The following is a 68,769-nucleotide window of genomic DNA, read 5'->3' on the forward strand; positions in this document are numbered from 1 at the left end:
ATGATGAATATAAGTTACTTCTATAAACATGACTTCATTGAACAAAGAGGTATGGGGAGGAGAGGTCCACAATGGGATCTTGTTAGCTGATCTGAGCTGGCACAAGCTGACTCTAGCATACTACTGTCCGTGAGCATCCACATGGAGACACTGCATTCAGTCTGCAGTTGGACATACACCGAGTCTGCACATGAAGACAGACATCTGGGCTGCAGAGAGAAGTTTGAGAATTATGAGCAATTATGAGATAAAGTCACAGTAATGGATAAAGTTACCAGTGGACAGTACAGAAAGTAAAAAGAGGAGGCTGAAGTCAGGATCCTGGAAAAAACAATGTTTACAGAATGTCCTGAGGAAGGGAAGAAGGTCAAAGAGAAAGCTGAGAAAGAACAGTCACAGGAAGGATGAAGTGTCCTATGACCTGTTAGAGCTAGGTTCTTCAATTCGGTCCAGGACTTCTGCCTTCTCAAAAAAAATTGGTCATTCATTGGTCATCCCCTACCTCTCTGTATCTTTTAGCCACCGACCCACCCCATCCACCCATCTTTCACATTATCATCTAAATAAGCTCCAGTAGCTCCCATCAAAACACAAATATGGTGACTCCACATTCTCCTTCCCCTGATACCTGACTTTTCTACCCCCTCCAAGCCAAGACTCTCAAAGCCTTGGCCACTTCAGTTGTCTCCACTCCACTGCCTTTTTTTTTTTTTTTTTTACAGAGAAAGTGGTTTATTGCTTTTAGAACAAAATAAGATGCTCTAAAACATTGTTTAATAAAGAAAATACTTTTAGGATTTTTTTTTTTTTTTTTGTATTTTTCTGAAGCTGGAAATGGGGAGAGACAGTCAGACAGACTCCCGCATGTGCCCGACTGGGATCCACCTGGCACACCCACCAGGGGCTACGCTCTGCCCACCAGGGGGCGATGCTCTGCCCCTCCGGGGCAGAGCCGCGACCAGAGCCACTCTAGCGCCTGGGGCAGAGGCCAAGGAGCCATCCCCAGTGCCCGGGCCATCTTTGCTCCAATGGAGCCTCTGCTGCGGGAGGGGAAGAGAGAGACAGAGAGGAAGGAGGGGAGGTGGAGAAGCAAATGGGCGCTTCTCCTATGTGTCCTGTCCGGGAATTGAACCCGGGTCCCCCGCACGCCAGGCTGACGCTCTACCGCTGAGCCAACCAGCCAGGGCCTTGTTTTGTTTTTTGTATTTTTCTGAAGTTGGAAATGGGGAGGCAGTCAGACAGACTCCCACATGCGCCCGACTGGGATCCACCCGGCATGCCCACTAGGGGGCGATGCTCTGCCCATCTGGGGTGTCACTCTGTTGCAACCAGAGCCATTCTAGTACCTGAGGCAGAGGCCACAGAGCCATCCTCAGCACCTGGGCCAACTTTGCTCCAATGGAGCCTTGGCTGCGGGAGGGGAAGAAAGAGACAGAGAGGAAGGAGATGGGGAAGGGTGAAGAAGCAGATGGGTGCTTCTCCTGTGTGCCCTGGCAGGGAATCGAACCCAGGACTCCTGCACGCCAGGCCAACGCTCTACCACTGAGCCAACCGGCCAGGGCAGGTCCACTGCCTCTTTATCACTCACCCTCAGCCCACTGCAAGCAGAGCATCCATTACAAATGCTCCAGCAAAGTCACCAGTGGCCTCTTTTTTACTCAATTCTATATGTATGTACTTCCCAGTCCAGTCTTGCTTCACTTCTCGGCAGCATTCAACACAGTTTACCATTCTCTTTTTTAAAACACTCTTTTCCTTTGGTTTCCAGAAATCACATTCTACTGACTTTCTTCTTAGCTATCTGGCTCCTCCAAATTGTTGGCAATTTGTCCTCCTCTGCCTGACCTCTAAATGTTGGCGCTCCTCAGGGCTTGGTCTTAGGCCATCTTCTTTTCCATGAACCTCTTTATGACTTCATCTGCTCTAAAATGTCACTCATTCTCAAGGCTCTAATCCAACCCAGATTCTTCTGCTGAGTCCCAGACCTGTTTGGACAATAGCCTACTGAACATTCTTCTTTGCACCTTTCTTAGGCACCTCAAATCTAACACATCCCAATTTAAAACTCTTGATCTTCCTTCCCAAATGTGTCCCTTACCAAATGTTCTGCTCTCAGCAAGTGGCACTTCCAGGATACCAGCTCCTGATTGTTATTTCAATAATCATCTACCATCTGTCTCCTTTGTAAACTGCAAACTCCTTGAAGGCAGAGGAGGGTGCATGTGTTGGCAGTTGTAGTCTCAGTGCCCAGAACAGTGCCAGATAGATAGGTCATTGGGATTCTATAAATATTTGCTAAATGAATTAAAATAGGGAAACATATTAGTACAGAAACCAAAGTGAGAGGAAGCAGTGTCAGATGCCCTATAGAGATGAATAAAATTGGTTTCTAGTCCTAGGCTGCTAGTTTTCTAAGTGACTTTAGGGAAGTCATCTGTAGATGAGAGAAAATTGAAGTAAGTTATCTATAGGGTCCTTTCCAAGTTCTAATATCTAATTGATATTATCTACCTTAATATATCACTGAATTGGTAAGTGCACATAAAGGGAATTTGTACATAACTAAGAATGTGACTTTTTCTTACTTTCTTTAAAAACTTGCACTTTGACACCCCCCCCCCCTTTTTTTAGAAAGAGAGACAGAGAGAGGGACAGATATGGACAGACAGGAAGGAGAGACATGAGAAGCACTAATTCTTCATTGTGGAACTTTAGTTATTCATTGATTGCTTTCTCATATGTGCCTTGACCCTGGGGCTACAGCCGAGCCAGTGACCCCTTGCTCAACCCAGCGACCTTGGGCTCAAGCCAGCAACTTTGGGCTTCAAGCCAGTGATCTTTGGGCTTAAGCTAGTGACCATGGGGTCAGGTCTATGATCCCGTGCTCAAACTGATGAGCCTGCGCTCAAGCTGATGAGCCCGTGCTCAAGCCGGCGACCTCTGGGTTTTGACCTGGGTCCTTTCTGTGTCCAGTCCAGTGCTCTATTCACTACGCTACTACCTGGTCAGGCTCTTCTTTTCCAAGTGAGAGGATAGAGAGACAGACTCCTGCATGCACCCCACCAGGACCTACCACACAACCCTTGTCTGGGGCTGATTCTCTGCCCATCTTAGGCCATGATCCCAACTGAGCTATTTTTAGTGCCTGAGGTGGAGGCTCCACAGAGCCATCCTCAGCACACAGGGTTGATGCACTCAAACCAATTGAGCCATGTCTGCAGGAAGTGAAGAGAGAGAGAGAGAGAGAGAGAGAGAGAGAGAAAGGGGGAGGGGTGGAGAAGCAGATGGTCTCTTCTGTGTGCCCTGACTGGGAATTGGACCCGAGTCTTCCACACGTCAGGCTGACACTCTAACGCTGAGCCAACCAGCCAGGGCCTGAAAACTATTTTTAATACCTATAACAGTCTATTAAAAAGTGTCTGTTTTGCCTGACCAGGTGGTGGCGCAGTGGATAGAGCATCTGACTGGGATGCCGAGGACCCAGGTTCGAGACCCCGAGGTCGCCAGCGTGAGCGCGGGCTCATCTGGTTTGAGCAAAGCTCACCAGCTTGGACCCAAGGTCGCTGGCTCGAGCAAGGGGTTACTCAGTCTGCTGGGGGCCCGCGGTCAGGGCACATGTGAGAGAGCAATCAATGAACAACTAAGGTGTCGCAATGAGCAACGAAAAACTAATGATTGATGCTTCTCATCTCTCCGTTCCTGTCTGTCTGTCCCTCTCTCTGACTCTCTCTCTGTCTCTGTAAAAGAAAATAGAAGTGTCTGTTTTGATACTTTACTTTTAAATTGCATGAGGACTCAATGAAGGCTATTCATTGTCTTGAACTTTCCAAAGCGTTTTTACAATCTGTGGGGATCTTGGCCCAGGCAAATGTAGGAATCATTTCCACTACTATAAAATAGAAACAATGCTAGTATTTAACTTCATAGTATTGTTGCGAGGATTAAACTAGTATGTAAGTCAATAAATACTAGTTATTAGTGCCATGCAGACCTGCAGAGTTCTACAAAAACCCGCTTTCGATGAGAAACTGCCTCAGCAAGTCCCTTTTCAAGGCATTCCCAAACTCCCAGAGGCCCGCAGCTGCCGCACTCATTCTTGCTCAGGGACTTCCAGAACTGCTGCCCCTTCCCTAAGCCTCCCCAAGGCCTAACCCTGTGCAGGGCAGAATCTCTCAAATTCCGTTCCCCGTGGAGGGACGGGGGTCTCACAGGGCGGGGGGCGTGGTCAAGCCTAGAACTGGGGCGTCGAACTTCCCTTCCCTGTCTGGAGCCACCCAATCCGGGAGGGTAGGTCACGTGACCAGAGCGGCTTCACCCTCCCCTATGCCGATACCACCTCTTTTAGTCCCAGGGGGAATGTCTTATTATTTCTCGGGAAACAAAGCGTTAATTTTGGTCCTTTTTGCGTCGAAATGGTTCAGAGAAATATCTTCGTTGTTATGGAGTCAATCTTTGCTCCTTGTGGTACTTTCCGCCCCTGCCTCCCCCCACTAAGTAGTTGGTCTCGCCCAGCCGGGCCCTGGGCGCGGCGGTGACGGCCGCGTCACTGGCGGGCGGGATCCCTCCGCTCTGGGGAGAGCAACGCTGGACGGTTGGGTTGGGGTGACTGAGGAAATCCATCCGCGTCGCCGCCGCTGCCGCCTCCGCCGCGGAGGAAGACAGGACCTCCCGCGCTCCTCTACGGACCCTTGGCAGAGTCCCACCGCCACAGGTACCTCCGCTGACAAAAGGAGTCCTCATCCCCCTAGCCCCAAATTCCCATGGAAGGGGGGATCTTGCTTCCTTCCGTCTCCGGGATCTGGCCTCTTAGGAGCGGACGTAACTCCCCAGACCTCTTCTCCCTTCCTCTGGCCGAGTCGCTCCTAAACCCGGAAGGGGAACTGGGGTACCCTCGTCCCCAATAATGCACGCCCTCCCCGCACCATTAGGCACATTTTGCCTGACCCCAGATCCCACCCGGGCCCCGCCTGCCTATTGCTCCCTGAGAAGTTGGAAGCAAATTCACAGCTTCCTTTAGGCCCTGTTCCGCCCCCTCCCCCCACCCCCGTTTGCCACTGGATAGCACCCCTCGTGGCCTCCCATTTCGCACCTCCGGCAGGATTCGTCTTGCAGAACTCCAGAATCCTGAGAAGCAGGCAAGGCCGCGAGGCCACCCTTCCCTTCACCAGAACCCTACCCTCGATTTGGGTTCTGCCTGTGTTTTCTGGCCCTATTACCCTGGAAGGGAGTCCTCGGCACCCCTTCCCTTTACTAGCCCTGACCCCAAGCCTAACTCTCGGGAGCTCCCACCCCCTGGCCCAGCTTTCTTTTGGGCAAAATGGAGGTCGTGGGGGCCAGGCCCCCTGCGCTTCGCAGCGCGGCACCGGCCCGCGTCTTCCAGCTGCCAGATCCGGGACCCTCCCTTCTCCCCTCTTCTTCGCCTCGCCAGACTTGCGGAGGCGGTGGCACCCCCATTTTTCCTTGAGACCCCGGCTGCTGTGTGCTTAGAATTTGGGGGCCACTGAGGGGGCCCTGGAGGGTGATGGGGACTGAGCGCTAGGAGCGTCGCCCCCGCCCCCAGCGGCTTCCTCTGGTCGGCTTCCTTCTTCCCCTGGCCTCTGGCGTTGCCACCCGTCAGAGGCTGCTGGCAGCTGGAAGGAAGGGGCTTTGTCCGGAGCTGAAGAGCTGCAGTAAGGGACTTTGTCCCCTCCCCGCTTTTTCTGAGGGGCATCTCCTGGCGCTGGCGTAGAAAGCTGAACTGACAGAGGAGAAATGTCAGTAGGGAAGAGAAACGCCCAGGCCTAGGGGAAGTGGGAGCAGGGTGGGGGACGCCGGATCGGCAGAGTGCAGTATGCATGGCTAGATCACACAGGTGTCCAAAAGTGGGGAGGGGGGGGGGGCGGACTTCAGGTCCTGGAACGGAGCCAGCCAGGCCCCTGGGGCCGCAGCGACGAGCCCGCGGGCTGCAATCCTGGGGTGCCGAGGGCCCAGGGCCAGGCCGTCTGGGGCCACCGCTCGCCCTCCTGCCGGCGCGGGCGAAAGAGCAGCTCCGCGCCTCAGGGCGGGGGACCTCTCTTCGGAGCTCTAATTACTTGTGAGCGGCTCCCACGGGCTTTCCGCGGCGCGCCAGGGCGGGCGGCCTCGGCTCTGGAGGGAGCAGTGGCTTGAGGCTGCCCTCCCCGCCACCCTCGCCTCCACCTGCCGCCGGCGGCTAATGGGGCGCAGCCGGGCGGGGGATTATCCGGGGTGAGCCACCCGAACCTATTAGTGCCCAATCGGCTTTTCCCAAATCCTGTAAACAGCCACCCTGGCCGGTTCTGGGGAGGAGCGAGAGGCTGGGTCGGGCGGGGGCGATGGGGCCGGGGGTGGGGTCACCCACCCTACAGGTCTCTGCCTTGGATGCGGTTGCCCTGGCAACCGGGCTAGGGTGGGGACACTTCACCAATGAGGTGCTCTCAGTCCGGGTGACGGTTGCCTAGGCAACCCCACGAACAACCCAGCTTCCCCCGCTGGTCTTACCCCCCCATCACCACCGCCCCAATCTGAGCTTGAGGGGTGTGTGCGGAGTGTGTGAGGCATGTGAGGGTGAATTTAAAGAGGCGACGCCCCTTTTAAAATGAGGTGCTAGCTGGGCGGTGCCTGTGCAGGTCGGGGCGGACCCTGGTCTGTTTTGAAGACACTCTTACCCTCCTTTACCTCGCCCCCCCCCCCCCCCCAGTTCCTGTCGCGGGTGTCCTGCCTGGGCTTCTGTCCGAGGGAGGGGTTTCCCCTGCACTTCCTCTTGCACTTCCCGCTCCATTTCCGGGGGGCGGGAGGAAGATTGGGGAAGTTAGCTATTCCTAGGCCACATCCCCTGTACCAGAGGCCCAGGTTCTGCCCCTGAGACAGAGGCCACCACTGCCGCCCCGTTTCCCTTCTGCCTGGTGTCCACCTCTTCCTTTCTGCTTCCACCCCGCCTTTTTACCCTTCTTCCTTGGGCCTGACATTAGCCCTGCTTCCTCCAGGCCTCGGGCCAGGGCCAGCGGTGAGGAGCTGCCTCCCCCAACCCCCCCTCCTGCGGCCCCCAGCCGCCCCCAACCCCGCCCCACGGGCCCGGCGCCATGAGTGAATTGGAGCAACTGAGACAGGAGGCTGAGCAGCTCCGGAACCAAATCCGGGTGAGAGCCTGGCCAGCTGAGCTGCGGGTGGAGGGCTGTGTGTGGTAGGGGTCGTGTTCTTTGTATGTGGGGGCGTACCCTAACCCCTTATTGTCTTATTCTTTCCATTCCCTTGTGTTCTTTCCTCCCCCTCCCTCGTTTTCTCTCTTGCCTCTCTCTGATTGGCTTGGCCATCTCTTATAGGATGCCCGAAAAGCATGTGGGGATTCAACACTGACCCAGGTGAGACGAATCCAGGGCTGGACTTGGGGTTAAGTCAAGGAGTGAGGGTTTGAGACATACTGCTTAGTGGGCTCCATTGCCTGACCTCCCTGACCTATTCTGCCTCCACCTCCAGATTACAGCTGGGCTGGACCCAGTGGGGAGAATTCAGATGAGGACACGGAGGACTCTCCGTGGGCACCTGGCAAAAATCTATGCCATGCACTGGGGGACAGATTCAAGGTATGTGTGTGTGGTTGGGACTGAATGCTGAGCTTTTGTGTTTGCCCTGGGACCAAGTTTATAGTAGACAGAGTGGGGAGGGGCAGCCTTGCAGATCTGGGGAGATGAACAGGATGCCCGTGTTGCCAAGTATGTTTGGGAAGACTGTGACTTCCCGATATCCCCAGAAACTTCTGGGCTGCTGCTGGGAGTTGTCTTAGAAGGGTTTCCCACCAAATGGAAGGCTGGTGAAGGTGTTCTTCCAGGGCTTTACATCCTGACCACCCCCTGCCTCTCTTGCCACTTTCCAACAGGCTGCTGGTCAGCGCCTCCCAGGATGGGAAGCTCATTATCTGGGACAGCTATACCACCAATAAGGTAAAGGTGATGCCTAAGGCTGGATGGGGCTTGGCTGCAGGCTCTGCCTGATTGACTCTGACCCTGGAAACTGTCCGTCCTCCCTAGGTCCATGCCATCCCGCTGCGCTCCTCCTGGGTCATGACCTGTGCTTACGCGCCCTCAGGGAACTTTGTGGCCTGTGGGGGGTTGGACAACATCTGTTCCATCTACAGCCTCAAGACCCGTGAGGGCAATGTCAGGGTCAGCCGGGAGCTGCCTGGCCATACTGGTGAGAGGGACCTGGTAGGGCACTGGTGGGGGATGGGCTGTGCTGCCCTCCCTTAAGAGACCCAGCTGACTGATACCTTTCCACAGGGTACCTGTCATGCTGCCGCTTCCTGGATGACAACCAAATCATCACCAGCTCTGGGGATACCACCTGGTGAGACAGTTGGGGCTCGCCCACACTTCCTGCCTGGGGGACCACTAGCATGTAGTACACACACCCTGAGTACTAGTGAGGGCAGAGCTCTTATTCTGAAAACCTAGCCTCTTTCTTTGGCTGGAAGGATGTAAGAGGAGGTTTCTGTGACATAGTGGCTCTTAGTGCCCCTTCCATGGAGGCTGTCAGGACTGGGCTCACATGGTGGAGGGATAGGGAGGCCGGGAGTCTGCCCTACACCCCTGATTCCTCCCTTTTCCTGTCACCTTTCTAGTGCCCTGTGGGACATTGAGACAGGCCAGCAGACAGTGGGTTTTGCTGGACACAGTGGGGATGTGATGTCCTTGTCACTGGCCCCCGATGGCCGCACCTTTGTGTCAGGTGCCTGTGATGCCTCTATCAAGCTGTGGGATGTGCGGGATTCTATGTGCCGACAGACCTTCATTGGCCATGAATCCGACATCAATGCCGTAGCTGTAAGTTCTGGGCAGGCTGGGCTGTCCCATCTCTGCCAAGCTCCTGGCCTTGCCATGTGCCCTCATTCCACTCTGGTTGTGTTCTGTAGTTCTTCCCTAATGGCTATGCCTTCACCACGGGCTCTGACGATGCCACTTGCCGTCTCTTCGACCTGCGGGCAGACCAGGAGCTCCTCATGTATTCCCATGACAACATCATCTGCGGCATCACCTCTGTTGCCTTCTCTCGCAGTGGCCGGCTGCTGCTTGCTGGCTACGACGACTTCAACTGCAACATCTGGGATGCCATGAAGGGCGATCGTGCAGGTGAGAGCTCAGTGCCGGGCAGGGACAGGTAAGGACAGAGAACCCAGGCTAGATGAGTACTGATGTACCCCTCCCTCATAGGTGTCCTTGCCGGCCACGACAACCGTGTGAGCTGCCTTGGCGTCACTGATGATGGCATGGCTGTGGCCACAGGCTCCTGGGACTCCTTCCTCAAGATCTGGAACTAATAGCCCCAACCCCAACTGGGCCCGGTCAGGAGGGGCCTTGCCCATGCCCACACTACAGGCTGGGAGCTTTGGGGCAGGGAGCATATGAGCCTCCCTCCCCTGCGACGGGGCCTTGGGTCCCTGCTCCCCTACCCAGGTTTGGTTCCTCCCAGGGCCCCCACTGTGGAAATAAAGATGGGGATAGAATGGGGAAGAGGGGCAGAAAGCCCTTCTTTAGTTGCCCTGGGGTCAGGGCCTCATCCCCCTGGAGGGTCAGAGGCAGGTGGTGAAAACTCCAGGGGCTGGCTTTTTTAAAACTGGTTTTATTTTAATTTTTATTATATTTTCAGTTTTTCCATAAAGGAACCAATTCCAACTCTGTACCTGGTCTCTCTTGCTTGTGTCTTCCTCACTTCAAGGAGGGCATATCAGCTCCAGGGTATGGGGCCCTACCAAGTAGGGAGGCCAGAAAGGAAATCCCAGTCTTTCTCAAACCAAAGCTGGAGTCCTAAACAGGACCTTTTGCTCAACTGGGCTGTAGGTATTCCTACTAACACAGCCCTCCATTCTGACTGACCAACCACTCCCTGCCTGTATGTAGCTCTTTTGAATTCCCGGCTAGCTCTGCCTTCTTCCCTTTTACCCCCTTTCCCCAAGAAATGATACAGGGGCAGAAGGGAACACACCAAGTTTTATTGGGGGGAGTATTTACAGGGGCAGGTAGAGGAGGAATAACAAGGTAGGGGAGATTGCCAGTACAAGGCAGACAAGGGGATACAGACGGCCCCTGTACCCACCCAAACCCCAGGAAGGGCAGGAGAGCCAGCTGGGGCCCAGGAAGAATGGGGCTGGGAAAGGACAGCAATGGGGGCTGAGTCCCTGGGCTTTGGGGGCTCAGGGGCTTGTAAACATTGACCACTCTCAGAAGGGGATGGGGTGGGAGAGGGCTCCCCCTACACTTCCTCACAGGGTTAAGGCCTCTCTAGGCTCAAGGGCCCCCTAAGTTCAAAGTCTCTTTAGCTTGAGGGGAAGGGGAAGGAAGAGAGGGGAAGAGTGTCATCCCCCCTCCCCCTGCATTGGCTGCGGCAGGGGTGGGGGCAGTTACATTCAGTCACAACAGTACTCCCCACACACCTCTAATGCCGCCAAATACTGGCGCGAGGAAAAGGGGGAGCTGGGGGGCCAGCAGCAGCAAGACATTTCCCCCTGGCCCATCACCCCCTTATTGCTTTAGAGAGAATATTGTCTTTTCACTGACGCTAACACTGTTGAAACCAGGGAGAAGCAGGTGGAGTAAGTCCTTCCACCCCCCGAGGCCAGCTTTATTCCCCCAACACTGACCCAGTTGCCACTTTGGTGCAAAAAAAAAAAAACAAAAACAAAAACCCAAAAAACAAAAAACGTGGTCTCTCTGGGGATGGATGGGGAAAGAAAACGGACCACTCCCCATTTCCCCAGGGCAAGAAGGAGAATACATTCATGGAGGGGAGGCAGTGGCAGAATTCTGCCCTAATACTGCACTCTGAGCAGTGAGGTCAACAGGAGAAGTTAGATGAGAAACCCAAAAGATACAACAAACTGTTAAAACACACACAAATACACACACAAATGGAGACAAACCCAGGCAGGTGACTGGGAATGAGTCAGTGAGCAGAAGGACCACCTCCCTCTGACTTAGGAGAGACAGACACTTCTATTCGTGACCCCCCCCTTCCCACCTTACCCAACATTAAAAACATCAGGGGAGCAGGGAGGGGAGAGGCCACTCACTCCTCTCCAGTTTGGTCAATGGAGGGATCAGGGCAGAGCTGGATGGTCCATATTCTACACAGCCAGCTGGCTACCGGTGGAGGGCTTCCTTCTAACAGCCCACACACTGCAACCTAAAGCCCCAAGCTGCCCACTCCCTTGGCCTCCTGGGTCCCTCCTCTCACCCCCTTCACAGGAGAAATAGTCATTAAGTGGTGCCTCTCTCCAGCTCCTGGAGGAACTGCTCTGCCCCCACCTCACTCAAGGGGGTGCAGCAGGGGCTTGTGGCCCAAAGAATACATTCATGTGGCAAGGCAGGGAGCTGGGGCTTTCTGCTTCACACCCAGTCCCCCCAATGGCAGTGGTGGGGGAAGCCCCTCACCAGGGCCAGAGTGGAAGTTCTGCCGCCCTGACAGCCAGATGAGGTTGGCACCAGCTGGCCCTCTGCCATCTACCCCGTCCAGCCACCGAGGGGAGGTGGCCTGGCCCATTTGTGCAACTTTCCCCCAAAGCAGCAAAGCCAAGGGGCTCCTTGAGCCCCGACCCCAGACACCTCTGCCACAATCATAGCAACAAGGGGGCCTTTCACAGCAGTCCGGCCGGTGGGGCTGAGGGGGCCTCGCTGTGCAAACTGCTAGCACCCCAACTTCCAGTTACCCCAATGGCCCACCTGGCAGGGCAGGGAGGGTAAGTGCAGCCTTGGGGGCCAGGCAGGACAGATCTGTGGGGCCAAGTCCCCACTGCCCCAAAATAACAGTGTTTTTTCTTTCAGCCTCCTAACCTTTTTTTTTTTCATTGTTTTTCTTTTTTCTTAAAAACAAAAACAAAATCTCATTACCCCCACAATCCCCAGAGGGGGAAGGGGTGCTTAGAGTCTACTTGTTAACAAAATCTTTTTGTCTCTCCTAACTTTTTCTTCAATGTTGTTTCAAATTATTTTAAAAGAAAAGAAAAAAACCCCTCCCCCCAATCTTTTAAAGTGCCTCGTGGTGGGTGAGTTAAGGTGCATCGTGTGGTTTTGTAACAAGTGCTGGGGACCCTGCCCCTGCTTCCTCCTAAGCTCCTTCATGGGAGCCTGCAGGCTGAGGACCCAAGGTCCAAGCTGCTGCTGTTGCCCCTGGCCTACAGCCCAGGGGGGCTGGTGGAACGGGCTGGTCAGTAGTCATCCACGCTCTCGATCTCACCAGAAGGTCCGTGCAGGGAATACCCTGAAGCCGGAAGAAGCTGGGTTTGAGCTCTTTCACCACAGGTGCCTACTCCATGCTGAAGAAGGAGCCTCCTCACTGGTCCCACCCCCAAAACGTACCCAAGATGCTAGGGTCCGAGTGCAGCATCAGTGCCCGCCTCTTGGCCTTGCTGCCCTCCCCCGGGCCAAGTTTGGTGCTGTGGTTGGTCTGAAAGGCAGTCTGCAGAGAACCACTGCTCAACCAAGCCTCCTGCCAGGCAGCAGAGAAAGGAGCAGTCAGAAGAGTGCTGAGCAACCTCATCCTCACCTTAAGGGGATGTGCAACCTCACCTGCTGCTGCTGCCGTTGTTGGCTGGCTTTCTGCTTAGCCCTCCGCTCCAGGAATTGTTTGGCAAATTCTTTGGCTTCCAGCGTATCCCCCAGGCAGGAACGAATATAATCGTGGACATCATAGGGGGATTCCACCTCCTTGAGGATCGCTACAGCCATGGGCACTACAGAGCAAGATGGTGGCTATCAGGGCCCACTTGATGTAGGTCTGGCACCCCTGCCCTGCTAGCCCAGCCCAGCCTCCCCAGGGTCTGCCACCTATACCGTCCAGGCTCCCAGTGGTGCTCAGTGTGTGCAGCATCTGCTCGCACCACTGGGTAAAGCCATCCTGGGGCCTGGGGATGCCTTGTAACAGCTTCAGCAGCTTCTCTTCCTCTTCTGTCTTTTTGCGTACAGGCCGACCTGACAGGTGGCTGTAGGAGTCACTAAGTGGGATGATGGATTAGAGGCAAGAGATAGCAAAAGTGTTCCTTCCATCCCAGCCCTAGCCCAAACCCTGCAGGCCCTGGCACCCACCTGAGAGAGGGGCTGCTCCGGCTGTTTTTCAGGCCCAGGCTGCGGGCCAGGCTCCCGTTGCTCTTGAGGGTGTCCTCCCAAAGGCCCAGGCCGACACTGCTGCCCCCACTCTTGTCGGGCCCGCCCCATAGCGGCCCAGACTCAGATACCCACTGGTTCAGGGGGGCAGCGCCCAGGCCCCCAAGCTGGTACAGATGACAGGAAGTCAGGGTGGCTCAAACAGGGACACACACAGATACAAGAAAGCTAAGTGGGGAGACTTATGTATGTTTCAAAGGGGGGCTAAGTAAGAACCACAAAGAGAGATCCTTCAGAGTCAGACATGAACCAGCATTCCCCAACTCACCCCTGGGGTCACCCCGAGAGCTAACCAGGACTCCTGAGGGACCAGAAACTACAAGTCGACCAGGGTAGGGCCCAGCTTGCTCACCACTCGGTGGTTGGGGGCCTGGGCCCGTGATGGCTCCCGAGGCGGAGGCTGTTTATGCAGCTGTCGCTCGCCCTCCAACTGCAGCTCAAGCATTGTCTTCATGGACAGTCCTTGCTTGGCCAGGCCAGCCCACAGTGGGGGTGGGGAACTGGGTGCAGGGGGCACTGGGACGGTGGCCACTGCCTGCTGCTGCTGAAGGAGCTTCAGCAATAGCTCCTGCTGCCGCACCTGAACCAGAGAGACAGTGAAAACCAGCAACCTGGCCCCAACCTCAGGCCGCGGGCTTGGCTGGGCACGCACCTGCTTGCGCCGATACAACTCCTCTTCCTCCTGCCGCCGCTTCTGCTCCTCCTGCTGCTGCTGGCGTCGTTTCTCCTCCCGGCGCTTGCGCTCCTCCTCCTCCCGCTTCACCCTGAGCTCCACTTCTCTGCGTTCTTGGAACTGACAGTCAGCAAGTTCATACATCACACATGGAGGCACCCTGACTTCCCCTGTCTCAGTACAGCCCTTAACACTAAAAACTTTAGCCCCCAGGATGCCTACTCACTTTATGTTGCAGTTGGAGTTGTTCTAGAATTGGACCCTGAGTCGAAGAGTTAATTGGTATGTCCCAAAGACTGGCCTCACCGCCTACAGGAGGCAAAAGCAGCTGCAGGAGGGAGCTCAGGTCCCCTGGACTGAAGCAACCTGAAGGGGAGGCACACCCCTGAGCTCCCTACTTCTGAGACTGCTGGGCTGGCCACACACCTGATTGTGATGAGGCTGAGGTATGTATGTCCCAGAGGGAGCCTGAATCTGGCACCGACAAGGACCGGTTCATCGTCGGGAGCAGGTTCTGGTCCCCACCTCTGAGGAGCAAAACAGATTCTCAGCATCCTACACCCATCTCTGGGTTGCCCCATCTCTCCCCTTTATATATGCTGAGGGCTCCTACATGCAGCCAAGTAAAGACTATGAGACAGACAGAGCACCCAGACCTGGGGGGTTTGAGAGCTTGGAGCTGCTGCAGGAAGGCGGTGAGCTGCTGCTGCTGCGGTGGCGTCAGGTCCCCCAGAGCTGCCTTTTCCCGGAGCCCACACTGCTGGAGGGGGCGGCTATGGAGAGGAAGACAGGCTTGAGGGTTGCTGCCTATATAGCCAATGCCCATCCCTATTTACAGGCCTTTCTAGGCCCCCATACCTGTTGACCAGCTGAAGAAACTGCTGGTGCTGCAGCTGCTGGTACAAGGCCGCTGCTGCCAGCTCCTGTTGCTTCTTCAGCCGCTCCTGGTCCATGTTTCCCTGAGTAACAGAGTAATCCCGCAGCTTTGACCTTGTCATGTTCCATACGACCTATTGACATCCAACAGGCTCCTGACTCCCCTCCTTGCCCTGCCCAAAGGTGGGTATGCTCACCAGCAGTGGTGGTGGCGAGGGCCCCGGGGCAAAGGGCACGCGACCCCACATCTTGATCACCTCACCCAGTGGCTGGAAGCCCTCATCACAGCCACGCTTCACAAGCAAGGCCATAGAGAAATAGCCTGCCTGAAACCACTCTGCCATCTCCTGTGTCGTGAAGGGGCCTAGACCAAGAGAAGGGGGGTTTTGGTTAGAAAAGTGTGCCAAAGAAGCCCTGAAAGAAAATGATGGTGTGTCCCCACCCCTTGCAGCCCCTCCCGCATGCATGTCGCCCATTCCCCAAGGGCACCTTGAATCTCTCCCTGTGGGTCCTTGTAGAACCACTTCCGGGCTGCACCATGGCTGAGGGGGAGGGCAGTGGCAGCTGCAGAGTGGCGCAGGCCCTGGGTCTGCATGGCAGCCGTGAATTGCTCCTCTTCCAGAGAGCTGTCCTGCAGGGATGCCACAAGCTTCTCTGCCTCCTGAGAGCCCAGGGAGAGAGGGAAGACTGAGCTGCCTCATCACAGCAACAACAGGACAGGGCTAGGGCTAAGGTCGGGCTGGGGTGAGCTGGTCTCAGTGGGACAGAAGTGGAAGAATTTGGTACCCAGGTGAGACAATGGCTTTCTGTCCTCCTGTAGGGGAGGATCCCAAGAGCTTTCTTAGGCCCCCTGCCCCAGCCAACCTGCTGTAGGTGTTTCAAGCCTTCATCATCTTCCAGATCTCCAGGTGGGCCAGGGGGTGAGCCCACCCCAGGACTCAGCTGCATTCCCCTCAAATCATCTCCTGGGAGCAAAGAAAGGAAAGTGAAATGGGGGTGCCCAGACAAGGTGCAAGACAGTCCCCTATCCACCCTCAGTGCAGAAAAGCAGGCTCTACTCTGGTCCCCACAAAAATACCCTATGCACCTCCTTCCCACAAGGAAGAGGAGCATTTCCCCCACTAGCCTTGGCTACAGAGAGAGGGCAGCCCCACCCTCTGGCTACCTTCAGCAACTGGCAGGTCTTTCTCCATAGCATTATTTGCTTCTCCATTAGGTCCCCAGAGTGGGCCCAAAGTAGCCAGTGGGGATGGAGAGCTGGACTTCTCCTCTGGAGGTGGCAGTGGGGTCAATTCCTTCCCACCTAAAAGAATAATTACCAGAATTCAAAACCAAAGAGCTAAAAGGCCTTAAAAACTCTCCTCTGGTGGCCACATTTTGGGCCTCTGGGTACTGAGACCACCAACTTAACTTTAGTCAACCTAATGTTCAATGACTCAACATGATAAACCCCACTTTGCACACCTCCTCTTTTGCCCCTACAACACTGTGGACACTAGCACATGTGTTCATGGTACTGTCCAAGACTGTATGTACAATACCATAAACTTATGATCATGTTCTATAAATCCTTTAAGGGATTTGCAAAGGTCATTTTAATTACACTTGATTTTTATCTGACACACTGCCTTTAAGACATAGCCCTGCTATTTCTGTACCTCCCCACACCTATCAGTACCTTTTTTTCTTGATTTCTAAGCAGCCTTCTCTTAAAGATGAGTGGACAGCCAGTACCCAGTCTGGTGAAAGAACACTCTGCCCTTCTGGCCCAATTCCAGGTGCTGAACACTTTTCCTTACTCCACCCTATAGGCTTACCTGCCTCAGGTCCCTCCTCATCCAACCCTTCGGAAGGCTCTTCCTCTTCTTCCTCTAGACCCTGGAAGTCGAGCTCCTGCTCCTCAGGAATGGGCTCCTTGGGACCCTTCTGCATGGGATTAAGGGATGTAATGGGAGGTGAGGGGACAGAAAATAAATAAGTGGGCCTAAGAGGACCCCATTAGGTCCAGTTCCCACCAACCTCTAATAAAAACCTTCCCCTAGCCTCCTCACAGATACCTTGAGAGGCAGGAAGGCCCCGGAAGCATCAAAGGTGCCCATTTCTTCATCCTCATCATCCAGGCACCACTCTGGGAGCCCGTCCTTGTCGTCATCAAAGCCATCAGGCCCTCGGCACCTCCGGAGGTGAGAGCTACCTCCCCCACCCCGACCCTCCTCTTCACCACACCCTCCTCGATCCCCTCGCAAATCAAACTCAAACTTGCGACGCCGGTCCCCATGTTCCCGCCAGCCAGCAGAGCGGGGGCCACCATCTGAGAAGAAAAAGTCAGAGAAGAATCAGTATCCCAGTATAGCCAGAGGCTCTTCTGCTACCCACAGGACCCCTGGGACCCCCAGCATTTCAAGGACTGCTCCCCCTCCCACCCCACTCCAACACATTTTTAGCTCCCTCCACCTGGTCATGAAAGCCCCCTGCACAGAAGTTCCTGCTGCCCTCTGCACCCTGAACACCCATCTGGCCCCAATCTCACCAGGACTGGCTGAACGCCAGCGGTCACCATCTCGTCGGGGTCCTGCCCCAAGTCTCCAGCTTCCCTCCTCCTCTTCTTCTTGCTCCTCCCGGAGAGACCGCCAGTTCTCACTATCTGAGCGGGCATGTTCCTTCCTTGGGCCGGCCCCTCCTTCCTCAAACCCGGATCGTGCTTGAGGGTGAGGGAAGACAGAGTCAGTGGAGTGGCAGCCACAGTCCCTGTAAGACTCTTTCCATAATCTTCACTTGATAAAGAGGAGCTCGGTTTTGGGTCCTCCTGCCCCTCCCCCCAACTTCCCGAGGAAACATCCCCCTCACTGGGGCCACCCATTTCAGTCTCCCCCCCACCTCTCAATGACCTTCAGGGCCTGGCACCTCCCTCATCACTATCCATACCTCCGTCCCTCCTGGCCGACTTCTCAAACCGCCTATCGCCTCTGCAGGACAAAAAGTGTTGGTCAAATAAAAGCTACCCCTCTCCGACTTTTGAGATCTCAGCACACTCATCCATTCTGCTCGGAGAAAGGTGAAGAAAGGGTTGATGGGAGACTAGGAAGAAGTCAGGCCTGGGAGGGAGCCCAATGGGCACACAGAACAGAGGTCACAGGAAAAATGTGGACTAAGAGAATCAGAAGGAAACGGCAGGGCCACAGGGATCAGAGGGCAAAGAAAGTGATCTCTGACCAGGGCTTATGTGGTTGGTCTTCTATTGCCCTCTAATGACAAAGACCCAAGGCTTTCTTCATGGGGACCTGGATCTTAACCCTGGGGGCTTCTGTCTGCTACACCCATATGCCACCTCCTTAAGGCCTGCACCTGTCATCCCAACTCTGGCTACGCTGGATCTCTCGGGGGTTTCGACCAAAGGCCCCTTCGCCTTCTTCAATGCTTCTTTGGTAAAAGCAACTGTCACCACGGCCACGGCCTGGGAAAGGAATGAGATGCACAGGGAAACTTGTCAAATCATCTCTGCATATCTTTAAGACCATTGGCCCCACCCTCTGCTGCCCCTAGAACACATTAGCATCCCCCTACCTCTGCTCCGTGTGCTGCCCCTGCCACGGGAGGCGCCGCCTGGGGGGGGTCCAGCCCCTTTCCCCATCAGCCTCAGCACAGCCACACTGTTCACTGACAGGGAGAAGTTTCTCTGAGGAGGGAGCCAGGGATGGGAGTGAGGACCCAAGTACCTGACCACCCTCACCCTGTCCAGAACTATATATACCCTCTACCACCTGTCTTCCCAATCCAACCCCCCTCCAAGATGGAGCCCCAGTATCCCAGCCCACAGCAAACCCGGCCCAGTCCCACCTGCTCCTCCTCAGTCAGAGGCTCCAGTGCCAGGGGCTGCAGTGGCTCCTCCTGTAGCACCGCAGCAAATTCCTTGTCCTGCAGCTCATCGGGGACCTGTCAATCAGGGCAGGGGAGCAGAGATACCAACATACTCCTGGCACCTCTCCACTAAAGCCAGACAGTCAACTGGGCCATCTACCCCACCTACACCGACCCCCCACCTTGTTCTCCTTGATGTAGAGGGCCAACATCTCCTCTCGCCCATATCGATAGTCAGCGAGCTTGTATTTGGGCATGGCAGGGGATGGGGGCGGAGAGGCCACACTACCACCGCTAGAAAGTGCCCTCAGCCTAGAAAAGGGTTACAGGGAAGGAGAAATTAGTCTGAGTGGATCTACTGTACCTGGCTTCCCTGCACCACCCAAAGCACACCTGACTCACCACTCGGGCCCAAAGTTGAGGGTCTCTGCTGCCATTATGAAGCTGGGCGTGTCCTAGAAATCAGAGGAGATGAGCAGGGGTGGGGAGGACGGACCTGGAGTTCACTCTCCAAACACCTGTGGAGGCACAGGGGACAATGGCCTGAGACAGCATACCTGGACAACCCTGAGAGGATGAGAAATAGGTCCCCACTTTGGTGGGCACAGTAATGGGTTCTAAGAGGACTCACCTAAACGAGCCACGTGCCACTCACACCATGAGTTAATCAGAGAGTCACAATAGGGGAAGACCTGGGGGGAAGGAGGGAACAAGGCAATTAGAGCCCCTTCTGCTTCTGCAGGGGTGCCCTCCCTTGCCCTAGACCCACCTGGCAGCCTTCCTCTGGGCAGCAGGTAGAACGGAGACCAGCCTCTCTGTAGGCAGGAACCTATGCTGAAGTAAACCAGGGTTCCCAAGCTAATGGATGCTGGTTTGACCACAGTGGTGCCCAGGAAGGAACCTTCACATCTGGGAAAAATCCTTAATGAGAGGTGAGGCGGAAAAGCTGGGTTAAATTAATGGATCAGATGGTCCTCCTGCCTCTGGCTCTCCTCGGTCCTGCATAACAATAACCATAGCCTCTGCTCCTCCTCATTTCTGTCTCCCACACATTCACAGCTTCATGAGCAGTTAATTCACTCAGCAAAGCCTGACTGAGGTGCTGGAGGTAAGAAGAGAACATGCCAGGCACACTCTAGGTCTCAACACTCTTGCTGCATGGCATAGCATTCGGGAAGGGTGTGGTTAAGGTTTTCATGGACATTCAGAACAGAGATGATTAAAAAACAAAACAAAACACTGAAACTACAAATATTCAAGAGAAAAAAGGGTCAAACATGGAGATTAGATATTAACCTTGGAGAAAAATTACTTTCCTCCTAAAAAATTTCAGAGCTGGCCCTGGCCGGTTGGCTCAGTGGTAGAGCGTCGGTCTGGTGTGCAGAAGTCCCGGGTTCGATCACACAGGAGAAGCGCCCATCTGCTTCTCCACCCCTCCCCCTCCCCTTCCTCTCTGTCACTCTCTTCCCCTCCTGCAGCGAGGCTCCATTGGAGCAAAGATGGCCCGGGCGCTGGGGATGGCTCCTTGGCCTCTGTCCCAGGCGCTAGAGTGGCTCTGGTCTCCACAGAGCGACGCCCCGGAGGGGCAGAGCGTCGCCCCCTGGTGGGTGTGCCGGGTGAATCCCGGTCAGGCGCATGCAGGAGTCTGTCTGACTGTCTCTCACCGTTTCCAGCTTCAGAAAAATACAAAAAAAAAAAAAAAAAAATCAGAGCTGGTTGCTTGGTGGCTACCAGAGATTCCGTTTCAAGAGAAACCCAGTACAAAGGGAGTGGAGGTGAGGATGCTATTCTAGGGATAAAGATGGGGTACACATTGGAGGATGTATGCAGGCAAGTACAGCTAGTGCACCCACAGGCTGGTTTACCAAACAGGAACCAACACCCAAACCCCTTTCCCAGGACCAGGAAGAGCCCAAGCACCAGTAAAAAGAGCCAAGAAGGAAACAACATTATGAATATACAAGCTGGGAAGAAGGCCACTCACCATAAAGTACAAATAAGATCAGAGTTACTGAGGCTGACAGAAGTGGCAGCGTTGGCAGTGACCTGTCCCTCTAAGGACCAGTAGAGGAGGATCTTAGGAAGCAGCTCATCCCTGGCGGTTCCGGGCAAGCAGGGTCTCAGGAAGCTGCACAAAGGTTCCCTCACTGGCTGGGGAGGAGGCTGGACTGGAGCACCTCCACAGTGCCCATCAACTCCAAGAGTCCACACTCTGGTAAGGAAGGAGGAAGAGGGTTTCTATCAGACAGGCCAAAGGGCAAAGGCTTTCTCACCTACAGCTGCATACCGGAAGAGGACATAGAATTCCAGGACAGACACAGGGTCCATTCCCAGAATCCCAGCATCCTAGGCTGAAATGGAGTTTTAAAAAAAGTGTATTTTATTGATTTTAGAGAGAAAATGGGAGAGAGCAAGAGAGACAGGAACATCTGTTCCTGTAGGTGCCCTGACCAGGGACTGAACCAGCAATCTCTGCATTTCAGGATGATGCTAACCAACCAAGCTATCTGGTCAGGGCTGAAAGGGAGCTTTTGAGATCAGCTAGAATGGGGCTGACCTCCTCCAATATGGGCATTCCTTCTACAATTGCTCTGACTGGATACTCCCGGTGATGGGACACAATACGGCACACAACGCTGTGAGAAGACAAGTCTAATGAAAAGCTCTTCCCCTCATTGAATTCAAGTAGGCCTTCCCAGTCAGCAGAGTAATATTATTACTTTCAATACTACAACCCTTATGTAATTTGGGCAATGACTGAACCTTGAAGACTTTACGCTAAGTGAAATAAGCCAGTCACAGAAGAACAGGTATTGTATGATTCCTCATATATATGTGAGATTCCTAGAGGAATCAAATTCAAAGTGGTAAGAGTGGAATAATGGGTGCACGGGCTACAGGGCAAGGGGAGGTATTTAATCGGTACAGTTTCAGATAAAATGGGGTAAACCAAAGAGTTCTGAAGATGGATACTGGTGATAGTTGCACAACAATGTGAACTAGCACTTAATGTTTCACAACTGTACAATTAAAAATGGTTAAAGTGGTATATATTGTAGCTTACCACCACTTAAAAAAAGGTTTAGGCCCTGGCCGGTTGGCTCAGCGGTAGAGCGTCGGCCTAGCGCGCAGAGGACCCGGGTTCGATTCCCGGCCAGGGCACATAGGAAAAGCGCCCATTTGCTTCTCCACCCCTCCGCCGCGCCTTCCTCTCTGTCTCTCTCTTCCCCTCCCGCAGCCAAGGCTCCATTGGAGCAAAAGATGGCCTGGGCGCTGGGGATGGCTCTGTGGCCTCTGCCCCAGGCGCTAGAGTGGCTCTGGTTGCAATATGGCGACACCCAGGAGGGTCGCAACATGGCGACGCCCAGGATGGGCAGAGCATCGCCCCCTGGTGGGCAGAGCGTCGCCCTCTGGTGGGCGTGCCGGGTGGATCCCGGTCGGGCGCATGCGGGAGTCTGTCTGACTGTCTCTCCCTGTTTCCAGCTTCAGAAAAATGGAAAAAAAAAAAAAAAAGGTTTAAGTGCCCTGGCTGGTTGGCTCAGTGGTAGAGCGTTGGCCTGGCATGTGGGAGTCCCAGGTTCAATTCCTGGCCAGGGCACACAGGAGAAGCACCCATCTGCTTCTCCACCCCTACCCCTCTCCTTCCTCTCTGTCTCTCTCTTCCCCTCCTGTAGCCAAGGCTCCATTGGAGCAAAGTTGGCCTGGGCACTGAGGATGGCTCTGTGGCCTCTGCCTCAGGTGCTGGAATGGCTCTGGATGCAACAGAGCGACACCCCAGAGGGGCAGAGCATCGCCCCCTGGTGGGCATGCCGGGTGGATCCCGGTCGGGTCCATGCGGGAATCTGTCTGACTGCCTTCCCGTTTCCAGCTTCGGAAAAATGAAAAAAAAAAAAAAAAAAAAAAAAGGTTTAAGTAAAAAAATAAAAGGCATTTGGGGATAGCTATCCATATTTAAGTTTCTCCATTCCAAGAAAAACAACTCAAATTCCTTCAAACAAATCTCAGGAGAGGCTGTTCTGAGCCTCCTCCAGTTGACTCCAGAAAAGCCCATCTTCTAGAGGAACAAAGGAGTCTGTGGCATGGAAGGCTGCCATGGTGAGAGGGGAACAGAAAAGGGACAACTCACCCTCCCACCCTGAGGGAGTGGCAAAGGCAGCAGGCACTGCTTGGTGCTTTCCACAGCTGGCCTTTGCCTTTCCGTCCTGGTTGCAAAGAGCAAAGTGAGGAAAAGCAGCCTCCAGTGTGAGAAGCAGGGAAACTGCAGAAGTAAAATGAGAAGCCATCAGGGGTGGAGGTGAGGAGCACACTAGATGCTGGAGAAAAAAGCCAAGTCTCTAGGTGGGCCAGCAGGAGGACCTGGTCCCAGAGCTGGTGGCTGACTGGCCCTTCCTCACCAAGCAGCATGCATGCCTCTAATTTTCACCCCTCTAAGTAGGTGTGTGTCTTTTCCCACATGCTTCCTCCAAGCCAGTTGTTCTTAACATTTGGTAAAATCTGGAGATGTAGTTGTTTGACACGACTAAGAGGTGCTAATAACATCTAGTAAGTAGAGGCCAGGCATGCTGCTAAACACCCTACAATGCACAGGACAGCACTACCCTACAAAGAATTATCTGCGCCAAAATGTCAATATTGCCACACGTGAGGCCCTAGCCAGTTGGCTTAGTGGATAGAGTGTGGGCCCAGCATGGGAACATCCCGGGCTCAGTCCCCAGTCAGGGCACACATGAGAACTATCTGCTTCTCTTCCCTCCCTCTCTCCCTTGTTTTCCCCTCTCATAGCCAGTGGCTCAAACGGTTCAAGCATCAGCCCTGGGCGCTGAGGATAGCTCGGATGGTCCAAGTGTTGGCCTCACACGCTGAAGTTGATTTGAGCATCAGCCCCAGACGGAGGTTGCCAGGTGGATCTTGGTTGGGGCGCATGCAGAAGTCTATATACAGTTCTCTCACTTAAAGAAATATATATGTGTGTATACACTCCTCAATGCCACAAGCACAGGTAATGCCTACTCTGTTTATGGAAAAGAATGAAAGAAAAAACAAATTTACTGTGGTTCATTTTCTCCTCTAAAGAGCAAAGCAATAATTCCCTATTATACTGTCCCATGAGAGAAATCTGAAACTCTGCAAGAAGGGAAATTCTTGGGAAAACACTAAATCTAAAAAAAAAAATGTCCTAAGTTTCTCTATCACAAACTCTCAAAGCCAAGCGTTTTAGACTCCTTTCCAGTGAAGGAAAGGGTGAGAGAGTCGGCAGGCAGAGGAGTGGGGATGTGGCTTTTCCTGGCTACTTGATCTAAGGATCTCCTCAAAGGCTCCTTCCAGCTTAGCCCCAACCTTCCCCCTGCTCTCAGCATCTCTCTGCCTCATCTACCAGCTCCTCTTTCTCAGGCCTCAGTATACCCTCACTCCCCTGGCATCTGGATTATTGCTATTAAAAGGCTGCCCCCTGCTGGAGTTAAGGGGAGAGGCCGCACACTGGTTCTGTGTGCCTACTACAGGCTTGAAGGAATAGGAGAGCCTGTTCTCCGCAGTTCAGAACTCATGGGAGAAGGTAAAAATCCAGAGAATAGGTGGTTCCAGTTAATACACTCAGTTAAGAACACTATTTACTCATTCTATCACCCCTAAAATTAGCCTCAATCCAGAGCAATGTGCCTTGGCACAGAAAGATACCACTATTAACAGAAGCAGAACCCTAGATTCCCCAACATTTGAGCAACTGCCCAGTCCCAAGCCTCCACCCTTTCTCAGGATGGAAAGATTGTCCTTGCATGGTAGAGGAGAACTCTGAGGCTTCAAAAGCCATGTAAGCCAGATCCTTGGCTAGTCAGCTATCCAAGCTCTCTCCTCTCTGAGCCATTCTGACAAATGCTGCCCCTCAGCATGTCTACTAGTTAACAGTTTTCAAAGCACTTCCACACTTTAACTCATTTGATCCCTTCTGCCCACTTGCCCAGTCTTGGGCTCTAGCCAACGAAAACAAGGAAGAGAGGCTGCAGCTCCCCAGCAGGTGACCCAGGGTCCCTAGACAATTTATCCGTAATGGAGAAGAGGCATGCAAGCAGTAGGAACTACCCCAAACTCTCCAGCATACTTTGTGAGTCTTAAGCCATTTAAAATTTCTCATTAGAATTTAAAAAATCCTTCACATAGCTGCCTTGTCTCACTTTCTCTGCTCTAAAGTGGGGCTATTTTTTCTATTCCAAATGCCAACACAAATGTAAAAGCAAAGGCAAACGAGGATCCTTTAATCATCCAATTACACACAACAGCAACACATCCACTGGCTGAAAAAGCCAGGTCAGAGGTCTGAGAACACAACTCACTTGACTGTCATCACCATATGGTACCTGGTCCCCAGGCCACGGCAGCAACACAAAGTCCAGATCTGCCCCAACCTTTCCCAAAGACATGCTAGACCTACAATGTAGAAAATAAAACTGGGGCCAGAGTGAGGGTAGGTGGCCTGGAACTGCACAGGGAACAGCACAGATGTAGAAACCAGAGAGCAAACTCCCGCAGACACTGCGAGGTGCAAAGAGTACCTGCCTGTTGGTACGCATGGTATTTCAATTGCAGAAGTTGGGGGCTCTTGGTGGGGAGCTAAGTTGCAACTGGTAATGGGAGCTCAAAGGAGCAGCAGAAAGGGTGTGTAAAGGCTGATGATCTTTGCAAAAGCAGCAGAGAGGCAGGGGAGTAAGACTGGGGTGGCTAGAGGAAAGAACCAGCCAACAAGTAATTGACTGAGCATCTCCTAGGGCAGGCGTTATGTTGGACCAGACGTGGAAGGATTACTGGGAATTACAGTAATAACTGGGTAAGAGGTGTGAGCTGAGGGTCTCCCTAAAGTTAACGTGGGAGGAAAAGTGTGAAAAGGGCCGAAGCAGGGGAGCTGCTGCATCAGAGGAGATGGGCCAGGAAGGGCCCAGACAAGCAACAGAAAAAACTAACGTGTTTAACACCGCCGGGCAACCCGCAGGAAGGAGACCCTGATGACCAAGCACTAATGTCTCGCGCTGAAAGTAAATTCAGGTGAAGACCCAGCAGAGGTACTCTGGTTATGGAGAAAGGCTTCCACGTTAGCCAAAGTCGTGCAATGCTTGGACTTAAAGACCTGCAGGGCCCAGCTCATTCTAACAAGAACCCGAAGCCCGTAGAGGAATCTCGGGGGAACGCTGGGCATTTGGGTCGGGGGCCCGCGGAGGATGCTGGAGGGGGGAGACCGGGGACCCCTGGCGGGGCTTCGGAGGGGTCGGAGGAAGACCGTTGGAGAGCGGGGGTGGGAAACAGCGAGCCGGCCAGGAGGACGGTGTGCCCTTCAGGGAGGGGCGCCAGGTGCGTGAGGTGTGGGGCGAGCGCTGTCGCCCCTCGGGAGGGACGGCGACGCTGGAGACCGCGCCGGGGGAGGGGCCGACGGGAGGGCCGGGAGGCGGACGCACCGGGCGGCAGCGGGCTCGGGAGGAGCTAGGGGAGGTCCGTGACGGCGGCCCGCGCTCTGGCTCTAGCTCTTGCAGGCTCGACACGGCCGCCTCGACGTCGGGGGCGGGCCTGCCCCGGGCCGGCTGCGGGCCGGGGGCCGCGAGGCCGCCGAGCGCTTACCACGGCTGGCGTGCGGCGCGAGGCTCCGGACACGGGGCGTGGGTGGCGGCGGGCGGGCGGCACGCGGCAGGCCGGGGGCGGCGGGGGCGGCAAGGAAAGGGGCGCTGGCGCTCCCGCGGCGGCCGCTCCTCTCTGTTTGTGTTTGTAGCAAGATGGCTGCCCGCCTCGTACCACGTGACGCGGACGCGGGGCCGCAGGGCCGCCCCCTCCGCCGCCGCCGCCGCCGCCTCCCTTCGCGGCTCGGGCCGGCTTCGACTCACAGCGCGTCGCCAGCAGCCAGGTACCCCGCCGGGACTGCCTGGACGCTCTCCGCTTCTCCCCTCACGCACGTGACCCGAGATCCCGCTCGTCACGTGACGCGGGGCCAGCTGCGGTCAGGGATTTGGGGGTGCCCCGGGGGTACCCTGACTGACCCCTTCCCCCACCCCTGGCGTCCGCCGCGCGACCGTCGCAACAGAGGCCGTTGGTAGTGGCATCTCCAGCTTCTTCTGATAGTCGGCTTCCTCCAGGAAGCCCTCTTGTGTTGAAAGAGACCACAGTGTATAGGTGCGTTTCTCAGATGTCCTGTGGTATATGCAATAAGTGAGGAACCTAATGATTTAGTTAGAACCTGAGGCAGTACTGCCTGGTGAGACCTTAAGTTTTATCTGGCCCTGCCACTAAAAGTTGACTTTCTCTTTTGTGTAGTAACTGGGAGCAGAGGTGAAGCCCCGGGCACAGAAGAAAATATTGGGCCCTTTAAAAAAAAGAGACAGGGAAAATAAAAATACATGTTAACCATATTTTAAAATAAATAAAAAATATGTACTATTAATGTTAAAATTGCACATTTGAAACCAAACGGTGTCATCAGAAAAAAGTGTGAAGTTGGGGTTTTGCGGGGCGCTTCAGAAGTTTGGAGCCCAGGGTTTGCTGTACGCCCTGCCCTTAATACACCTCTGACTGGGAGTTAATGGTGTTCTCTTCCCCATTTACGCCCCCCTCCCCAGTTAAATACACCTCTGACTGGGAGTTAATGGTGTTCTCTTCCCCATTTCCAGCCCCTGCTCCACTCCCTTCCTGAAATAATTAAAACAGGTAAATGTGAAGGGCTTTGGAAAGAGAAAACTGCTATACAAATGTAAAATGTAGATTGACACCTCCTTTGTTTTTAAAAAAAGGTTTTCAGGAATGACTTTTCTGAATATCTGAACCTTTTAGGATGGAAAGGTTTTGTGTGTGTTTTCACCATTTAACTTGGGAGTCATTCCAAAACGTATACTCTACTAACCTGCTTTTTCTTTTCTTTCTTTTTTTTTTTCCAGAGACAGAGAGTCAGAGAGAAGGATAGACATAGACAGGAACAGAGAGAGATGAGAAACACCAGTCATTAGTTTTTCGTTGTGACACCTTAGTTGTTCATTGATTGCTTTCTCATATGTGCCTTGACTGTGGGGCTACAGCAGACCAAGTAACCCCTTGCTCGAGCCAGCGACCTTGGGTCCAAGTTGGTGAGCTTTGCTCAAGCCAGATGAGCCTGCGCTCAAGCTGGCAACCTTGGGGTCTCGAACCTGGGTCCTCCACATCCCAGTCCGACGCTCTATCCACTTCGCCATCGCCAGGTCATGCTAACCTGCTTTCTAAAACAACTTTTATTAAAGACAAAATGATCCTTCTCCGTCCAGACGCATAAGTAAGTTCAGGCTTGGTGTGCTGTAATGCAGGGTGGACCTTAGGAGCAACCAGTAAGGTCTTTTGTTCCCGTATGGAGTATCTGCCATGCTTCTGTGTACTTGTAGTTTCAGTATCTGCTTTTGCAGTTTTGTTGACTTTCTTGCAGACGAGATTCCTGCCTCTGCTAACACTCGAGCTGCTTGCTCACAGGCTGGAAAAAGCAGTTGTTTAAAGCAAAGGTTCCTGTGCTGGTTCCACCCATTACCAACTGTGGCCTTGGGCAAATTAATTGACCTCTCTTCTGTGGATTGTATAGTGAGGCACTCAGCATAGTGGTTGACACAGGGCAAGCACTCCGTAAATGTTAGCTAATAAGGGCTTTTGGTTACACAGAGTCAACCATATTCAGTTTTTTAACACTATAAAAATGTATCAACAGAATCCAGGGTAGAAAATTGGAATGATCACCCATAGTTCCTGTGTACCAACTAGCTTGTGACCCTGGGCAAGTCCTGTCCCCCAACTGTAAAATGGGAACCTTGCTGCTGAAGACACTGTGGAAGTGAATTCTATAAGCTCCCTGTTTGAGAAAGGAAACTATGTCAATCTCCCATGCAGTATTAAAGGGAAAAAAACTATAAACAAATCAGTTGGACCTAAAATAGTTTTGTTTATTTGGGTGCTATGCAGAAAAATGTCTTCATCTGTGTTGTTTTAAATTTGCACATTTTTGAGCTAAAAGAAATTTGGTTAGATGATTAATCTAGATGAAAGAGATCTTAAGACTAAACAGCCAAGGTGTACCCTTTTTAAAAAAATGTTTTTATTTTATTGACTTTAGAGAGGAAAGGAGAGAGAGACAGCAACATTTATCTGTTCCTGTATGCATCCTGACCAGGGATCAAACCAGCAATCGTTGCATTTTGGAATGATTCTCTAACGAACGGAGCTATCTGACCAAGCTATCTGGCCAGGGCTGTACCTTTTTCCTTTTTTATTTTCCCTAATTTTTTTTTTAAGTGAGAGGAGGGGAAATAGACTTCTGCAGGCGCCCAGACCAGGATCCACCTGGCAACCCTCTTCTGGGGCCGATGCTCGAATCAACCAAGCTTTCCTTAGTGCATGGGTCGTCACTCAAACCAATTGAGCCACTGTCTGTGAGAGAGAAAGAGAAGCAGATGGTTGCTTCTTATGTGTGCCTGGACTGGAGATCAAACCTGGGACATCCACATGCTGGGCTGACTCTCTGTCCACTGAAGAAACCAGCCGCTGTGGCCTTGTACCCTTTTTCTTTTTTCTTTTTTTTTCTTTCTGAAGCTGGAAACGGGGAGAGACAGTCAGACAGACTCCCGCATGCGCCGCGACCAGAGCCACTCCAGCGCCTGGGTCAGAGGCCAAGGAGCCATCCCCAGCGCCCGGGCCATCCTAGCTCCAATGGAGCCTTGGCTGCGGGAGGGGAAGAGAGAGACAGAGAGGAAGGAGGGGGTGGGGTTGGAGAAGCAAATGGGCGCTTCTCCTATGTGCCCTGTCCGCGAATCGAACCCGGGTCCCCCGCACGCCAGGCCGACACTCTACCGCTGAGCCAACCGGCCAGGGCTTGTACCCTTTTTCTTAATGGCAGATTCCTCTGTGGTATTTGCCTTCAACGAAATGTAAAAAGATAAGGACTATCTTAGTGTCAAATCAGGTTATTACAGAGCTTGGCTTCTCCTATCTAAATTGTGAACCTTTATATTTATCTGGATGTCAAAGTTTGGGAAACATATCTTAGCTATCACAAAAAAACACAACTTGAATAATAGTTTACAAACTATTCTTATTTTTAATGATCAGACAGAAGGCCTTAAAATTAATTCATTGCATTCAGAATTAGTTTCTACCATGTGTTAAGTTCTTTGGTTGACCAAATGTAACTGCTTGTCAAGTTACCAGTGACCCACATTGCTAAATCCACTGGTCCATTATCATATGTGGCTTTTCAGCAGTCGATGACATAGGCAAGTCATTCTCTCTCCAGGAAATGCTTTCTTCACCTGGCTTCCATACTCCCTTGGATTTCTTCCTACCTTGCTGCTGCTCTTAAGTCATTTGCTGGTTCCTCCTCTTCTACCCTATCTTCCAGGACTTAGTCCTTCCTAGACCTCTCCATTGTAACAAGAGGGAATACACAAGATATGAGCCCCATTGCTAGACCTTCTATTCTAAGCTTAGCCATTGCTTCCCACAGGTCATATTGGCTCTTCCCCCTTAGGGGTTCACCAAATCCTGTACATTCTCCCCACTGGTCACACATTTTGTTTGCGTTCTACATTAAACTGTGAGCTGCTTAGCACAGTATGCTATGATTTAGACAGTATTCCAACCTTCTAATAGTGCTCCTTGATCCCACCTCATTGCTGAGTAGTATTCCATGGTGTGGATGTACCAGAGTTTAACTATTTGCCTGCTGGAAGACATCTGAGCTACTTCCAGTTTGGACTATTACAAATAAAACTGCTATGGATGTGTGTACAGATTTTAAATGTTCATGTTTAGTTTTACAAGAAACTGCCAAACTTTTCCAAAGTGGCTGTACCATTTAACATTTCCACAAGTGGCGTATGAGAGATCAGCACTTGGTATTGTCAAGATTTTATTTTGGGTATTCTAATATATGTGTAGTAGTCTTAATGTTTTTTGTTTGTTTGTTTTTAATTTTTCTGAAGTTGGAAACGGGGAGGCAGTCAGACTCCCACATGTACCCGACCGGGATCCACCTGGCCTGCCCACCAGGGGGCGATGCTCTGCCCATCTGGGGTGCTGCTCTGTTGCAACCAGAGCCATTCTAGTGCCTGAGCCAGAGGCCATGGAGCCATCCTCAGCGCCCGGGGCAACTTTGCTCCAATAGAGCCTTGGCTGCGGGAGGGGAAGAGAGACAGAGAGGAAGGAGAGGGGTAGGGGTGGAGAAGCAGATGGGCGCTTCTCCTGTGTGCCCTGGGCAGGAATCGAACCCAGGACTCCTGCACAGCAGGGCGATGCTCTACCACTGAGCCAACCAGCCAGGGCCAGTAGTCTTAATGTTTAATTTACATTTTAAGTGGCTATTGATATTGAACATCTTACGTGCTTGCCTGGCATCCTAATACCCTCTTTGCTAAGTATCTGTTCAAGACTTTTTGCCTATTTTGTAATTGAGTTGTGTTTTTCTTTTTCTTTCTTTTTTTTTTTTTAGGGACAAAGAGAGACAGATAGGGACAGGCAGGAAGGGAGAGAGATGAGAAGCAGTTCTTCGTTGCGGTTCCTTCTTTGTTCATTTCATTGCTTTCTCATATGTACCTTGACCAGGCAGGGGGAGGGGTGTCTACAGCAGAGCTAGTGACCCCTTGCTCAACAACCTCAGGGTTTCAAACCTGAGTTCTCTGCATCCCAGTCCGATGCTCTACCCACTGTGCTACTGCCTGGTCAGGCTAATTGAGTTTTTTTCTCACTCTTGAGTTTAGAGAGTTCTTCATGTATTCTAGATATAAGTCCTTTGTCAGACATATTATTTGCAAATATTTTCTCCCAATTGTGGCTTCTGTGGTCTTTCACAGAATAAATTTTTTTTTTATTTTGATAAAGTACAATTTATCAAATTTTTTTAATGGATTGTGCTTCTGGAATTGTGTCTAAGAACTCTTTACCTGACCCTATGTCATAAAGATGTTTCCTTTGTGTTCTTCTGAAAGGTTTATAGTTATGTTTTATATTTAGATGTACCATCAATTTTGTGGGGTTTTTTTCATAGAACTGAGGTTCCGTTCTTTGCCTATATGTCCAATTGTTTTAACACCACTTGCTGAAAAGACTTACGCTTTCCCCATTCGACTGCTTTTGCGCTGTAAAGCCAGAAGCCAAGGCCAGCTCCAGGGTCACCATCAGAGCAGCCCAGCCCATGCAGGTTCCCATTGGATTCGGACAGTTGGTAAAGAAACAGCGGAGCCAAAAACTGATGGGCCATAGTCTTTAATTCTAGCTTGCACCTGGCGGGCAAGTAAAAACACACACTGGGCTCCAAAACCCACTCACATTCAGTGCTCACAAAGCCACTGACTTATCTGAGTTTCCTAGAATCAAAGGTTTCTAGCTCACCAGCCTTATTCTCCTCAGTTCCCCATCTCCTTCCTTATCCCAGATACAAACTCTACACAAACTGGCATCTCACTCAGCACTCCGCCATCTTGGCTGCTTCTCCTGGCCACATGGCCTCTTTCCGCTGCTCTCTGCTTTGCTCCCTCTGCTCTCTCATGCTAATCATCCCAGGAACCAAGAGCACAAACTCTCGTTCTGCCCCCATTTTATAGTGTAGCTTCACAACCTTTTATCCAATGTACAAAATAGGGAAGTCTCTAATACAAAGTCACTTCTCTGAGGCATGATTGGATTGTACTGCCCCACATCAAAAAGGGTGGGAAAGGCTTAATCCCAAAACCAAGCCCCAGGCTACAAGGATTCTGCCTGCCTTTAGCCCACCCCAACACACATTAATATCACCTGGGCAACGGCCTCCTCACGGGCAGCGCCGTCTTTAACAAAGTGAGCATAATATATTTTATCTGCCCAACATACGCTATTGTTAAAAATTGGCTGGCTGCACTGACTGGGTAGCTCAGTTGGTTGGAGCATCCTTCTGATGCTCCAGGGTTGCAGGTTCAATCCCCAGTAGGGTACATGCAGGAATCAACCGAGTGCATAGATGAGTGGAGCAACAAATTGGTACTAGTATTTCTCTCTCTTTTTCTCTCTCCTCCCCCTTCCTCTCACTCTGGAAATCAATCAGTAAAAGTATTTTTTTTTAAATCAGCTGGCTGTAATTGTGTGATTCTATTTCAGGGTTCTCTGTTCCATTTTATTGATTTTTGTGTCTATCCCTTAGCAGATACCACACTATCTTGAAACTGTGTTTATGTAGTAAGTTATAAGTGTGATTCTAACATTTTCTTTTTCAAAATTGCTTTATCTATGCCTGGCCTGTGGTGGTGCAGTGGATAGATCATCAACCTGGAATGCTGAGGTCGTCAGTTTAAAACCCTGGGTTGAGGCCCTGGCCGGTTGGCTCAGTGGTAGAGCGTTGGCCTGGCGTGCAGTAGTCCTGGGTTCGATTCCCGGCCAGGGCACACAGGAGAAGTGCCCATCTGCTTCTCCACCCCTACCCCTCTCCTTCCTCTCTGTCTCTCTCTTCCCCTCCCACAGCCAAGGCTCCATTGGAGCAAAGTTGGCCCCGGGCGCTGAGGATGGCTCTATGGTCTCTGCCTCAGGCACTAGAATGGCTCTGGATGCAACAGAGCAGCGCCCCCTGGTGGGCATGCCGGGATCCACCCGATCAGGCGCATACAGGAGCCTGTCTGCCTCCCCGTTTTCAACTTCAGAAAAATACAAAAAAAAAATAAAAAATTAAAACCCTGAGTTGGCCAGACCAGGCGGTGGCTCAGTGGATAGAGCATCAGACTGGGATGTGGAGAACCCAGGTTCGAGACCCCGAGGTTGCCAGCTTGAGCGCGGGCTCATCTGGTTTGAGCAAAAGCCCACCAGCTGCAACCCAAGGTCGCTGGCTCCAGCAAGGGGTTATTCGGTCTGCTGTAGCCCCACAGTCAAGGCACATATGAGAAAGCAATCAATGAACAACTAAGGTGTTGCAACGCGCAACAAAAAACTAATGATTGATGCTTCTCATCTCTCTGTTCCTGTCTGTCTGTCCCTGTCTATCCCTCTCTCTGACTCTCTCTCTGTCTCTGTAAAAAGTAAATAAATAAAATAAATAAAACCCTGCGTTGGCCTGGTCAAGGGCACATACAACAAGCAACCAATGAACAGCTCAAGTGAAGCAGCTACGAGTTGATACATTTCATTCCCTCACGCACTCTTCTCTCTGTAAAATCAGTAAATCTTTTTTAAAAATTGCGACCTGTGGTGTTTCAGTGGATAAAGCATTGACTTGTAATGCTATTAAGGTTGCCAGTTCAAAACCTTGGGTTTGCCTGGTCAAGACATATAAGAAGCAACTAGGAGTTGATGCTTCCTGCTCCTCCCTACCTTCTCTCTCGCTCTCTCCTCTCTATAAAAATCAATCAATAAAAATTGCTTTAACTATTATTCTTGTCTTTCCAAATAAATTTTACAGTAAACATTTATGTGCAAAAATTCTTGCTTGGGATTTTCATAGGAATTGTATTAAAGCTAGAAATCAAATTGGAGAGTTGATATCTTGACTACGTTGAATCTTTCAACACACGGACATGGTATAGCTCTTCATTTACTTAGATCTTTGATTTTTTCCATTAGCATTTAGTAATTTTCAGCATATGGATTTTGTAGATGTCTTGTTAGACTTGAATGTAAATATATCTCCCACCTCCCCCATTTCTGTGGTGATTGTAAGTTTTTTGTAGATTCCTTGGGATTTTTTCATGTATCTAGTTATGTCATTTGAAAGTAGAGACAGTTTTATTTCTTCCTTTCCAATCTGTATTCCTTTCTTGCCTTCCTGCATTGACTGGGACTTCCAACAATAAGCGGTAAGAGAAGACATTGTTGCCTTGTTTCTGATTTCAAAGGGGGGGGGCAGTCTTTTACCATTAAGAATAATGGTAGCTGTAGGTCTTTTGTAGGTGCTTTTTATCAGGTTGAAGTTCCTTCTATTCTTTGCTTACAGTTTTTATAAATGGATACTAAATTATGTTAGTTTTTCTGCATCAACTGATATGATTATGTGGATTTTTTTTTTAGACTGTTAATGTGGTAGGTAATATTGATTGGCTTTCTTGTATTGAACTATCTTTGAAATCAGCTCTACATGATCATGGTTGATAATTCTTTTTATATATAGTAGTCCCTGCTTATCTGTGGGAGATACATTCCAAAGACCTCAGTGGTTACCTGAAACCACAGATAGTATCAAACCCTATATATACTATGGTTTTTTTTATGCATACAAATCTTTTCTCTTAAAAGAAGCACTTTACGGCTTCTCTTTGGCATATCTGAATTGCCAGCCTCACTACTCTTGCTCTTTGGGGTCATTAAGTAAAATAAGGGTTACTTGAACATAAGCACTGCAATACCTTGATAGTTGATCTGATAACCAAGATGGCTTCTAAGTGGTTAATGTGTGGGTAGCGTATACAGTGTGGATGTCCTGGACAAAGGGATGAGTCACATTCCTGGAGAGCAGCAAGGCACTATTTCATCACACTATTGAGAACACACAATTTAAAACTTATGAATTATTTCTGGAATATTTCATATAATATTTTCAGATTTCAGTTGACCATATTTAACTGAAACCACGGAAAGTGAAACTGTAGATAAAGGGGGACCACTGTTGGATTCAGTTTGCTAACATTTTATTGAGGATTTTTGCATTTTTGTTCATGAGAGATATTTGTCTGTAGTTTTCTTCATTTATATTTGTCTTGTTTTTTTGGGGGGGAGGGTTGGTTTTTGTGTTTATTTATTTATTTATTTATTTTTTATTATTATTTTTTTTGGTTTTTGTGTTTTTTTTAAAAAATATCAATTCTTTGTTGCAGTCATTGATTGGTTTCTCATATGTGCCTTGACTGGGGGGCTACAGCAGACCGAGTGACCCCTTCCTCAAGCCAGAGACCTTGGGCTCAAGCTGGTGAGCCTTGCTCAAACCCAATGAGCCTGCACTCAAGCTGGTGACCTCAGGGTCTCGAACCCGGGTCCTCTGGGTCCCAGTCTAACCCTCTATCCACTGCACCACCGCTTGGTCAGGCTATATTTGTCTGGTTTTGACCTTATAAAATTAGTTGGGAAGTGTTCCTACACTGTTTACTGGAAGAGATTGTGTAGAATTTGTGTTATTTCTTCTTTTGATAGAATTCACCAGTGAAACCATCTGGGACTAGGTATTTCTTTTTCTAAGGTTTTTTTTAAGCTATTACCGTATTTTTTGCTTTATAAGATACACCTGACCATAAGACACACCTAGGGTTTTAAGGAGGAAAATAAAAAAATATATATTCTGAACCAAATGGTGTGTTAAAATATTTAATTAAAATATGGTAATTTAATAGTTATAGGACTGTTCAGAGTATCTGTTTCATCTTGGGTGAGTTTGGTTGTGGTTTTCTAGGAAATGGTCTATTTCATCTGTTTTTAATTTTAAATTTTTATTTAGAAAATTAACAGGGTGACTGATCAATCAGAGTACATAGGTTTCAGGTAAACATTTCTATAGCATTTGAACTGTTATGTTTAGAGTCATTGGTCTATTTCATCTAAGTTGTCAAATTTATGTACATATATAGAATTGTTTGTATTACTCTTAGTATCTTTTAGTGTGTGAGGAATTTTTAGTGTTATCCCCTTTCATTTCTAATAATCATAATTTGAGTCTTCTTTCTCTTGTCCTCTCTTTTTTTCTAGTCTCGCTAGATCAATTTTATTTAGCTTTTCAAAAAGCTAGCTTTTGCCCTGGCAGGATAGCTCTGTTGATTAGAGTGTAGCCCCAATATGCAAAGGTTGCAGGTTTGATTCTAGGTCAGGGCATATACAGGAACAGATTGATGTTTATGTCTTTCTTAAAAAAAATAATTAAAAGCCTGACCAGGTGGTGGCGCAGTGAATAGAGTGTCGGACTGGGATGCAGAAGACCCAGGTTCGAGACCCCGAGGTCACCAGCTTGAGTGCGGGCTCATCTGGTTTGAGCAAAAAAAACAGCCCACTAGCTTGAACCCAAGGTCGCTGGCTCCAGCAGGGGGTTACTTGGTCTGCTGAAGGCCCGCGGTCAAGGCACATATGAGAAAGCAATCAATGAAAACTAAGGTGTTGCAATGCGCAATGAAAAACTAATGATTGATGCTTCTCATCTCTCTGTCCCTGTCTATCCCTCTCTCTGACTCACTCTGTCTTTGTAAAAAAAAAAAAAAAAATTAAAAAAGAACACTAGCTTTTTGTTTGAGTTTCTTTACTATGTTAAATTTCACTGTTTTATGCTTTTTTTTTTTTTTTTTTTTTGAGAGAGAGACAGAGAGAAACAAAGACAAACAGGAAAGGAGAGAGATGAGAAGCATCAACTGTAATTGTAGCACTTTAGTTGTTCATTGATTGCTTCTCATACACGCCTTGACCAGGGGCAGGGGGTGGAAGAGGCTCTAGTCAAACCAGTGACTCTTTGCTCAAGCCAGTAACCTTGGGCTTCAAGCCAGCAACCACAGGATCATGTCCATGATCCCACACTCAAGCCCGCAACGCCATGCTCAAACTGATGACCTGGGTTTCAAACCTGGGTCCTCAGTGTCCCAGGTTGATGCTCTGTTCATTGCACCACCACTTGGTCAGGCATTTTAAATACTCGTTTTTGCTCTTTATTATTTCCTCCCATCTTCTTGCGTTGGCTTTATTTGGCTTTTCTTTTTCTAGTTCCTTGAGATATAAACTTAGATTATGCTTCCCTTCTTTTTTTTTTTTTTTTTTTTTTTTTTTTGTATTTTTCTGAAGCTGGAAACGGGGAGGCAGTCAGACAGACTCCCACATACGCCCCACCGGGATCCACCCGGCATGCCCACCAGGGGGCGATGCTCTGCCCATCTGGGGCATTGCTCTGCTGCAACCAGAGCCATTCTAGCACCTGAGGCAGAGGCCATAGAGCCATCCTCAGCGCCCAGGCCAACTTTGCTCCAATGGAGCCTTGGCTGTGGGAGGGGAAGAGAGAGACAGAGAGGAAGGGGAGGTAGAGGGGTGGAGAAGCAGATGGGTGCTTCTCCTGTGTGCCCTGGCCGGGAATCGAACCTGGGACTCCTGCACGCCAGGCCAACGCTCTACCACTGAGCCAACCGGCCAGGGCTGCTTCCCTTCTTTTAAACATACTGTTCCGTTGTTCCAGAAAACTCCTTGGTTCCCAGGAGAACTGTTTAACCATTAAAACTCAGCTCAGATGTCACTTCTGAGGCAGGATAGGGTTGTAGCCAGCCTTTCCTCCTCACCTACTAGCTTTCTCCCTCACCTCACCCCTAACCCCCCCCCCCCAAAATACTTATGGTTAATGAAGGAATCTGAAGCTAAAGGAGAACCTGACCTCTACCTAACCCCCAGTAAAATGAGATTGGACTCCACATTTGGCAACTAGCGGGTTCCAGGGACCATAAGAATGACAACTCATGTGTAGGCTCTACTAGGTAATAGTGGGCTTCACAGCTCCATGGCAAGACTTTCCCCATTTGAGTGATGGGAAAACTCAAGCAGACAGTAGTTCGTGGTCCCCAGTGCAGATCTAACCCTTTTCGGAAGGGATCTCTCCAAAAGCTGTGCCTATAGATGGGCAGACAACCCCCTTTTCAGGCAGTCAACCTTTCCCCACTGGCCTTAGGAAGCCAGGAACCGCGTCCCCCACCCCTAGCCCACGCTTCGTCTTGCCTTGCCCGCTAGGGGGCGCAAATCTCTTCTCCAAGGTCGCCGAGAGCAGCCGAAGAACTGGTGGGTGATAGTTGAGGGGTGTGGGTGGATCAACAAACGCCCAGGGAGACATGAAACCTGGGCCTCATAGCTTGGGTCCCCAAGGGCTGGCCTGGGGTCAGCCCGACAAGAGGTAGGGACGGGTCCTCGTGAACTGAAGGGGAGTCGAAAAGCACTGCACCGTCGAGGGCCTTAAATCGCTAGTCAATACCCCGCCTCCGTCTTCTGGACAACTGGGACTTTTGGAGGGAGGTCAGCTCTGTAAACTCTGCCACGCCTCCTTTGACCAGAGGAACTACGATGGATGCAGGAGTCCAGACTTGTTTTAAGGCCCCTTCAGGATCACGTTATCCTGAACTCACTGCTCTTTCTACTGTCTTTGCAAGACCCTCTCCTACATTCTCTATGCCCCTAGGAAAGCCGCCTTTACCCCCCTTCTTCACCCCGCCCGATTCCGGTCCCAGGACCCCTCCGCAGGCCAGGAACTTGGACTGGCCTAGGGAAGCCGATCCTTCTACTGATCCTCCCTGATTCAACTTGGTACCCGCCCCCTGCCACTGTGCCCCGCCTCCGAAGGAGGAAGCGTGAAGCCTCGCGGTACTGCTCCAGCGCTCAAGGAAAGGGGCGGGGATAACGGAGGCCGAGAAGGTGATTCGTGGGTCTCTCAGGAGGCCGCGTTGGGGTGGGGGTGGAGGTTGCGCGTGCGCACTTTGCATCGCTTGTATAAGCCGTGTTTCCTGAAATCCTGGCATTTCTGTTGAGCGCCACTTTCCGTCTTTTCCCTTCTTGGGATCTGAGTGTCCTGGGCTGCGCCCTCCATTCGGGTCGGTGGGCACAACGCGTGAGTGTGGCCTGGCAGGGGAGAGAGCCGCGTGCGCGTGGAAGCCACGGTGGACCGAAGAAGGGTAGGTAAGGGGGTGGTGGGGGCCCTGAGGTTGGGACGATGTGATGAATGAATAGGGACCAAGAACTGGTGGTGTGAGAGTTAAGGGAGCTTGAAGTGATGGGCGGGGACTGAGATTGGAGAAGGGAAGAGGTGCGTTGCATGCGTTCCCACCCCACCCCCCTTTTTGTATGTGACAGAGAGAGGGACAGACAGGAAGGGAGAGAGAGGAGAAGCATCAGTCCTTCCTTGCGGCACCTTAGTTGTTCATTGATTGCTTTCTCATACAGTAGACGGAGTGACCCCTTGCTCAAACCTTGGGCTCAAGCTGGTGAGCGCCAGATGAGCCCGCGCTGGAGCTGGCGACCTCCGGGTCAGAACCTGGGTCCTCCACTTCCTAGTCTGACGCTCTATCCACTGCTCTACCGCCTGGTCAGGCATGCGTCTCCTTCTGACTACATCCTTTGGGCAGGAAATGAGGTAGGAAAGGAAGCGAAGTTGCTTGTCACCCCTCGCTGATCTTGTCTTTTTCCCCTGCCAGGGCACGCAGCATGGCAGAAAACAGAGAGCACCGTGGGATGGTTGAGGCTGAGCTGGATCCTGTGGAATATACCCTTAGAAAACGGCTGCCCCATCGCCTGCCCCGGAGGCCCAATGACATTTATGTCAACATGAAGACTGACTTTAAGGCCCAGCTGGCCCGCTGCCAGAAGCTGCTGGATGGTGGTGCGCGGGGTCAGAATGCATGCACTGAGATCTACATTCATGGCTTGGGCCTAGCCATCAACCGCGCAATCAATATTGCCCTACAGCTGCAGGCAGGCAGTTTTGGGTCCTTGCAGGTGGCTGCCAATACCTCCACAGTGGAGCTAGTTGATGAGCTGGAACCAGAGACTGATACACGAGAGCCGCTGACTCGCATCAGAAACAACTCTGCCATCCACATTCGAGTCTTCAGGGTCACACCCAAGTAATTAGAATGAGCCTGGCTTACCTTATCCACCCACCCTCAGCTAGGCTCAGATATGACTCTTTTTATACTGAGTACTGTTGTGGACCTCCTACCAGAGCCATCTAAGGAAAAGCCTGTTGTCTCACAGCCCAGAGGACTCTGAATTGAGAGGAGGAGAGTGTCTCTTGGGCCCAAGCAATAGGCCTTTCTAAATCTTTGTGGTCTATAACCAACCATTATCATAGACAATAAAAAGTATGGAGTTGTGTTAGTGGCCACCACCTACCCCATTGCCACTGCATCTTCCCTGTGTGAAGCCTGTGTGTACCTGAGAAGGAGAGTAGGTAACATGAGCATTTAGGTGCAGGAGGGGACCCTGGCTGCCTTCTCAGAGAGTATAGATTGTACCAGGGGTCCCCAAACTACGGCCCGCGGGCCACATGTGGCCCCCTGAGGCCATTTATCTGGCCCCCGCCGCACTTCCGGAAGGGGCACCTCTTTCATTGGTGGTCAGTGAGAGGAGCATAGTTCCCATTGAAATACTGGTCAGTTTATTGATTTAAATTTACTTGTTCTTTATTTTAAATATTGTATTTGTTCCTGTTTTGGTTTTTTTACTTTAAAATAAGATATATGCAGTGTGCATAGGGATTTGTTCATAGTTTTTTTTTAATGTCCGGCCCTCCCAACAGTCTGAGGGACAGTGAACTGGCCCCCTGTGTAAAAAGTTTGGGGACCCCTGGATTGTACTATGGATGATGTAATATAAATTAGTACAGTGCAGAAGCCTGACAGCCCAATGTTTGCTTTAAAATTTTTTGTTCTCTCAGAGGTGGGCCAAATAGATAAGGTGTACCCTCTTGCCTGCTGAATACAGTTGGGATAGTTGTATGCTCAGAAGCATCAGTCTCTGGTACAGGTTCCCAGGCACAGGAAAGGTAGGGATTAAAAATGAAGCACTTGGGGTGGTGAACACAATACAATATTTAGATGACGTCTTACAGAGTTGTACACCTGAAACCTGTATAATTTTATTAACCAGTGTCACCTCAGTAAATTCAGTTAAAAATAAATAAAAATGAAGGAACAAAGACTGGGATCTCCTTTGTATTAGGCTCTGTGGTAGGGACTGACACATAGCTTCATTCACTTTCTGGTCCTGTGGGACCCAAGTTGTTCCAAGCAGCTATGGTCCAGAGTTCTTTAGATCCTTCTGGTTGGGCTACTCTACTGGAAAGGAAAACCTCCCCAAATTACTGGGCACACAGATAATAAATACTTTTTGTTTGGGTATTTCTATAAAGATCTGATTTCTCATGTTTACAAATGAGTCATCTAAAGCAATGTTTATCAGCCCTGGCCGGGTAGTTCAGTTGTTTAGAGCGTTGTCCCAATATGCCAAGGTTGCAGGGTTTTTTTTTTTGTTTTTTTTTCATTTTTTCTGAAGCTGGAAACAGGGAGAGACAGTCAGACAGACTCCCGCATGCGCCCGACCAGGATCCACCCGGCTCGCCCACCAGGGGCCACACTCTGCCCACCAGGGGGGATGCTCTGCCCATCTTGGGTGTCGCCATGTTGTGACCAGAGCCACTCCAGCGCCTGAGGCAGAGGCCACAGAGCCATCCCCAGCGCCCGGGCCATCTTTGCTCCAATGGAGCCTTGGCTGCAGGAGGGGAAGAGAGAGACAGAGAGGAAAGTGTGGCGGAGGGGTGGAGAAGCAAATGGGCGCTTCTCCTGTGTGCCCTGGCCGGGAATCGAACCCGGGTCCTCCGCACGCTAGGCTGACGCTCTACCGGGTTGCAGGTTTGATCCCCAGTCAGGGCACATACAAGAATCAACAAATGAGTGCATAAATAAGGACTGCAAACATGTTTCTATCTCCCTCTCTAAAATCAATAAATTTTTAAAATTCTTAAAAAAAATAAAGCAATGTTTATCAAAGTGGGTGATGATTCATTTGTGTGTGATAAAATCAATTTACTGAATCATAGACTTAAAAAAGCAAGTAGAAGTAAGTGCAATTTAAATGGCAGTTTTGTTGCCACTTTCTCAGTTACCTATGTGTTTATATCTACACATATATACTAGGTACCTAAGCTGTGTTTTACTGTGCTCAAGATCACAAGTTTGGCCCTGGCCAGTGGCTCAGTGGATAGAGTGTCGGACTGGCATATGGAGGTCCCAGGTTTGATTCTTGGTTAGAGCACACAGGAGAAGTGACCATCTGCTTCTCTCTCTCTCTTCCTCTCCCACAGCCAGTGGCTTGATTTGTTCAAGTGTGGCCCCCAGAGATAAGGATAGCTCGGTTGGTCTGAGCACATCAAACTTAGGCACTAAAAATAGTTCAGTACTCGAGCATCAGTCCCAGACAGGGTTACCGTTGCTGGATGGATCACAGTCGGGGTGCAAGTGGGAGTCTGCCTCACTACCCTCCTCTCACCTAAAAAAAAAAAGTCACAAGTTTGAGAACTTCTAATTTAAAGGTTAGGAACAGAAGTTTGCTCTAGTTTCCCTGAAGGTAGTTTGCTTTGGGTTTTGAAAATCAGGCTTGAGTACTACTGTTGATGAGGGACCTTGATGCTGGGTGAGTGACTGCCAGTAACTCAGAAAAGCAGACTTCTTGCAGAAGAACTAGCGTTTCATTCAAACAACTAAACATGCTGAGTAACTACTGTGAGCCAAGGCCTGGATTAAGCCCTGGGGATACAAAGGTGAGTGTAAAATGGCCTCCACTTTCAAGGAGCTCATTATTTAATTGGGAAGGTGGGTAAAAACAATTTTTGTGAATGAGGAAAAATGTGTTATAAAAAAAGTAAGAGTAGCCATGATATGGAAATGGGGAGAAGGAAACACTAACTTTCTGGTGAAGTTCAAGATGGTTTCACCTTTGACCTAGGATTTAGAGGATGAATAGGGCTTTGCCAAAAAGATGGGAGAGGCCATCTCTGGTAGAGAGGTTGATATGCACAAAGAGGATTCACAAATAAATAGGATGTATTCTGGGGCTGGAGGGTTATTCAGTAGCTAGAAAGCATGAGGTGGGAGACTTGAAAGAGATAAGATGGGATACATTCCTATCACATCCCTGTAACCCCCATTCCCCTCTTCTTGACTACAAGTTTTGTTTGCCCTGGAGCCCTCCCCGTAGCAGAGGAGCCATCAGGAAGCTGGATGGAACTATGTGTCTCCCTGCACGTATGTGTTCTTGTGTCTGTGCTCCTGGCCTGGGCCCAGCTGAGGTGGTGGCAGGCAGCCCTTCTGTGTTTGGTTTGTTTTGGCAACTATGTCTCCCAGCCTATTTGTTTGTTGTTTCTACTCCATGTTCCCTCACTGCTTGCCAGTGTGGCTTCCCTCAGTGGCAGGTTTATAGAAACAGCCCTTAGACATTGGGGGGCATGGGGGATCACTCTTGAGAGTGTGGGAGCAGGCAGCAGATGAGGGAAAGCTTATTGCATCTACTAGAGTCTGTGCATGGTGGGCGGGGCAGGGAACTCCATCCCATTTGTAGGGAGGCCAGGAAACATTGTCTGACTCTGGCCTCTGTCCACCCCTCTCCCCACTTATATTGGCTCTCTGGTATTCCATCAAAACTTGGGAGCCTGACCAGGTGGTGGCGCAGTAGATAGAGCTAGAGCGTCGGACTGGGATGCGGAAGGACCCAGGTTCGAGACCCCGAGGTTGCCAGCTTGAGCGCGGACTCATCTGGCTTGAGCCAAAAAACAAACAAACAAACAAAAAAAACTCACCAGCTTGGACCCAAGGTCGCTGGCTCGAGCAAGGGGTTACTCGGTCTGCTGAAGGCCCACGGTCAAGGCACATATGAGAAAGCCATCAGTGAACAACTAAGGTGTCACAACGAAAAACTGATGATTGATGCTTCTCATCTCTCTCCGTTTCTGTCTGTCTATCCCTCTCTCTGATTCTCTCTCTGTCCCTGTAAAAAAAATAATTAAAAAATTTAAAAAAATAAACAAAAAAACCTTGGGAAATGAAGGAAGGGAGTAAGGGCAGAAGGTGTATCCAAATACAGTTCCCCTTCCTTTTTTTTACCCAACAGCTGCAGAGCCCTCAATGAGTGCAAAATGATCTCCTACTTCAAAAACATCCTCAGAGGCCAAAATTCAAATGCTTATTTTAGAGGTGGGCATAGATATTTGCTCATCATCCGTAGTGTTACTGAGTATCCATTAGTTATAGGGATTTGAGTTAGGTGTGAGGCCTGCCAGGAGGAACCATTGGGTTCTGTAAAATCTAATAAGAAGCAGGACAGAAAGATTTAAAAAGGCAAATAGCCCTGGACAGATAGCTCAGTAGGTGAGAGCACAGTCCCAAAGCGCAGATTTTGCTGGTTCAGTCCCCAGTCCCAGCACATACAGGAATAGCTCAATGTTCCTGTCTCTCTCTCTCCCCTTTCCTCTTGCACTGAAATTAATAAAAGAAACATTAAAAAAAAAGACAAGAGCATTCCGGGCTTTTGCCTCAGTATCCCCTCAGGCTCTCCCAAACACTATATAAACTCACCCCTAGTCTGTAACCTGCGCTCCTCTCCCCCAGGAGAAGTGCCCGGCAGGGTTCCTTTTTTCCTTTCAATAAAGCCTGTGACTCTGGTCAAAAAAAAAAAAAAAAAAAAGACAAATAATTTGCATGTGTTTGAAACTGTCCTGGTATTTGTAAGGGCTACTATTGTTAGTATGAACCACTTTTCTAAGGAACGGTTTGGGGGTCTCTTAATGTAGATATGGAGAGGGGAAGAAAGGTGATTTATGTGTGTGTGATTTACAAGGTTGGGTTATTAATTCTGTCAGGCTTTTTAAATTGTGGCTTACCTGGCAGGGAAAAAGGTCTTCAGGACACATGAACTGTTTTAGATGGGCTGATGATTCTCCTGTGTAGGTCCCCCCATTATGTCCCAGGTGAGTTCCTGGTGTTTGGTCAGGAGTTGGGGAAGAATGGTATGTTCTATAAACCTTTGAACCTATGGAGAAGTTGGATTAGTTGTTGCTTAGGGAACAGATGTCCAGCTTCACAGAGATTTGGAGTGAGGCCAAGGTTATCCCCCTAAGAAAGAAGTCTGTGAAAATGATCACTTCAGACTCCACCTTCCTAAGGGCACAATGGATGCTTTTTAATTTATGTTTTCTAGATTTTCAATCATCACATATAGTTTTTGTAGTAAGAAAACATTAATTTTTACAAAGCCTATTCATCTGTTCTCTACGTGGGGTGATCAGGGGAGTTAGTCATCAAACTGATGAGATAACTCAAGGAGAAGAAGTAATTTCATTGCCCAGTCCAGTAATGAGTAAATAAATGCCTGACAAATGGATGAATGGATGGGTGGATGTACAGGAAGGCAGCTTACTATCTGCTCTATAACAAGCCTCTGCTGTCTTGAGAGACATCAAATGTCTTGTCACTGGAAATATGCAAGCAGAGGGTGGGCCTTCACCTTCATAAGACCTCCTAGGACCCTTTCAAATACATGAATCTTGTTTGCTATAAGAAAAATAAACTTTCCTGAAAGTACTAAATTATTTTCTGGTTGATGAAATAAGACATGAGCAGAAGGGCTCACTTGTATACACATTAGGGATGCCTGTGGGATCAAACAATAGGTTCTTGTAATTTGCCAGTTCTCAGTCAATGAACAATTTGGGGAAATATTTGCTAAATTTGGATGTTTGAGTGTACGTCTAAGGCTGCTATAAACTTCCCTTGAGTAGATCTTGGCCTATATTTCTCCAAGTAGGAAGAGACTATAGGACCACCCAGTAGAGTTCATGCAAAATTCTTAAAAAGTCTCTGAGCCCTATGTTAGCAAAATGGAACTTTGTATCCACAATTGTACGCCTGCAAAGGGCTTACAGGGGAGAAAAACATTACTCCCAATACTATTGCCAGTAGTATTTTTCTTTTTCAGTTAGGACTTCCTAATTTTATTTCTGCTTGGACAGGAAAGTTACTCTGGCCAATTTAGCATCTCTGTCCTCTGATAGAGCAGGGGTTGGGAATCTTTTGGGCTGAGAGAGCCATGAATGCCACAAGTAATTCTGTGAGAGCCATACAACATGTTTAACACTAAATACAAGTAAATGTGTGCATTTTATGTAAGACCAACACTTTTAAAGTACAATAAGTCTCTGAATTCTTTTTAATAACGTTGTTATGCTGTTGCTAACCAATGATGAATAAAGTACTTCTTATCATTAATGCGACTTCTGATGCTGCATGGTTTTGCTGATGGCTTTGTAGTCTGGTTGATACGTGGTGAGGTTAAGCTTCATGCAGGTGTTGAGACTTCCATCCATTAAACGTGATCGTAGGTTGGTCTTAACGTTCTTTAGATGTGAGAAGGACTGCTCACATGCATACATAGAGCCAAACATTGTCAGTACAGCAATACTCACACGCTGCAGTGTGTGGTATGTGATGGGAAGCACGTTCCAAGTTTTGACAATCAGCTGGTCCACGGGTTGAAGTTTTTTATTTCTCCCCACTTGTGTTTGCTGGCCAATTCTGCTTGCTGTCGTGCAAGTCTTTCCAAATCTTTATTCAGTGGCTTGAACTTATTCACCCACATGTCTGAGGCCTTCAGGTCAGCAGCTTGTAGCTCAAAATGTCTGACAGGGACACTGGGGATTTAACTCAGGTCGGCGCTGTCCACTGCACACTCATGTGGATGGGTGATGAACTTAAAAAGACGAGTGTGCTCACAAAATTCTCCAAAGCGCACTTTGAATGACTGCAAGAGATTAGATGTGAAGCATGCTAACTGCTGGAGATCAATATGTTGAGCAGGTTCACTTACTGTGCATGCATCTTTAAACTCTCCCAGTTTTTCAAAGTGGGAGACCTGTTTCAATGTCCGCGATGAAGAGTTCCAGCTTGTTTTCAAATGCAAACACTGCTTGTTGAAGGGATAAGACTGTATTTCCAATGCCTTGCATTTTCACATTAAGCTGGTTCAGATCTTCAGTCATGTCCACGAGATAGTAGAACTTCAGGAGCCACTCACTATTAGCTAACTCAGGATGCTCAATGTTTTTCATTTCAAGAAAAGTCTGGATTTCGCTCAGACAAGCCGCGAAACGGCTGAGCACCTTCCCTCTTGACAACCAATGCACATTGTTGTGCAGAAGCAGACCAGGATAATTATTCCCAACTTCATCCAGCAGTGTTTTAAACTGGTGATCATTTAAAGCTCGAGCAACAATAAAGTTGACCACCCGAATGACCAGCGACATCACCTCACCAAGCTGCTTGCCACACATCTGAGCACAGAGCACTTCCTGATGTAGGAGCAGTGAAAACTTAGAATGGGTCTCTTTTCATGTTCACGAAGAAGCGCTACGAATCCTCTGTTTTTCCCCACCATGCACGGAGCACCATCAGTACACACCAAAATAAGTTTATCCATTGGTAGATTTTTTTCTTTAGTGAACTCAGTGAAAGACTTGAATAAATCCTCCCCTCTTGTCATCTCTTTCATAGGCAAAACAGCAAGACTTCCCTCATGTAGTGAGTCTCCGACAGCATACCTTGCAATCACGCTGAACTGGGATAAATGGCTTACGTCTGTTGACTCATCCAAAGCGAGAGAAAAGAATGGTGCTGCATTTATGTCCTTCACTTGTGTTGCCTCAATTTGATTTGCCATCATGATGGTATGATCGTGAATAGTTCTTGCCAACAGAGGCATGTCTTTTATTCATTTGATTATCTTGTCTTTATCTGAAAAGTCATCAAAAAGTTCATTGACAACATCAAGCATGAATGTTTTGGCATAGTTCCCATCTGTGAATGGCTTTCCATTTCTCACAATTGCTAAAGCACCAGCAAAGCTAGCCGAATTCCAGTCACCTTGTTGGGTCCAAACATGGACCCAACTAGCTTGCTGCTGACTAGCTTGCACTCTGCATAGTAGCTCTTGACATGCTTTCTTCCTGCTGTCCCTCGCTGGATATTTCGATACAAATGTAGTATGGCGTGTGTCGAAGTGCACTTTATATTTGACCGTTTCATCGATGCAATTTTATCATTGCATATTAGACACACTGCAGAACCTGCTCTCTCACAAGGCGAATTCCTCTGTCCATTTTTGCTGAAAAGTACAATACTCCTCATCTTTTCTTCTTTTAGCCATCTTCTTCGTCAAAAGGGTTTCTGCAATTAGCTAGCTGACTACTTGATTAAAAGGAAGGAAATTTATTTCCTGACCTCACAATGACCTGTGTGCGTTAGGCATTATCAATAAAAATTTGGTGTTGTCCTGGAGGACAGCTGTGATTGGCTCCAGCCACCCGCAACCATGAGCATGAGTGATAGGAAATGAATGGATTGTAATACATGAGAATATTATATATTTTTAAAGTTATTATTTTCTTTTTATTAAAGATTTGTCTGCAAGCCAGATGCAGCCATCAAAAGAGCCACACCTGGCTCGCGAGCCATAGGTTCCCGACACCTGTGATAGAGGATAAGTGATGTGAGAAGAGGCTTAGAAATACTCAGCTGTATCTGTAAGCCAGAGATCCAAGGATCTGGGCTGACACTTGTCACAGAAACCTAACTGGGGAAAGTGGTTCTGAAGCTCAAGGAGGGGTATTAGTGCTCTGGAAGCCCTTGGGGAATTTAAGAGACAAGAAACTGATAAAGATGGCCCCATAACACTAGTCTAAGGTAGGTTAAAAGTCTCATACAGCCTGACCAGGCGGTGGCGCAGTGGATAGAGGGTCGGACTGAGATGCGGAAGACCCAGGTTTGAGACCCCGAGGTCGCCAGCTTGAGCACAGGCTCATCTGGTTTGAGCAAAGCTCACCAGCTTGGACCCGAGGTTGCTGGCTCGAGCAAGGGGTTACTCGGTCTGCTGTAGCCCCACAGTCAAGGCACATATGAGAAAGCAATCAATGAACAACTAAGGTGTCACAACAAAAAAACTAATGATTGACGCTTCTCATCTCTCTCCGTTCCTGTCTGTGTGTCCCTATCTATCCCTCTCTCTGACTTTCTCTCTGTCTCTGTTAAAAAAAAAAAAAAAGTCTCATACAGTCCAAGGGCTTTGGGCTTTTCTAGGGATCCACATTGATGGGGCAAGAACTCCCTAGCTGGCTCCAGGCTTTGAACGAACATGAATAAGTTTGAAACTTGTCTTGATATCTGTGTCTTTATTCATCTCTAACTCCCATAGGGACACCATTTTACTCAGTTGTGTTCAGGAGCAAGCTTCTCCCAAGGGTAGTCAATGTATACACACAGAGATACCTCTGTCCACATCACACTATTCTCAGGAGTTTTTCCAGTGAGCTGCTTGATGAGGCAGCTTTAACACCAGAGATAAGATACCATGAACCTGTGCCCAGCTCCTCAGAGGGAACAGTGGAAGGTGCTGGAGGAAAGCCAAAGAATATGCTGGGGGTTTGGCCTCCAGGCCTCCAAAGTGAGAACAAATAGTGGGAAAATGAAACAGAGAATGTAGGAATAACAGCTAGCATTTATTGATCACCCTATACCAGGCATTATATAACCATACCATAGCCCTGGGAAGCAATTACTATAATTTTCACCATCCCCATTCTATAGAGACAAGGTTTACACATAAAACCACAAGTTGGGTGCTTGTAAGTGGCAGAGCTCAGGTCATAGATCTGGGTCCCCTTGTTTATTGAATCATCCCTTTAGGCTACTAGGTCACAGAGCTGCCGGCTACGAACAGAAACCTGGATCTGGTTCTCCTGGCAACTTGTAGCCAAGAAAGCAGCATTTGCCTCGATTTCTCCAAATTTATCTTTGCCCAGGACTTTCTCCAGTAGGAACCCCTTCTCCAGCATTCTTGCTCCCTTCCCAGTGCCCCAAAGGGCCAGGAAGCCCTCCCCAACTTCACCGTCCAAGATCCTCGGCCACCTCTCTTCCCAGCACAGAAGGTCTTCTGGGCCACTGGCTGAACTCTCGAGTCAAGCCAAGAAGCAACTGCTCGGAGAGCAGGGTAGGAGAGGCCCAGAGGCCCCCCTCATCTCCAACCCAACTCCAGGCAGCTGGAGCTTCGTGCTGCCTGGGGTCTGGGACAGCTCAGGGGGGCTGTAAATTTGCTTCTCCTTGGATTCTCAATCTGAATTGGCTGCCAGGAAGACTTCATGGAACAGAGCCTGCTCCACCCCCGCCATCCTCCGGTCACAACCGTCCTTTTTCAGACCCTGCTTCAGAGACTGCCTGCACAGGAAGTGGAGGGAGGCCTCACAAGCCCCCAAGATCCCAGAGCTAGGTTGTCCAGGCATGGCTCCAGCAAGCACTCTGAGAATGAATGGCTTCTCTTCTCTGGGTCATCTCTGGCTGAGGTGTCTGGAGTGGAGGGACCATATAATTCAAGCCACACATAAATGATGGCCATAAACAGGAAACATGCTGGGTGCCTGGTGAGTACTAAAGTGAACAAAACCTGCCATACACTGTCCTTCACTCTCTTCTCTGATTAACAGGGCACCTGTGCTGCATGACTCCAGCGAGTATTATTCCTATCAGAGCAGAGGCAGATTAAGGTTGGTTGAGGCCCCGGGTCCAGAAGAAAATATTGGGTCTGTTAAAAAAAAAAAGAGAGACAAGGAAAATAAAAATACATGTTAACCATATTTTTAAATAAATAAAAAATATTATGTACTATTAATGTTAAAATTGCACATATGAAACCAAACTTGATGTCATTAGAAAAAAGTGTGAAGTTGAGGTTTTGTGAGGCCCTTCAGAAGTTGGGGCCCAGGACGCATGCCCAGTGCATGCGCCATTAAATCTGCCTCTGTATCAGAGTCTATATGAATGGCACCCCCGGGAGATTGTGCAGTGCTCAACCTTGACAGTTATGCATGGTGGCCCTGCCAGTGAGACACCTAAGACATATAAGGACAGCACAGAGTAAGCAGCACAGAGGATGGAGATAACTTCTTGCTGGGGGTTCAGGGAAGGCTTCTTACAAGAGGTAATGCTTGAGTTTGATCTTTGAAGAACAGGGGAGAGAGTGTGGAAGGGTGATCCAGGTGGAAGGCATGGGTGAACAAAGGGCACAAAATTGAAAACCATCTAACTGAGTTTGTGTGGTGAAGGGAGTGGGAATAAGCAAAGTGGGAAAATAGGCTGGAGAGGTAGATAATTGGCAGAACACAGAGGGTCTTAGTTCTGAGACAATAAGGAGTCATTGCAGGCTTCTGCTCAGGGGAGGGACTCGAATGAGGCTCTTCAATGGGAAAATTAATCTAGTGGCAGGGTTGAGGCTTAACTAGCAGGGTCAGTGAGGAGACTCTCTGCAGTGGTCCCGGAACTGGGTCAGTAGCATGCCAGAGGAATAAAAGCAGGAAGATGGAGGGAGCACTGGGAAGGGGGGAGGTGGGCATTGGCAAGGGAGCACCAGGTAACTTCTTGTTTTCTTCCTGCTCCTCAGGATTCTCCTAATGAGGACAGATAGGTGGACCCTGCGGGGCAGTATCCAAGAGCACCTGGGTTGAGGTTGTCCTCCAAACCAGCCTCTGCTCTCCAAGCAGGGTTACAGTTTAGGGATCAGGTATGGGGTGAACCAGATCCTCTCTTCTCCCCTCTCGCCCTAGCTGCAATCATAGCTTTGTCTCCAAAAGCTGCAGAAGATAAGCCAGTACCACCCTTGTCCAGCAGGCCCCAGCACCCACAGTCTGTCTTCATGGCCCATCTCCCTTCTTTTCTTGAAGGTAGGTTGCTGTCAGAGGGGAGGGAGAAGCAGGTCCCACAGCCCAAGAAGCTCCCCCTTTCCTTCTTCTCCTCAGGCTGTGTCTACACTTCCCCCCATCTGTCCTTGGTCCCATCTCCATGGTCAGGTCAGGGCAATGACGCAGGAGTCAAGGGACTGGGAGAGCAGAGCCTGGGGGTTGGGGGGTTTGGGACAGAACACATGTGCGGACGTGTGTGGACGTGAGTGTGCATGTGCTCGTCTCACAGCTGGGATCTGGAAAGGGAGCAGAACTGGGCTCTGAGGGCCAAGAGGAGCTGGGAGCCTGCCTGATGCTGAGAGGGAAACTGGGACCAGAAGGCAGAGTGGGGCGTGCAGATCGACGTCTAATACACCAGGTCTGAGGTGGGCTCCCAAAGCAGGCTCAAGGTGAGCTGAGGGCAGGGGAGCAGGTGGGAGAGAGTCAGGCCCTCATTACTTCGCCAGAAACACACTAGTCTCTCCATTCATCTTTCTGAGCCCCTCTGAGCAGGGGATCATGCTCTCCTCTCACCTTTACGGCTCCCTCACTTCATTCAGGTTTTCATTCAGTTCACCTTCTCAGCATGCATCCTTGCCTACCTGATCTAAAATTGCAAACTCTTCTAACATTCCTGGCCCCCCTTCTGTGCTTGTTCTTAGTCCTTACTGCCATTGGAGATCCTCTCTTTTATTCATATTCGTGTTTGTTGTCTGTCTCTTTACTAGAATGTCAGCTCTACCAGGGCAGGCACTCTTGCCTGTTTCATTCACTGCTCTATCTCCAGGTCCTGGCCAAGAGTAGGTATTTATACATACTGTATGTTTCTTTTATTTTTTCCTTCCTTCCTTCCTTCCTTTTTTTTTCTTTTTCTTTTTTTAATTCAGTGAGAGGAGGGAAGGTAGAGACAGACTCCTGCATGCCCCCTGAACCAGGATTCACCAAGCAAGCCCACTAGGGGGTGATGCTATGCCCATCTGGGGGGGGGGTAGCTCCATTGCTCAGCAACCGAGCTCTTCTTAGCACCTAAGGTGGAGGCCATGGAGCCATCCTCAGTGCCTGGTGCCAACTCGCTCTAATTGAGCCATGGCTACAGGAAGGGAAGAGAGAGAGAGAGAGAGAAGCAAGAGAGGGAAGGTTGGAGAAGCGGATGGACGCTTCTCCTGTGTGCCCTGACCGGGAGTCAAAACTGGAACATCCATATGCCGGGCCAACACTCTACCACTGAGCCAACCAGCCAGGGCAATATATATATATATATATATATATATATATATATATATATATATGTTTTTCTTTCTTTTATTTATTAATTTTTTTGTGACAGAGACAGAGAGAGGAACAGACAGGAAGAAAGAGAAATGAGAAGCATCAATTTTTTGTTGCTGTTCCTTAGTCTCCTTAGTTGCTTAGTTGTTCATTGATTGCTTCCTCTGTGTGCCTTGCCCAGGGGACCACAGCAGAGCGAGTGACCCCTTGCTCAAGCCAGCAACCTTGGGCTCAAGCCAGTGACCTTGGGCTTCAAGCCAGCGACCTTTGGGCTCAAGCCAGCCTCCGTGGGGTCATGTCCATGATCCCATGCTCAAGCCAGCGACCCCACACTCAAGCTGGTGAGCCTATGCTCAAGCTGGATGAGCTCACACTCAAGCCCGTGACTTTGGGGTTTTGAACCTGGGTCCTCTGCATCTGAGTCCAATGCTCTATCCACTGTGCCACCGCCTGGTCAGGCTATATGTTTCTTGAATGAATAAATATTTAAGAAATAAATAATTCCTAAACAAATGAATGAACAAACAAACATTTTCCATTCTTTCCAAACAAAAACCAAATTCCTCAGGGTGGCTTTCAAGGCCCTTCACAATCTGACCCCTCCCTAACCAGCATCCTGGCCTGATCTCCACCTCTCCTTTCTGTACCCTAGATCAGTGGTCCCAAACCTTTTCGGAGCCATGGACCGGTTTAATGTCAGAAAATATTTTCACGGACCGGCCTTTAGGGTGAGATGAATAAATGTATCATGTGACCGAGACAAGCGTCAAGAGTGAGTCTTACATGGAAACAACCAAAAAGCCCTTCAATAGAAGACTGGATAAAGAAGATGTGGCACATATACACTATGGAATACTACTCAGCCATAAGAAATGATGACATCAGATCATTTACAGCAAAACGGTGGGATCTTGATAACATTATACGGAGTGAAATAAGTAAATCAGAAAAAAACAAGAACTACATGATTCCATACATTGGTGGAATATAAAAACGAGACTAAGAGACATGGACAAGAGTGTGGTGGTTACCAAGGGTGGGGGGAGGGAGGACATGGGAGGGAGGGGGTTAGGGGGAGGGGGAGGGGCATAGAGAACTAGATAGAGGGTGACGGAGGACAATCTGACTTTGGGCGAGGGGTATGCAACATAATTTAATGACAAAATAACCTAGACATGCTTTCTTTGAATATATGTACCCTGATTTATTAATGTCATCCCATTACCATTAATAAAAATTTATTTAAAAAAAAAAAGAGTGAGTCTTAGACGAATGTAACAGGAAATCTGGTCATTTAAAAAAAATAAAACATTGTTCAGACTTAAATATAAATAAAACGGAAATAACGTAAGTTATTTATTCTTTCTTTGCGGACTGGTACCAAATGGCCCACGGATCAGTATCAGTCCGCGGCCCGGGGATTAGGGACCACTGCTCTAGATGCATGTTCTTACTTTCACTTTGCTAAATTGGCCTCCCACTCCTACCTCACATTTCTTCCCACTGAAATCTTACCTGCCCTTCAAGGCTCTGAGCTCAGTATCAACTCCTCCATCAAACCTTCCTTGACTTACCCAGCTAAAAGAGCTCTCCTTCTTCCAAACACTTACAGCTCAGCTCTGCACACTCCAGTCCTCACACATGGCCCTGTGTACACATCTTATCTCTACAGCAAACCACTAACTCCATCCAGGAGACAGGAGCTAGGTCTTGCAAAGTGTGTGGTTGAGTGTTTTGAACAAAGAAGTTACTGAACACATGAATAAGTATCTCTAATATCATGAGACCTGGGTAGAGAGTGAAGGAATATATATATATATATATTTATATATGACTACCTGTATTGAGACTGGTGCTTTCATCACACCCGTTTGACAGGTGAAGACACTGAGGCTCACAGGATGACGTCATTTTCCAAGGTTTGAGAGCCAGCCAGCCTTGGTCTCCTGCTTTAGAGAGCTTGCTCCTCTACCTGAGGGTTTTCTGGAAGCTGTAAAGGCTTAGCTGCAAAACTGAACTGCCATCAATCTCGGCATTAGCTCTATTTCAGAGTTTGTAGGAATTCTGCCAGGTAGGCTAACCTGTATTAGATGTCAAAGTGCATATATGTCTTGCACAGCATATCATGTGCTTTGTGCCTTAAAATGTCAATTTCTAGGTTTCAGGGTCCTAGAAAGTGAGGAATGCGGGGGGTGGGGGTGGAGAAGACCCCCACATTTTTTGTCCCATAACCACCACCCCCCTATCAACTTCTTCCACATGAACAACACTGGTTCTAGAGCAAGGTCAGGGACTGTGAGAAGGAAGGCAACTGAATTGCCCCTGCCAGCACCTTCCGGGCTTCCTGACGCAGCGCCGTCTCAGGAACCCAGGCACATCCAGCTCTGAGACCGCCCCCCCCCCGCAAGACCCGGATGCCCCCCTGGGAGGCCTGGGCATCCCCAGCCTTTCCCAGAGTGGTCCTCCGCTTCCAGACACAGGCACTCTGCCCATCTGGCTGGTGCGCACCCAACCACACCTCCCGGAATCCGGGGTCAGGCGGGCAGAAGGGTGTCCCTGCACCCGCGTCTGCCAGGGCTCGGCTCCCGCCCCGGGGAGCCCGCGACCCAGGCGTCCTGCCCCCTGCTCTGACCTCCTGGCCCCCACCTCGGGCGACCCCTCACGCACACAGCCTCTCCCACCCCCACACACGCACGCACACATGCTGATAACAGTCCCGACCCCCGGCCGCAGCTGCAGTCCCCAGGCCAACGCCGGCCGGTCGCCTCGTCGCGCGTCCTCCCGGACGCCTGCCCTGCGCTTGCTCAGCCCGACTCCCGGCTCTGCAGCCCCTGGACGGTGGCCCCCTCCTCCGGCCTGTGGGGTGGCCCTGCCCCACCGAGATCCCCGGGATGAGGGCTCTGAGCGCTGGCGCCGGGCGAGCCCCTGGTCGCTGAGCTGCCCGGCGGGGCACGGAGATGGGGGTGCGCGGTGAGTGCTCGCCCGCTGAAGAGCGACCGCCCCGCCCCTGTTTGAGAAGGGATTTGCCACTAGGACTGTTGGCCTGGAGGTGGCTGGGTTCAAGGACCCGCGACTAGCCGAGGGACCCCGGAAGGGCAAAGGGGGTGGGGCAGTCTCCACGTGTCGGCGGGCTTGGGGAGTCCCCGGGAAAGGCAGAATGTGACTTGGGGACCGGGACGAGGTTTTGGGGTTCGGGGAGGAAAAGGGTTATGCGGGAGGGGGGGGAAGTTGATACCTGGGTCCTGGAGCAACCACCAGGATCTGCGGGAGGGGAAGCCTCTGTCACAGCCAGATTGAAGTTTGGCCCCAAGAAGTGGAGCCGGTAGCTGGGGGTGGGGTGTGCGCTCAGCAGCAGGATTGAATGAAGGCAAAGGAGGCAGAACCTGAGCGCTTGGAAGGTTGGGGTTGGGAGCACTAGCCCAGCCAAGGAGCGGGATGTGTGAACCTGCCTCTCCAAACCAGCTCTTCTCCTCCCTTGCGGGCCGCACACCAAGTCTGATTCTCTTTTCTAGAATGTCCAGCCCTGCTGCTCCTGCTGTCCTTGCTGATGCTTCCTCTGGGCCTCCCAGTCTTAGGCGCCCCACCACGTCTCATCTGTGACAGCCGAGTCCTGGAGAGGTACATGCTGGAGGCCCGAGAGGCCGAAAATGTCACGGTGAGGCCCCCTACCTAGGATATTCTGCAGAATTTCCTCTCAGAGGCTCGGGGATCTCCTCCAAGATCCAGGAACCTGGAGTCCTTCCTGGCACTTGGTTCAGGGCTGAAAGTAGGAAGCCAAAGCCCCCAGTAAAAATGATAAAACTGGTAGCCCCTAACGCATACCTGGAAGCTAGGTAAGGGCCAGTGCTGGAGGACCTATGGCCTGTGGTCTGGGCTGGGAGCCCTTGGGAGCCTTAATCCCTGGGGTTGTGTTTTCAGATGGGCTGTGCTGAAGGCTGCAACTTCGGTGAGAATATCACCGTCCCAGACACCAAGGTTAATTTCTATGCCTGGAAGAGGATGGAGGTGAGTTCATTTTTTCTTTCTTCTTGAGGAGTCTCATTTTGAGAACCTGACAGGGTGGGAGGGAGAATGATGATAGAGCTGGAGAAGAAATGGAGCAGCAAAGCTGAGGACTGAATGGAATATATCCACTTATTTCTTTGTTCATTCATTTATTCCACAAACCTTACTGCATGCCTTCTGTTTGCTCAGCTTTTTGCTTGGGGCTGCTCAGAGAGAGGAAGGGGCTGACTTGGGCCAGCTGACGTCAAATCTCTGCTCCTTTTAGGTTGAGCAGCAGGCTTTGGAAGTCTGGCAGGGCCTGGCCCTGCTATCAGAAGCCATGCTGCAGGGCCATGCCCTATTGGCCAATTCCTCCCAGCCATCTGAGACCTTGCAACTGCATGTGGACAAAGCCATCAGCGCCCTGCGCAGCCTCACCTCCCTACTTCGGGTGCTGAGAGGCCAGGTGTGTAGGAATAGACCCTCCCTCACACTCTATTTGCCCTTTCTGTAAAATGGGAGAATAGCCCTGCCAAGGAATACTGAGGCTTTCCTCATAACACTTCCAATTCTATCCTGAACCCCATTTATTTCCCTCCAGAGTCCATGACACTGCAGTAATCTTTTGTTCTCTCCTTGACAGAAGGAAGCCATCTCCCTTCCAGAAGCAACGGCTTCTGGTGCCCCACTCCGAACATTCACTGTTGATACTTTGTGCAAACTTTTCCGAATCTACTCCAATTTCCTGCGGGGAAAGCTGAAGCTGTACACAGGAGAGGCCTGCAGGAGAGGGGACAGGTGACCAGGTGCTCACTCCCTGGGCACATTCACTACCTAGCTCACCACCACTGCCTGTGTCACACCTTCCACACCGCCACTCCCAACCCCCATCCTGGGGCTATCAGCTCAGCACCAGCCTGTCCCACAGACACTCCAGGGCCAGCGGTGACATGTTAGGGGCCAGCAGAACTATCTAGAGCTCAGCTCATTTCTAAAGCTGTCACACGGCCAGTCTGAGGCCCTGAAGCAAAAAGAATTCTGAGGAAACCAGCTTAAACTTGGGACGACACCATGCTGGAGAGACACCAAACTCGTCCTGGTGCTCCGCAGAACTGTGATGCCAGGACAAGCTGGAGGGCAAATTTCTCTTTTTGTACCTACCAAGCAGAGGTAGGATGGACTGGAGAATTTAGGGAGCAAACCATGAATTCCGTAGCTCTCATGGGGTCTCCATGAGCAAGAGCCCCTGGACAACGAATGTGGCAGAAGCCATGAAGACGAGATGAAGGCTATCCCCTGGCTCGCATAGGGTCCAGCTTTTGTTTAGTTTTCAATCTTAGTGGCAAGAACTGAAACCATAATATGGCTCTTGGCTTTTCTGTTTTCTTGGGAGCCCCCTACTTCCCTGGCTCTGTCCCCATTGTGGCAACAGGCAACAGGCCTGGGAAACCAAAGGTGGAGGGATTGGGCCCTACGTGCTGCCTTGCAGGGCCTGTCTGACCTCTTGACCCACTGGGAGTGAGGCCATAAGCTCTGCCCACACTGGTCAATAAGGTGGCTCCATTCAAGGCTATTCCTCAGTAGGCAGTTACCAACACTTATTCTTTCTGTCTCTTCTCTGTGACCCCTTCAGCTAATGTCACATTCCCAGCATTAGCCTTTGCCACCTCAGTGCACCAATCTCCTTTAAATTCAGCTGACCTCTTTCCTTGTGGAGGGTCACCATCAATGTTGTGTCCTGAGACTCACAGCAGGGGCAGTAGACAGTGGGACAGAAGGAGCCACTTTCCCAGACAGCCCACTCATTGAGCACTCACTTTGTGCCCAGTGCTTCTCTAGGAAGCTCATTTCTGGGACCTCATTTTATTCTTCACACAACCCCATGAGGAAGTTGCCACTGTCATTCCAATTGTATAGAAGTAAAGTAACTTACTGAAGGCCAAGACAACAGGAATTCTGCCAGCATTCACCCTTCCCTCTTCTGCTTATTCCTCCCACATAATCCCTACCTGCTTCAAGCTGCCTCCTCCCCTGGGATGGGGAACTCAGGACAAACTCACTCAACCTTCACTCCCGATCCCTACTTCTTATCTGACCCTTTACCCTGACAATCAACTTCAAATTCTTTCCCAGAAGTGATGCTTCCAGGGGCAAAGCAGTGCCCAAGAGAGACCTGTGCAGACAGCAAAAGATGTCATAAACTGTATCTGTACTCCAGTCCTGGCCATTATAGTACACATGGGGATCAATTTTTCCACTTATATCACAAAACTTGGAGAAGTCTGCCTGTGCCCCTGAAAATATGCAAAAGGGAGAGAATGTTTTGCAATTTGCAGCAGAAAAAAATTATGGGCAGGTTGGGGGGTTGGAAGGTATTTGCCAACCACATGTGAGGGGAGGGGACGACGCTGTGGTGGAAGGAGACAGCAGAGGGGTCTCCTCCAAGGCAAATTTTTATCTTGGCCAACCCAACTCCTGGTCTACAGTGCCCTCTTCAGGCCCTATTAGGAAATGCTAGAGAAATCTACTAGCAATAGAATCCTTGCGGTTCTGGCATCGCACGTTTCAATAAAAATTTGTATCGTGGTTTCCACATGTGGCATCTGGTTCTTGCGCCACAGTTGTGAATCAGTAAGGGAGGAATCTCTCTTTCTTGCTGGTGGAATTGAAGCCAAGGAATCCAGCTAAAAAATGACAGCTAGGATTTGAACTCGAGATTAAAGACTCATAACTCCAAAGCCTTGTCTACCTCTTGTTTAGCCTGATTTGCTGCTTACACATTTCCTGGCTCTTTTGTCCCCAGAATTCAGGGCCATTGACCATCGATTTCTCTTCAGATTTCTTCCTGCTTTCAATTAAACATAAAAGATAGTTAATGGTACCTGAACTATGTGATCTGGGCAAGTATGTTAAGAACGTTAAAACATAATTAATTTGCCTGCATTTATTCCACATTCATGGAGTGCCAACTGTCAGCTAGCCTTTGCACTACGTGCTAGTGAAATGTCGGTCTGTGCTACTCAAAGTCCAGTGTCCTCCAAGAGCTGGCAGTTCGCAGGGACGAAAAGACAAGAGCTCATTAATTTAGCCATAGTCAGTTTGGTGTGTGACTTGAGGGCTGAGATGTGGGATACCCAGGGACCCAGGATGTAAAGAACCTGGTAGGGCCCTGGCCGGTTGGCTCAGCGGTAGAGTGTCGGCCTGGCGTGCCAGGGACCTGGGTTCGATTCCCGGCCAGGGCACATAGGAGAAGCGCCCATTTGCTTCTCGACGCCCCCCCTCCTTCCTCTCTGTCTCTCTCTTCCCCTCCCACAGCCAAGGCTCCATTGGAGCAAAGATGGCCCGGGCGCTGGGGATGGCTCCTTGGCCTCTGCCCCAGGCGCTAGAGTGGCTGTGGTTGCAGCAGAGCGACACCCTGGAGGGGCAGAGCATCGCCCCCTGGTGGGCAGAGCATCGCCCCTGGTGGGTGTGCCGGGTGGATCCCGGTTGGGCGCATGCGGGAGTCTGTCTGACTGTCTCTCCCCGTTTCCAGCTTCAGAAAAATACAAAAAAAAAAAAAAAAGAACCTGGTAGGACCAGAGTCATTGTGCAGAGACACAGATGCACAAGGACGGCGCTGGCAAATTTGCAATGTTCTTCAAGTGCAGGACTGGAGTGTGAATTTTCTTCCATGCTATTATTATTATGACTAGCAGTACATTAAACTCTGGTACCTACATGATCTGCTGTGATTCACACCACAATGCCATGAAATAGGAGAACAATAAGTACCACTCCCATTTGTCAAGTGGGAAACTAAAACTAAGTTCTGCCAGGTAAGTGATGGAACCAACTCTTCTGACTTTCTGGTGGGACAATAGCCAGTGCAGCCCAGTTCTGAGTCAGTAGGTTACATAATTATTTAATAGAGATGCCTTCTGTTCATAGAGAGCTTTGCGATTCACAAGGCACTTTCCTGGGCATCTTTCATTTGCTTTCCTGATCCCACGAGGAAGGCAGGGACGGTAGAGGACCCCCACTTTGCAGTATAAGAAACCGAGTTCTAGAGAGTTTATGAGCCTTCTTCAGGTCATTAGACATTGAGAGGAAGGGCCAGGATTATGAGTCAAGCTGCCTGAGTCCATGTTCCTCGTCTATTGGAAGCACACATCACTGGGGTAGAGGAGAGAGTAAAGGGAGTGGACAAAGTGGAGGAAACAGCATTAGCCCTGTCTGTCTCTCACTACCAACTCCTTCCCACTCCATTCCCTGCCTTGGGTTCCCACTTCTTCCCTGGATAGGCAGAAAACGCCTGCCATTCTCCCCATCACCCAGTCTTCCAGCTCGAGGGGCCAATTCAGCCACCTCCTGCAGCCCCAGCTCCCACCTTGCCACAGCCTCTCGGCCTCGGGGACTACTGCTCTGAACCCTCTCCCTGGGCCTGAGCATCAGGCTGACAAACGCATCTGCCTGACCCCTGCTCAGGATTTCTCTGGAAGCACTCAGTCTACAAATCTCATAGCAGGTGACTATTGCCGGAGTTGAGTTAGTTAAATGGAGCTTCTAAGACATTGGAATCTAAACTGAAACTTAACTATATTATTTCCAGCTGGTCAGGCTAATTACTCTAAAATTTCATCATAAAGTTGTGACATTATGGGAGAGTATTGGCAACAGAAAAACAGACAGCATTATGGTTTTCCAACTTATGTGAGTCATGCTTAAATGTCTAAAAACTCTATTCTTTTTTTTTTTTTTTTTTTTTTTTTACAGAGACAGAGAGAGGGACAGACAGGGACAGACAGACAGGAACGGAGAGAGATGAGAAGCATCAATCATTAGTTTTTCGTTGCGACACCTTAGTTGTTCATTGATTGCTTTCTCATATGTGCCTTGAGCACGGGCCTTCAGCTGACCGAGTAACCCCTTGCTTGAGCCAGCAACCTTGGGTCCAAGCTGGTGAACTCTGCTCAAACCAGATGAGCCTACACTCAAGCTGGCGACCTTGGGGTCTCGAACCTGGGTCCTCCGCATTCCAGTCCGATGCTCTATCCACTGTTCCACTGCCTGGTCAGGCTACTCTCTTCTTGATTTTTAAAAATTAATTATTAAAAAAAGAATATGACACACAATTTTTAAAAAGATTTTATTTATTTATTTTTTTAGAGAGAGAGAAAGATGACTAGGGGGTGGGGGTGGGAAGAGGAGTGAGAAGCATCAACTCATCTAGTAGGTTTCCTGACCAGGCAAGCCTGGGGTTCGAAACTGCTGACGTCAGCATTCCAGGTGGATGCCTATCCACTGTGCCACCATATGTCAGGCCACAGTTTTTTGTTTTGTCTTTTTTTTTCATTTTTAGTCTATTGTGTTGAAATTATTTCAAGTGTCCCACTCAATATAATATCCTTGACATACCGTATCACGCCTCCCATGCCACATGGAGAGTCTCTTCCTACTCCCACTTCCCCTCTTTGCCTCCCTTCTTCCTACTTCTTCCTCCCTTTCCCTCTGGCTATTGCTACCCTGTTGTCTGTACCTATGTGTTCTGTATATATGATTTTGGCTATTCCCTTCACCTTCTTTGATCCCATCCCCTCTTTCTCCTTCCCTCTGACAGCTGTCCATCTGTTCCCTGTGACCTTGTCTCTGTTTCTGTTTTGTTCTGCAGTTCACTGTGTTCATTAGGTTCCACATATAAGTGAGATCATATGATATTTGTCTTTCTCTGCCTGCCTTATTTCACTTAGCATAATAATCTCCAGGTCCATCCATGTTGTTGCAAAAGGTGAGATTTCTTTCTTTTTAATGGCCATGTAGTATTCCATTGTGTATATGTACCACTGCTTTTTATCCACTCGTCCACTGATGGACACTTGGGCTGTTTTCAGATCTTGGCTATTGTAAACAATGCTGCAATGTACATGTGGGTGCAAAACTTCTTTTGAATTAGTGTTTTTGGGATTCTTAGGATGTATTCCTAAAAGTGGGATAGCTGGGTCAAAGGGCAGTTCCATTTTTAATTTTTTGAGGAATCTCCATACTGTATTCCACTGTGGCTGCACAACTCTGCATTCCCACCAGCAGTGCAGGAGAGTTCCCTTTTCTTTACAACCTTACTTTACTTATTGTTTGTTGATTTGTTAATGAGAGCCATTCTTGTAGGTGTGAGGTGGTATCTCAGTATGGTTTCAATTTGCCTTTCTCTGATGATTAGTGACATTGAGCATTTTTTCATATTAGGCCACAATTTTTTATTTTATAATTATTTTTATTTATTTATTCATTTTAGAGAAAAAAGGCAGAGAGAGAGAGAGATACAGAGAGAATGGGAGGAGCAGGAAGCATCAACTCCCATATATGCCTTGAGTAGGCAAGCCCAGGGTTTTGAACTGGTGACCTCAGCATTCCAGGTCGATGCTTTATCACAATTTTTTATTAAAAAAAGACTTTGGCTGGCCCTGGCCAGATAGCTCGATTGGTTAGAGTATCATCCCGAAGCACAGAGGTTGCTGGTTCAATCCCGAGTCAGGGCACATACAAGGAACAGATTTATATTTCTCTCTCTCTCTCTTTCTCTCTTTCTCTCTATCTATTTATCTATCTCTCTCCCTTCCTCTCTTGCTGAGATCAATTGGAAAAAAAAGCAAACAAAAAAACTTTAGTGCCTGACCAGTGGTGGCGCAGTGGATAAACCGTTGACCTGGAAATGCTGAGGTAGCCGGTTCGAAACCCTGGGCTTGCCAGGTCAAGGCACATATGGGAGTTGATGCTTCCAGCTCCTCCCCCCTTCTCTCTCTCTGTTTCTCTCTCCCTCTCTCTCTCTCCTCTCTAAAAAATGAATAAATAAATAAAAATTAAAAAAAAAACAAAAACCTTTAGCTGTGCTAATCTGTCCTCTCCATCTTACAGATCAGGAGACTGAGGCCCAGAGAGAGTGATCAAAGTGCCTGAGGGCAAACAGTGATTCCAGGACCGACTCCAGTTCTCTGAAATAATTCCCAGGGGTTTTCTACTTCCCAGGGTCTCTGGCACCTATTCCTGCAGTTGCCAACCTTGTCAGGTGACAAACCCTCTGGGACCTTGCCTGTTCCTAACTCCCCACACCCTTCCCTTTCTGTCCTGCCTTAGGCTCCCAACCCCCACCTGCTGGCAGGTTGGAAGCTGTGCCTGTCCAACTGTGGCGCCAAAGGGCAGTCAGGAAAAGCAGCCCTCAGAGGCCTTATTGCCCAACCAAGAGGGGCTGTGGATCAATTGGCTTCTGCTGCTCTTCCCTGGGTTAACCATTTCTTGGCTTAGTCCCTCTATTGATTGCTCTGCTAGCTTGGTCCGGAGGAAGGGTATACCAGGTTTTATATGGGCACCTTTAGATGGGCATCCTTTATATCCCCAGCTTAGATGTAAAGGGGCAGAAGATCTCTCTCTTCCTGGGTCTAACCCTGGTATGGGCCTTGTTGGTGCTCCTTTGGGCAGAGGAGTCCCCTCCCTCCCAGTTTCCAGACTGTAAAAGGGGCCTGCAGACTTCCATCTTGGATGCCTGGTGCTCAACTGTACCAGACCCTCCCTGATAGACCAGAATGGCCTGTCTAGGCCTCGCTGTCACTTGTCAGGCACCCTGGGCATAGATAAGGTAAGAGGGGGTGGGGGTCAGACATGGTTAAGGAAGGACACTGAAAGTTTCTAGGAACATGTAGGTGTGATGGGATATAGGAAATCTGGACTCACGATAGTTCAGCACACTGTGGGCCAGCCCTCCAGCATAGCTACAGCTCTGTACGTGCAATGAGAGCCAATGGAGTTTTTAACCCCCCCCCCCCAAAAAAAAAACACCCTTTCAGCTGAATCTTATATAGAATTGCCACTTATGAAACTGATAAAAGCATAGCTGTTCTGGCAGTGTATTCCCCCACCCCCATTTGAATGCTCCCAACAGCCCCTGAGGGGCTCCTTACAGAACTGTGGGACTAGGCAGGACATAGTGTGGGGACTGTCAGCGCCATACTGTTGTGCTAGGCAGTTGACTTCATCTCTCCAAAGCTCAGTTTTCACACCTGGAAAATGAACACAATATCTTTGCTATGAATAGGACATGAAGTTTAGTTAGGTTAGCCTGTAAGAGATGCTGTTTCAGGTTCTGTTGGGTAAACAAGTGTATTTTTTTTTTTTTTTTAGTTTTGCTTGCTTGTATTGTGTGTATTTTTTTTAGTTTTGCTTGCTATGCCTTGTGTGTATAGTCTATAGAAAGCTGCGGGTGCTTGCCTCAGGGTGGTGGCAGATTGCAAATTGTGGACTGCCTGCTGCCATGGGGAGGGGCGATTGTTTGCTGGAGAAGGGGTTTTTAACCCCAGTCTGTTCTGCTGGAGATGGCAGAAAGAGAGAGAGAGAATTGAAGGACTTGGAAGCTCTACCGAGGCTGGTGTTGGCCTGTGAGTCCAGAATGCTGAGGGGCTTGGAAGCCCTGCCTGTTTGCTCATCTGCCCCCATGAGACTTTAATAAATGGAACGGCCCACTATATAGAAAGTAGTCGCTGCTCTCGTGGCCATGCACATGCAGGTTCACATTAGATTCGAACAGACAGTAAAGAGACAGTGGAGTCAAAAAATGGTGGGCCATTCCTTTATTCAAGTCTCCTACTGGTTGACAAGCAAACACGCAGGGAAAACACTTCCCTTTCACTCAGAGCTCACAAAGCTACTGACACATTATTCAGTTCCACAACCAGGAGAATCTTCTTCGGTTTCTCCTAGAATCAAAGGCCTCACCAGTCCCAAAGCCCCTTACCTCTGGTTCCCCAGCTTCTCCTTCAGTATTTTGCCTTCTCTCTCTCCCTGTCATATTGGCTTCTCTCCTTCCTTCTTCTTCTTCTCTCCTTTCAAAACTTTTCTGAGTGTCGACCTAGAAATGCTGAGGTTGCCGGTTCGAAACCCTGGGCTTGCCTGGTCAAGGCACATATGAGAGTTGATGCTTCCAGCTCCTCCCCCCTTCTCTCTCTCTCTCTCTCTCCTCTCTCTCTCTCTGTCTCTCCCTCTCCTCTCTAAAATGAATAAATTAAAAAAAAAAACTTTTCTGGTGAGAAAACACTTCCTCCAGCAAACATTAGCAAGACAACAGCCCTTCCCAAGCAGGAAGGTAATTAGCAATTTCACAGACCACATACCTAGTGCTGCCCAGCACCCTTTTTAACAATAAAAGTAAGCAAACTTAAAAAATACAAATTTTACAAACTCATTTGCCCAACATCTACCATTTAGAGTTTCCATCTACACATACATTAAATCCACCTCACTTGACAGGTGGTAGTGCAGTGGATAGAGCATCAACCTGGGATGCAGAGGATGCAGGTTCAAAACCCCGAGGTCACCGGCTTGAGCGCAGGCTCATCTGGTTTAAGCATGAGCTCACCAGCTTGAGTGTGGGGTCACCAGCTTGAGTGTGGGATCATAGACATGACATGACCCCATGTTCGCTGCTTTGACCAAGGGTTCGCTTGCTATGCTGTACCCCCCAGTCAAGGCACATTTGAGAAAGCAATCAATGAACAACTAAGGAGACAAAAGAGCCTCAACGAAGAATTGATGCTTCTCATCTCTCTCTCTTCCTGCCTGCCTGTCTCTGTCTCTATCTGTCCCTCTCTCTGTCTCTCTCTCAAAACAGAACAAAATAAAACAAAACAAAACAAAAATCAACCTGCACTACATCTCACTTTCCACAATCTACTCTCCTGCTTTCTTGTCTCCCTTGCTCTGACCAGGCACTCTCTGATTCATACTCCTTCCCACCCAGCCCACTCCACCCCCAGCAGCCTTTTGAAAATGTAAGTGACTTAATAGTCACTCCTGTTGCTTAAAAACTTTTGGTGGCTTCTCAAAGCTATGATATTTGAGGTCTCCTAAAGAGGATCCCTGCCTTCTCCCAGTCTCACACACACACACACACACACACACGCACACACACACACAGCCATTCTTTTTTTTTTTTTTTTTTTTTTTTTTTGGTATTTTTCCAAAGCTGGAAACAGAGAGGCAGTCAGACAGACTCCTGCATGCATCGGACCGGGATCCACCCCGCATGCCCACCAGGGGGTGATGCTCTGCCCATCTTGGGGCGTTGCTCTGCCACAATCAGAGCCATTCTAGCACCTGAGGCAAAGGCCACAGAGCCATCCTCAGCTCCGGGCAAACTTTGCTCCAATGGAGCCTCGGCTGTGTGAGGGGAAGAGAGAGACAGAGAGTAAGGAGAGGGGGAGGGGTGGAGAAGCAGATGGGCGCTTCTCCTGTGTGCCCTGGCCAGGAATCGAACCCGGGACTCCTGCACGCCAGGCCGATGTTCTACCACTGAGCCAACTGGCCAGGGCCCACACAGCCATTCTTGAAAAGTGTCATGCTCCCTGCAAGATTGGAACATTGCTTGATTACATCTCTTTGTCATTTAGAAAGCTCCTCAGGTGTCAACTTCTACAGAAGCCTTCCTTAACCAGCTCCCTCCCCTGCCTGTCAAGGTGACCTGAGTCAAAGACTCCTTCCACAAGCTCCCTACCAAGCACTGATCTGTCTGTCCACCAGAGGAATGCAGATTGGAGTAAAGTGTTGACAACATAGTAAAGTGTGACAAAAGTTGGGAAGAGGTGGGTGGAGGAGAAAGGGCTAGCATCAGCACAGCAGGAAGGTGGGGGTGAGCTGGCCATGGGCAGAACTAGCATGAAGCTCATCTAAGAGGGTACTACTGTGGCCTTCTTGTTATTGAAGACTTCTCCATTTGCCTCCTACTTCACAGATGTATGGCCAGTAGTCACCGCCATCTTCGTCATGGCCATGCACATACAGGTTCACATTAGATTCGGACAGATGGTAAAAAAACAGTGGAGCCAAAAAATGATGGGCCATTCCTTTATTCAAGACTTGCACCAGCCGACGAGCAAACACACAGGGTTCCCAAAGCCACTGACACATTCTCTGGTTCCACAGCCAGGAGAAACTTCGGTTTTTCCCAGAATCAAAGGCCTCACCAGTCTCAGCGGAACTCACAAAAGCTCGTCACCTCTGTTCCCCATCTTCTTCTTCAAAATTTCTGCACAAACTGACTTCTTCTTCAGCACTCTGCATTCTCTCTGCTCTCACTCTGCAAACATGACTTCTCTCCCCTCCAGCACACATAAGCAAAACAATGACCCTTCCCAAGCAGGAAGGTAATTTGCAATTTCACAGATCACATACCTGGCACTGCCCAGTGCCATTTTTTGTTTGTTTGTTTGTTTGTTTTTGTATATTTTCAAAGCTGGAAACGGGGAGGCAGTCAGACAGACTCCCGCATGCGCCCGACCAGGATCCACATGGCACTCTCACCAGGGGGCGATGCTCTGCTCATCCGGGGCATCGCTCTGCCACAATCAGAGCCATTCTAGCGCCTGAGGCCGAGGCCACAGAGCCATCCTCAGTGCCCAGGCAAACTTTGCTCCAATGGAGCCTCGGTTGTGTGAGGGGAAGAGAGAGACAGAGAGGAAGGAGAGGGGGAGGGGTGGAGAAGCAGATGGGCGCTTCTCCTGTGTGCGCTGGCCGGGAATCGAACCTGGGACTCCTGCACGCAAGGCCGACGCTTTACCACTGAGCCAACTGGCCAGGGCCCCAGTGCCATTTTTTAACACTAAAAGTGAACAAACTCAAAAAATACAAATTTTACAAACTCATTTGCCCAACAACAGATGAAACAGAAGTCACTAAATATGTGTAAGGCTAGGGGCCACCACTGAGGCCTTGCA

At 49.8% G+C, this 68,769-nt stretch overlaps 4 protein-coding genes across 7 annotated transcripts; 3 read left to right on the forward strand and 1 right to left on the reverse strand.

Moving 5' to 3' along the window:
• The first annotated feature begins 4,565 nt into the window (after positions 1-4,565).
• On the forward strand, positions 4,566-9,670 carry GNB2 (G protein subunit beta 2). Its single transcript, XM_066274417.1, has 10 exons — positions 4,566-4,711; positions 6,984-7,136; positions 7,320-7,358; positions 7,474-7,580; positions 7,874-7,937; positions 8,025-8,187; positions 8,274-8,340; positions 8,615-8,816; positions 8,906-9,122; positions 9,204-9,670. Exons 2-10 carry the CDS (start codon positions 7,080-7,082, stop codon positions 9,308-9,310), a joined length of 1,023 nt encoding a protein of 340 aa, XP_066130514.1. The 5' UTR covers positions 4,566-4,711; positions 6,984-7,079; the 3' UTR covers positions 9,311-9,670.
• Positions 9,671-9,961: 291 nt separating this feature from the next.
• On the reverse strand, positions 9,962-26,293 carry GIGYF1 (GRB10 interacting GYF protein 1). Its single transcript, XM_066274418.1, has 28 exons — positions 26,158-26,293; positions 20,540-20,767; positions 19,325-19,476; positions 19,187-19,247; positions 18,958-19,073; positions 18,738-18,867; positions 18,535-18,630; positions 18,262-18,373; positions 18,043-18,151; positions 17,623-17,663; positions 17,228-17,398; positions 16,755-17,008; positions 16,515-16,623; positions 15,863-16,000; positions 15,562-15,662; positions 15,187-15,358; positions 14,895-15,061; positions 14,680-14,780; positions 14,478-14,594; positions 14,248-14,348; positions 14,048-14,130; positions 13,801-13,941; positions 13,501-13,728; positions 13,071-13,255; positions 12,819-12,979; positions 12,555-12,718; positions 12,345-12,474; positions 9,962-12,246 (listed from the first exon to the last, which is right to left on the reverse strand). The coding sequence occupies exons 5-28, from the start codon at positions 18,990-18,992 to the stop codon at positions 12,194-12,196; spliced, it is 3,099 nt and encodes a 1,032-aa protein (XP_066130515.1). The 5' UTR covers positions 18,993-19,073; positions 19,187-19,247; positions 19,325-19,476; positions 20,540-20,767; positions 26,158-26,293; the 3' UTR covers positions 9,962-12,193.
• Positions 26,164-41,997, forward strand: POP7 (POP7 homolog, ribonuclease P/MRP subunit). Of its 4 annotated transcripts, none has more exons than XM_066274420.1 (2): positions 26,164-26,437; positions 39,672-41,997. In XM_066274420.1, the coding sequence occupies exons 1-2, from the start codon at positions 26,310-26,312 to the stop codon at positions 40,102-40,104; spliced, it is 561 nt and encodes a 186-aa protein (XP_066130517.1). In that variant the 5' UTR covers positions 26,164-26,309; the 3' UTR covers positions 40,105-41,997. The 4 variants fall into 4 exon arrangements, with proteins under 4 accessions (XP_066130517.1, XP_066130519.1, XP_066130518.1 ...); XM_066274422.1 differs by lacking the exon at positions 26,164-26,437 and adding an exon at positions 38,911-39,156; XM_066274421.1 differs by lacking the exon at positions 26,164-26,437 and adding an exon at positions 38,914-39,152 and having other exon boundaries at positions 39,672-41,995.
• Positions 41,998-56,010: 14,013 nt separating this feature from the next.
• On the forward strand, positions 56,011-57,839 carry EPO (erythropoietin). The gene is made up of 5 exons (XM_066278036.1): positions 56,011-56,023; positions 56,566-56,708; positions 56,972-57,058; positions 57,324-57,503; positions 57,681-57,839. Exons 1-5 carry the CDS (start codon positions 56,011-56,013, stop codon positions 57,837-57,839), a joined length of 582 nt encoding a protein of 193 aa, XP_066134133.1.
• The last annotated feature ends 10,930 nt before the right edge of the window (positions 57,840-68,769 follow it).

Source organism: Saccopteryx bilineata, chromosome 4 (genome assembly GCF_036850765.1).
Source record: "Saccopteryx bilineata isolate mSacBil1 chromosome 4, mSacBil1_pri_phased_curated, whole genome shotgun sequence".
Taxonomy (NCBI): Eukaryota; Metazoa; Chordata; class Mammalia; order Chiroptera; family Emballonuridae; genus Saccopteryx; species Saccopteryx bilineata.

What these genes read in the sequence shown, in the direction of transcription:
- GNB2 (XM_066274417.1), top strand. Translation starts at nt 7,080, where the DNA reads ATGAGTGAATTGGAGCAACTGAGACAGGAGGCTGAGCAGCTCCGGAAC. An exon ending in GGAGCTGCCTGGCCATACTG is followed by an intron (nt 8,188 to 8,273) that starts GTGAGAGGGACC and finishes ACCTTTCCACAG; the next exon opens with GGTACCTGTCATGCTGCCGC. An exon ending in AGCTCTGGGGATACCACCTG is followed by an intron (nt 8,341 to 8,614) that starts GTGAGACAGTTG and finishes TCACCTTTCTAG; the next exon opens with TGCCCTGTGGGACATTGAGA.
- GIGYF1 (XM_066274418.1), bottom strand. Translation starts at nt 18,992, where the DNA reads ATGGCAGCAGAGACCCTCAACTTTGGGCCCGAGTG. An exon ending in CTCAACTTTGGGCCCGAGTG is followed by an intron (nt 18,868 to 18,957) that starts GTGAGTCAGGTG and finishes ACCCTTTTCTAG; the next exon opens with GCTGAGGGCACTTTCTAGCG. An exon ending in TGAGGAGGGACCTGAGGCAG is followed by an intron (nt 16,001 to 16,514) that starts GTAAGCCTATAG and finishes TTATTCTTTTAG; the next exon opens with GTGGGAAGGAATTGACCCCA.
- POP7 (XM_066274420.1), top strand. Translation starts at nt 26,310, where the DNA reads ATGGCTGCCCGCCTCGTACCACGTGACGCGGACGCGGGGCCGCAGGGC. An exon ending in AGCGCGTCGCCAGCAGCCAG is followed by an intron (nt 26,438 to 39,671) that starts GTACCCCGCCGG and finishes TTCCCCTGCCAG; the next exon opens with GGCACGCAGCATGGCAGAAA.
- EPO (XM_066278036.1), top strand. An exon ending in GAGAGGCCGAAAATGTCACG is followed by an intron (nt 56,709 to 56,971) that starts GTGAGGCCCCCT and finishes TTGTGTTTTCAG; the next exon opens with ATGGGCTGTGCTGAAGGCTG. An exon ending in ATGCCTGGAAGAGGATGGAG is followed by an intron (nt 57,059 to 57,323) that starts GTGAGTTCATTT and finishes TGCTCCTTTTAG; the next exon opens with GTTGAGCAGCAGGCTTTGGA.